Source organism: Anser anser, assembly GCF_964211835.1.
Source record: "Anser anser genome assembly, chromosome: 1".
NCBI classification, from domain to species: domain Eukaryota; kingdom Metazoa; phylum Chordata; class Aves; order Anseriformes; family Anatidae; genus Anser; species Anser anser.
In genome coordinates this window covers 137452863-137519704 of record NC_139720.1, presented here as the reverse complement: position 1 = coordinate 137519704, position 66842 = coordinate 137452863, and the positions used below count along the sequence as shown (strand labels likewise).

General features: G+C 41.1%; 1 protein-coding gene across 4 annotated transcripts; it reads left to right on the top strand.

Annotated features, from left to right (window-relative positions):
* The first annotated feature begins 38657 nt into the window (after positions 1–38657).
* Positions 38658–66422, top strand: LOC310887978 (CD99 antigen-like). Of its 4 annotated transcripts, none has more exons than XM_083814280.1 (11): positions 38658–38890; positions 54995–55030; positions 55402–55449; positions 55919–55951; positions 56269–56310; positions 57819–57860; positions 59402–59473; positions 60409–60450; positions 60982–61092; positions 61918–61971; positions 64543–66422. In XM_083814280.1, exons 1-11 carry the CDS (start codon positions 38833–38835, stop codon positions 64566–64568), a joined length of 564 nt encoding a protein of 187 aa, XP_083670406.1. In that variant the 5' UTR covers positions 38658–38832; the 3' UTR covers positions 64569–66422. The 4 variants fall into 4 exon arrangements, with proteins under 4 accessions (XP_083670406.1, XP_083670408.1, XP_083670405.1 ...); XM_083814282.1 differs by having other exon boundaries at positions 61918–62007; XM_083814279.1 differs by having other exon boundaries at positions 61915–61971.
* The last annotated feature ends 420 nt before the right edge of the window (positions 66423–66842 follow it).

Sequence of the window (66842 nt, the reverse complement as noted above, 5' to 3'; positions counted from 1 at the left end):
TATAAAACTTACTCCAGTACCACACTGCAGGATCAGGCAATAAAGGAATGTTTGGTTATAAGCAGTCATGAGAAAAATAGAACTGTTTGGATACTGGGTTGAAACCCCAAAGCAATTTTTATTGTTACAATCTCAGTCTCGGTATTCAGCCCATGAATTATTATGATTTCAAAATTTCAGAAGGCTGAACCTTTACAGACAAGTGACTTTTTAAAGAATAAATTGTGAACATTTCTTTGTAATCATAACATTTCTTTTTTTTTTTTTCATTACTGATAAGTTTTATAAAATCACACAATCATATATTAAAATTTATAAGAATTTGGGAATGTCTGCAATGAACTATGAACAACTGGTAGATCATTCTGCCAATTATTTATGGAAAAGGGATGTTCCAAACTCTGTATCTGTTCAGATAAAAAATTTATATATTCTGCATAAACTTTAGATCTGGAAGAATTCTGTGATTTAGCTGATTAAAAGAAATACTGGGGCAATATATTTCTTCTGTTACTTCATTTCTTATTTATCCTAAGCTTTGTAGGCTGACTTTTTCGATTATCTGGGGAATAGCAACTATGCTGAAAACAAAATTTGTCTGCTGTGAGAAGTTAAATTATTTCCCTGGCTTAAGTCCAGAGACAATTTTTTAAGTTGGAAATATGCAGAAGAGTTGGTGAGAACTACGCACCACCCTTCTTTAAGTGCACATTGTGAATATTTCTAGGGAGAGCTCCAATGGGTTTAACACTTGATAGCAGGGGGAAGATAGTTTTACATACTATCCCATGAGGACTGAAGAAGTGTTGTTGAGAAGTGTGCTGACTCTGACTGCCAAAACAGACTTAGTTTTCAGAAGGTCATCTATGAACTCTGCTTAGCATGTATGAAAGAGTTCAAAGTAGGAAAAAAGAAAACAAATCACTTTGGATCAAATGGAAGATTCTCTTGCTTCCCATCAAAAATCAAAAGAATATTGCTGCCTGGTCAAATGAAACAACTTCTTTCATTTAGGAAAATAAAAAAAAATAAAAAAAAATAAAAAAGGTTTCATTAGTTTCTGGGAAAATTCTGGGGAAGACAAAGAGAGTTTTTTTCATTAGTTTCTGGGAAAATTCTGGGAAAGACAAAGAGAGTTTTATGAAAAATATAAGTAAATTTAAAAATAAACTATTTGAAACGCTATATTGAATACTTATTGACATTACCTGGAATGGTGAAGTCAGGGTATGAATCGGGTGATGTGTTCTCATGCAGCTCATTAAAACACGTGAGGCAAGGAGGTGTAACACTCTTCCCGTGTTGCTGTGTGGGTTACTCTGAAGTGCCTTTTTTTTTTTTTTTTTTTTTAATTCCAGGCCCACCCCCATGCATTTCTTTACCAGAAGCAAATCTGTTCTTTGATGTGAACCTCCACAATTCCTGAGATCGACGGTTCTTTTCCTGCTGGTATAGCACATTATAAAACACCACAGAAGATTTCATTTTACTACCATTACCTTCAGAAGTATGCCTCCCACTGACTTCACTGATAGCAAAATGAGATATTGGTACAGAATACACAATTCTCTTATGAAAGCATGATCTGCACTGACTTCAATGGAAAATTTTGCTGCTAACGGAGCATAGGATTGAGCCCGGTAAGATGATTGCAAGAGTATGCTTTTCACCTTGACGAAAACTGAAACGATGGAATAGCCTTCCTTAGCTCTTCTTTTGTAAACAGATTTCCTATACTGCAATAATATTTATGATATTTACTTTGGGAGTATACTTTATCGAGTCAGAAATTGCGAAATGTAAATGTTAGAGCTTAATAGTCTGATTTATTTGGAATGCACAACAGCAATCGCCTAAGCTCTTTCAACCTCCTAGATGCATCAGGAGCGCTCCTAATTAGACTTAGTCTTTAAAACAAAGGAAACAAGTCTGTCTCGTTTTGTAGGGATATAATTTTAGCAGCTACATGATTATTAGATATTATTCATGCCATCATTCATATCATTCTTAGCTTGGGTATAAGATTATGGGTTCATATTCTGTATTTGTGCTTGAGAGTAATACTAATGCCACCGTTATGATTGTTAATGGATCAGTAACAGATGCTGTGCAGAGCAGCAGTTGTATGGTGTTCTTAGAAGAGGCTTCTGAATTGGGATGTGATACAAATATTACTCATTCCTGCCTGAGCGTTAAAGAGAACAGCAGAATTTGTTTAAAAAAAAAATAATGTAGGAACAGATCCTGGATGGCATATGTTCCTCTACTACAGAGGTCTGTAAGGTGAGAATTTCTTAAGGAAACTAATGGGATTTCACCAATGGCTTTGATAAAAAAATGACAAGAAGACAACAGCAAACACCTCTGGCAGACCCACGCAGGAGAGCCCAGGCAGCTGTGGCTCAGTCTGCTGTCCAGACTCCCACTCAACACAGCACTCTCCCAGTTGACTCCTGAGCCATACTCTCCAAATCCATTTGACAAAGCTACCATCAGTGATTTCTTTCCTTCTCCATGGCTTGATGCACCTGCAGGAGGTATATCTTTTGATCTGCTGATGAGCCACGTGTTGAATCTGAAGCCCCAGAGTGAAGGGAGCACTCCCTGCTTTGTTCCCCCACCCCAGGTGGGGCACACCCCACAGCAGCACAGCTCTTTTCCCTCACAAGGGCCCGTGGCATGTATGGGGCAGCTCCCACACCAGCACCTTCCTCATCGGAGGAGAGGACGATGCCTCAGGCTGTAGCCATTTCACCGCACGGAGCAGCAGGTGGTAATCCACTTCTGTAGAAGACTTTGGTCTTGCCTGCTCTTGCAGTCTGTGCATCAGGCGGGGATGGACGATACCCCTGGCCTTGGTGCAGAAGACATCACCCGTCAGCACGGAGGAGGAATGCTGTTTCTGGGGCTGTATTTCAGGATCATCGTTTTCCAGCTTCGGCCCAGCTGGGCATTCTAGTTTGAATGCAAAAGCACTTAGATTCAATTAGGCCAAACTATCAGAAACAATTAGGAGCTCAAAGATTTCTAAATTAAATGTAGCTGAAGGGTGAAACATACATTTTCACACGGCAGGGACGCCAGCTGCCGGGGGAGGCCTGGCGGGGCCGTTCTAACTCACTGTTACGAACTCCCCACTGACAGCAGGAAAAAGTTTAGCGTTACGTAAGATCAAAAATAAGGTTAGAGTGAAATTACAATTACAAAGTGCTAATTGAAGCACAGGCACAGTGACTGCTAGAGCTAATTAGAAAGGGACACAATTTCTGCGTACCCGTCTCTCACTCAGAATGGGATCTGCCCCAGTTCAGGTTCTTCACATCACTTGATTTCCACTCAGAGCAGCTTTTGGCAGCTTGACAGGTGTTTGGCAAACACAATTTCCCATCTTGGCATTTTAGCTTATCTCTTCAGGGAGATGAAGGCTTACCAACATGCAGCATTCCTCCACGATATATTATTCAGATTAAAACCCTGCTGTATTGCAATTTAGTGCCAGGTAAATGAGAAATGTCCTGCAGTTGTATGTAGGTGCACCAGAGCTCAGACTTGAACGCTTCCATGACAAAAGAAACTCGAATAAAAAACCTCGTTGGTCAGGAAACAATTTAAGATTCTTTATAGCAATATTAAGTAATGATTCTAACTGTGTCCAGTATGGAAAATTAAGCCTTCCTTCTTTTTATATGTTTTAGTAGATATTATTTCTGTTGTGTAATACAGCATTCTTGGAACAACAAAATGCAAAGCACTGCAAAATTCATTTTCTAAAGCTCTATATGCTTTTATTCCTCTTATCATGTAGATACTGTAAAAGATAATCATATGCTATTATGGGTGATTTATTCATGTTTGTACAGGTCTTTAAAAAAGTGGGAAATGGCTGTATTATCACTGCAATTTTTTGCTGTTTTTGCTATTCTTTTACATTTGTCGATTTAGCACAGGGTAGAGCAGAAAATGCCACTTGCTAAATAACAACTCCTCTCTAGTAAAAGCAGGAAATGGGAGGAAGGAAACCTTGCATTAGAGGGCTAGCTACTGAGGAAAAAATAAATCACAGCACAACTTCACCCACTATTATTTAGTTTTAAATAAAACTAAAATCCTTTACCATTTTTGGACTTCAGTAATGCATACACTTAGGTATGCACATAACTAAAGAATGTGTTACGTGCCACTGCATGAGAATAGGACCTATAAAAATCAATGCATTTTGACAGTGACTTGGAAGAAGGTAAAAATGTGAAGGTAAAAATTTCACCCACTGATATGCTTAACTCTGAGTTTTCCAGTTCAGTAATGTGTAAAGTTTTAGAATGCAAACATGCTAAATGCTTGTTAACCATTTATACAATTCCAACCAATTCATTTTTTCCCAAGTATTACAGGTCTCTCTCTCTCTCATTCTCTCTTTTTTTTTTTTTAAGTGTTTTAGCCATAATTATCATTGATTCCCATCCATCCATCCTTTTATAAGTCATGCTTACAAAAATATGGAACTGACTATTAGACTATTATCCTCATGTTGAAATTATGTGATTTAGAGAGTGGAAATTGCTTAGAAGAGGGGTGCTAAGAGTTCATAAGAATGGTGACTGAGTGACAGAATAAAATCAGTACATTTGGCAATGCAGTTTTTGTTTCCATCAGTACTAGTAATATTAAATATTTATAAAATACTACATCAATATTGTAAAGAGAAGACATTGTGCAGCTCAAGGCAAAATGAGACCATTTTTTTTCTATTGCAGCTGGTCTACTGCAGCTCTCCCCCGGAAAAGGACTGAGCATAATTTTGTAAGTATGTAAGTATTGTATGTACGGCTGAGAGAGCTGGGATTGTTCAGTCTGGAGAAGAGGAGGCTCAGGGGCAACCTTATCGCTCTCTACAGTTACCTTAAAGGAGGCTGTAAAGAGGTGGGGGTTGGTCTATTCTCCCACGTGCCTGGTGACATGACGAGGGGGAATGGGCTAAAGTTGCGCCAGGGGAGGTTTAGGTTGGATGTTAGGAAGAACTTCTTTACCGAAAGGGTTGTTAGGCATTGGAATGGGCTGCCCAGGGAAGTGGTTGAGTCACCATCCCTGGAGGTCTTTAAGAGATGTTTAGATGTTGAATTTAGTGATATGGTTTAGTGGAGGACTTGTTAGTGTTAGGTCAGAGGTTGGACTAGGTGATCTTGGAGGTCTCTTCCAACCTAGACGATTCTGTGATTCTGTATCACAGATGCTAGCAGAACAGAGTTATCTCGATATATACCTGTAACAACACCTAGGAGACCAAGCCACAGACCAAACTGTGACTAGATTAGGAACTGTGTGGAGATGTAAAACTGTTGCTAATCCAAAGAAATTACGAAATGTGTATTCTAGAGAAGATACAGCAGTGCTATTAGACTTGAATAGGCCTTACTATGGAAAACCTTGTAAAAAAAATAGCATTTGTGAGATGCAGTTTTTAGACCATGTTAGGCTAAAAAGAGATGACAAAGGAAAAGGCAAGACAGGGATAGTGGAAGGAATAAACCAGCTTTAGATGCATTGTTGTACCATTTCGCAGACCAGGTCAAGCTGGTTGAGGTAATCACCTAACCGAAATAATTAGGTGAAGGTCAGATATATGCCATTTATGAAGCAGGGTGATAAATTACAGATGTCCATTCATATTTGGTGTAGTGCAGACTCATGTTACTGATTAAACACAAAGAGAAGACATCTATCCATAAGCCTAAGAAAAAGACTCAGGGGACACCTTCCAGTACGTAAAGGAAAGCTGGGGAGGGACTCTTTGAATGAAAATAAAGGGTTGGTGATTTTTTTTTCTCTTTTTCCTTTAGCAAGTTTCTTTTAGGAAATGGAATAATGGTGGAAATTCAAATGTCATCAGAGTATCTCAGCAAAATTAAATGCCTCAAGACTCTCTGAAGCAATTTGGTTGCCTATTATCATTTTCAAAATGATAGGGAAAAAAATCACACTTCTTTAACCAACTCAAGTGATGCTAAGAAAAGAAGAAGTTAGGCATGTGTATGCTTGTGTATATAATCATATTATTTTAAAATTCTTTCATCAGAAATATGTAAAGTTGGAACAGGGGATCAAAATAAGCCAACAAAACAAAAATATAGGTGAATATGTTTGCTAATATACTCATGTTTGTAAGATTAATAGATTTCCTTTTTGTTCTTTAAGAGAATCAAAGAAAACTAATTTACTCAATTAATTTAATTATCACATTTATGAGTCAGTATTTTGAAAGCTCATAGTTTTTCTCATGCTTGTTCAAAAGCCAAGATATGAAAGGAACACTAGTTGGACATTAAGCGGAATTAATGAATTCCAGTCACTCTGATGGCACGGGAGGATTTGGCTGTAAATATCAGGTAGTTTGCTGGACTGAAGGAATGATAATTTTCAGACCTAATTCCTAAAACCTAATTCCTTTGCATGCTGTAGTAATCTCTTGCCAGTCGCTTTTAATATAGTTTTAATGCCACCCTATATACTCCAAAAATATGCTCAATTTCTCTAACAAGATCATGGAATGTACTGGTGAGGTATTTTCCATTTTGATTTTTAACATGACGAAGCCTTCAACCTTTAATGAGGTTTTACTGAGTTACCCCTAGATGGCAGTCTACAAGGATGGAACTAAAACTAAATTCACCATGAGTAAAATCTTCCTGCAACTTGGCTTTTTTTTTTTTTTTTTCCTTTTGCGTTTTGCTTATCAATTAATCCAAAATGTTGCAAAATGAGGATGAACTTACAATTTCCTTGTTTGGCAGCGACAACAGGTAAAACAGGGAGAAACAGTATTCCCAGTGCTTTGCATACCAGATTGGCTTGGAAAGTCCTGTTTCCAATGTCATGAATAATCTTTGCTCATCATCACATGATGGCTGATCACTCCTGTTCTTTTTCCTTTCTTTATTTTTATTTTTACAGATGATCCCTTCTGAATATCTTGCTGCTGGCATAACTGCAACATGTACTGCTGAGCTGTGTTTTTGCTGTTGCGGTCCAACAAGCTGGAGGGAAAGCAACTCACTTGCAAAAGTTTCCTGTCACTATCTAAAGTGTTCTTTCCTTTGGAAAGATAGTATTAATGTAAAACGATGCCTGATTTCTTGTTTCTGACACTTGATCAGCCCCAGAAGATTTCTCTCCCCAGTGGCCAAGCTGTTACGTTTCTCTGAAACCCCACTCCTTCATTTTTGTTGTACTCCACATGCCTAGATCTCAAGCCACGTGCCAGATCCAATATACTTCCAGCCTAGAAGATTACAAGAAGATGTGTATTTTTTATATTGTATGGTTGCTCGAGGACTATGTATAGGACTGCAAGTGCACCCACAGGCATGCTTGGCTGGACCTCTTGTCATCCAGGCACATACCCCAGGCACGATGCCTGCTGCCTGGGGTCAGGTAGGCTGCAGGGGTGAGGTGCAGACACAGTGCTCTCACTGCTGCTCCCCAGACCCTTACTCAGAAAAGCACAGTCTGGAAGATCCCTTCATAGCTCATAAAGTGCACTTCCTTCATGATTACAGGTATGTATCCAGACATGGTGTGTAAACAGCAAGATTACCCAAAAACTAGACTTTCTAGGCTTATTTTCATTAGCTGGCTCTGTAAACATAAAGCTAAACAGTTATCTCCAACACCTGCTCCATCTTTTATGCAATATAGGACATAGCAATTGAGGAGAAAAAGAAGGGGACAAAGCCCACCATTTCTAAAAGAAAATGCAAAGGGCTCAAGGGTTGAGGGAAGGACAGGGAGATCACTCAACAATTAATGTGATGGGTGAAACAGAGTAGGGAGACAGTAAAATTTATTGCCTATTAATAACAAGCTAGAGAAGTGAGAAGCAAAGGAAAGAAACCAAAAACACCTTCTCCCCATCCACCCTCCTCCCCTAGAGCAACACAAGGGAATGGGGAATGGGGTCTGGGGTCAGTCCCTAACACTGCCTCCGTCGCTCCCTCACGGTCCCTCCCTGCCCCTGCTCCCCGTGGGGTCCCTCCCACGGGATGCCGTCCTGCCCGAACTGAGCCTGCGGGGGCTGCCCACAGGCAGCAGCTCTTCAAGAACTGCTCCCACACGGCTCCGTACCACGGGGTCCATCCCCCAGGAGCAAACTGCTCCAGCACGGGTCCCCCACGGGCGGCAGCTCCCCCCAGACCCCCTGCTCCTGCATGGGCTCCTCTCCACGGGCTGCAGCTCCGGCCCGGGGCCTGCTCCTGCGGGGGCTCTCCATGGGCCGCAGCCTCCTCCAGGCCACATCCACCTGCTCCACCGGGGGCTCCTCCACGGGCTGCAGCGTGGAGATCTGCTCCGTGTGGGACCCGTGGGCTGCAGGGGGACAGCCTGCTGCACCAGGGGCCTCTGCACAGGCCGCAGGGGAGCTGCTGCTGCGTGCCTGGAGCACCTCCTGCCCTCCTGCTGCACTCACCTTGGGGACTGCAGGGCTGCTTCTCACTCCTCTTTCCCAGCTGCTGTTGAGGCACCTTTTTTTTTTTTTTTTTCTTTCCTAAATCTGCTCTACCAGGGACCCACCCATCATCGCTCCCTGGCTCAGCTCTGGCCAGCAGCGGGTCCCTTTTGGAGCTGGCTGGAGCTGGCTCTGATCTGACATGGGGCAGCTGCTGGGCTCTGCTCACAGCAGCCACCCTGGCCCCTCCCCTCCCCCCCCTTTTTACAAAAACCTTGCCATGTAAACCCAATACAGGCAGGTGCTGATCTCTTCTCTCTGGTGACCAGCAACAGGACCCAAGGGAATAGCATGGAGCTGCCACGGGGGAGGTTCAGGCTGGGTATCAGGAAAAGGTTCTTCACCGAGAGGGTGGTTAGGCACTGGAACAGGCCCCCCAGGGAAGTGGTCACGTCACCAAGCCTGCTGAAGTTCAAGAAGCATTTGGACAACGCTCTCAAATATAAAGATTTTTGGATAGTCCTTTTTGGAGCCAGGAGTTGGACTCAATGATCCTTGTTGGTCTTTTCCAACTCTGGATGCTCTATGATTATATGTTTAAAAGTTGAAATATGCTTAAATACTTCAGGAGGAATTGCAAAGGGGAAGTTCAAAGTCCTGCATCGGGGGAGAAACAGCCCCAGCCACCAGAACATGCTTGGGGCCACCTAGCATGAAAGCAGCTTCACATAAATAAATAAATAAATAAATAAATAAATAGGCATCCTGGTACACACAAAGTTGAAAATGAGCAAGCAATGTGCCCTTGTGTTCTGCTTTAACTCAGCAGGCAGCTCAGCACCACACAGCTGCTCACTCACTCTCCCTTGCTGGGAAGGGGGAGAGAATCTGAAAGGTAAAAGTGCAAGAACTCATGGGTTTACGACAGTTTACTAGGTAAAGCAAAAACTGTGCACACAAGCAAAGCAAAACAAGGAATTCATTCGCTATTTCCCATTGGCAGCCAGATGAGCACAAACTGGAACACAGGAGGTTCCCTCTGAACACCAGGCAGCACTTCTGTGCTGTGCAGGTGACCAAACACTGGCACAGGCTGCCCAGAGAGGCCGTGGGGTCTCCCTGCTTTTGGAGATCTCCATAAGCCGCCTGGAGATGGTCATGAGCAGCCTGCTGTGGGTGGCCCTGCTGGAGCAGGGGGTTGGAGCAGGTGGGCTCCAGAGGGCCCTGACAGCCTCAGCCATTCAGTGATTCTGTAAATAGTCAGTGTTCTTGCTTGGCTATTCACTTGATCAGCATATTTTCCCTCTTCATAACTCACAGAAAACCTGACTGCTGTCTTAAGAGACAAATAATTTTGACTGTGTCTAGATCTGAGATCTAAGATAAATAGCTATAAAATACGTGATAAAGCCCAAGAAAGCATGGCACATCAGAGTCATGGAGCTTCATGATCTCCATCTAATTGTTAGCTTGGAGACTTGTTCTATCTATAATAGCATAAAAACAAATGTCTGTAAATATGTATTAAAAAGGGTGCATTGTTTTCCTTCATATAATACCCATTTTATGCTCCACTGGAGCCAGGTGAGTTCAGTGATCTATCAGTGCACTGTTTTTAAAAAGTATTTCCACAGAATCTGGCATTGTGTATACCTGTAATTACACTATCATCAACATTTGTAATTGTACATTAATACCCTGCTTCTTGCAAATCGTAGTGGAGAAGCAAGGGCTACTCTTTGAATTGCTAATATACGGTGCTCTCAAAAAATCAGGTTACAGAGGTTTGGACATTACAAAAGAGTGGAAATATTTTCCCTTAGTTCCCCTGTATCTCAGTGGATTCTTGCTAAAACAGGAATGACACCATCCCCCTCTCCCACAGGAACGATGTGACGGTACATTCATTCAGTCATCTGAAGCACCTATAGCAAGGAGAACAGGAAGAGTCACAGGAACATGTACATCATCCAAGCTGAGCTGGGATAAGGACCAGCAAACAAGGGAAGAGGTGTCCCACAGAACAGCACAATGACGAAGGGAATAGGTGCTCAGGAAGTGACTTCATCTGTCCTAGTCACACAAGGACCAGTGAGGAAAAAAAGAATATATTTTTAAGACTTATATCACACTGTTGATTCACAAAAGGTGCAAGCTAATGTGTAACCCATGCATAGATGTTCATACCTAACATGTCTTTACTTTTGAGACAGTTACTTTATAACCTTACCAATGTACCATTAACAATTTTAACATTACTGAAAGCCTTTGCTTTATTCCCACAGACAAAACAAAAATTGGCATCGTTTTAAACTAAAAAAAAAAATAAAAAAATTAGCCTGACTAAAACAATCTTTAACTCTTCAGCTGTGTTTATCCTACAAGGCCAAAAGTGAGCATTTCCTGTCAGAGAGATGCTCACAGCTTTGCAGGGTCTTTCAAAAAGCTGTGCAGTCTTCTACTGCTCTCTCAGCATTAATAAGTATATGAAGACTTCGGGTACTTCAAAAAGAATTAAATAGATAAAGCACATCACTGAAAATTGATTTAGCCAGTTTCCAGCCCTTATCTTTCCCATGGGCAAGTAACTAAGGGTACCGTTTCCATCTTGCATCAAGGACTGATGGAAACCAAATGCATTTTACAAAGAAGAGTGGGAGAATAGCAATTGTGAGTGGAGCTACAAAAGAAGACATTTAGTATGTATAAATTTGTCCCATGACTGCTGACCATATTGATCCCGACCCATTCCTGTCTCATTTTCATTGATAAGGGACTCGGTACTAAAAGAAAACACAGCGTTTCTTCTGTTTTTGCTGATTAATAGAGTATCTTTATTAGATACTCTCACAAATGGCTGTAGGGAGGTAAATATTCACAGAGGACTTAACATAGTGCCCAGTACTGCCTATGCTCTCCCAATTAGCTTCAGAGAGATGGCATTTTTGGTGCCATAGAGGCCAGCATTCAAAGTACAAACACAAAATAAGCTTTGTCTCAAGGGAGATGCAGACAAGTTCCTAATTCTACTCAGAATCCGCAGATCATATTTCTTTTTTTTCCTTAGCTAGAAAGGATTTCAATGCCTGTCAAAAGAGAAGACTGAAGGTAAGATAACACTTTTTTTTTCCTGGAATTACTTACTTGGGCTACAAAGAGCTCAAGTTCAAATGTCCTCCACACAACACTCAAATCCCAGGAGTATATGCTGGCCACTGAGATATGCTGATGGGAGGTTCTTTCAACCTCTTTTGCTGAAACTTTTTCAAAATTTCACTGGGTAAGGTGGAGAATAAGACCCGTCAGAGTGCTGCAGAAGCCTGCACATCACATCTGGAAGAGGCATGTGAGCTCTGCTCTTTTAAGTAACTATAATAATTTCATATGAAGTTAAAAATCTTTCAAATATGGCAATGAGAATTTCCATGAAAAGATAACCATGTGCCCACTAATCAAAGTTTTGCTATGTGGGTTAGAAATGTTGGTTCAGCTTCCTTCCTGAGGAGACTGATTTTCCTCAGACTGGCTCTTAAGCAAAATCAGAGAAAGGAGTGATCACCAGTGCTTTTTCTTCTTAGGTTTCCAGCAAATTAAAAAGTTAGTATGACAAATGCTCCGTTTCTGGTAGGATTTTTTCTTTTCCTTCTGTTGGCCCACACTTCCTTTGCTTTCCTTGCATATATTTCCGGGACTGGCCTCCCACTTCAGTGCTTTGATCTCTCCCTGTAACACTGTTGAGCTAGCAAGTAGCAGTAAAATAAGAAAAAAAGAATGAAGATACAGAGATTTCGGAGAGTTGGGAGGGCTGCATTTCTGGAAATTTCATTTCAAAGCATTACTAAATAAACTTGCCAGTCTGTCCAAGTCATTGGTAGCCTAAAGGAATACTCTGAAAAATAGAGAGATTTTACATATGGGATAAAAAATGAGGCCATCTGGGAAGAGGTATAATTGTATATTCCTAGCTAAAGAGAAAGAAGGGAGGGAGAAGGAAAAGTGTTCTGATGGACTTAGCAAACAATTAGCTGTGACAACAATTAGAGTAGTAAATTATATTGTCTACAGTGGCCTTGATATATTTTCTTCTGCTGGAACTGGAACAGTTCTTAAAACTTCCCCAGCACTCGGAAGCAGGTGTGTTTTATGAGACTGGGAAAGCTAATTTTGGAAGAAAGAATTGTGAGTCTTTGGCATCGAGCCAGTTACAGTTTGAAAAGCGGAGGCTGATTTATGGAGGAAGTGGTTTTTTTTTTTCCCTTCCGCTGTTACTTTTTTTTTTTTTTTTTTTGATCTCTACTGTGTAGAGCTGGATCAGGGCAGCTACCCCTCAAAAATGTCCCTGGGAAGGTAAACAGCACGTTACACACCTCTTTGCATGCAGATGTCAGCTTCCTCTGCTAAACTTCTATCTGCTGCTTTTCCATAAAATTTCATGCTGGGTTATATTTTGGCATAATCAAGAAGAAAATGAGACAGGAATTAATAAAAAGAAAGATTCAGCAACATGATAATGGAATGTAATGCTGCTGCTTCAAAAACTGGGGCAGGGAAGAAGAGGGAAGAAAATGCTATCAACAAAAGACATTTGTTGTTCTTCATTTCTTCATAGACTTATTTCCTGGAACTTCATTTCCCCGAACAGATCATTGGATCACTCCTTATTTCATCAATAAGAACAGTTGCTTCAGGGATTTTCTTACAGTCTAGATATCCAAGAACTTGCAAGGTCATTGAATACCACATTGAATGCTACCTGGAACTAAAGTTTTACTTGTAAAATGGATGAAAGGATAATGCCAGATTCAAAGGCTGATACAGAAGAATGTGTACATCTGTGAATTGGGTCTAACCACAGCAAGAGTTAATAGAGCAGATCCCCCAGCCAGCAGAGGCACTCACCTCAGTTAAGTTCAGTCTAGCTACGGTTGTGAGCCACAGATGAACAGCATAAAAAAAAAAGCTCTTAAAAATCAACTCTTCCCTTGGCAACATCCATTCATTACAGTGCTCACACAGAACGCTGACCATGCGCCCTTTTGCTCTTGTTCTCCAAGGAGGTAGGTTAGTGTTAACATGACATCTCAGCTAGCTTGGCTGCTAGCGGTGTAGTTCCTTATTATAGGTTCTTTACTGCAGCTGAGACAAGACTGCGTGTCTTATTAAGAGCTGGCTTTGTGATGCATGCTTGGAAATTCATAACTTTTGTATTTTATGAGGCAAAGAACAATATCATTATCTTGTCTTAGAGTTCTCTCATAACAAGATTTTGCTGTACAAAATTGTAACTGTTATTTCCTTCCTCTGCCACTCTTCCAAAGACTTACCTAACAGGCCGCTAGACTGATTTGTATAAAGACCTAACAGCTGTTCCCTTGCTATGATTTTCCCTTCAGGGCTGTGGAGTGTAATAACTTTCTGTAAAAGAAAAGCAAATTAATCATGATTATTTTTCAATGCATCTTCACTCGTCATACAATTTGTCATTAACTATTTATCATGTAGGCACTACAATCATAGGTGATGACAAATGCAAAGACAATGGACTCATCACCTAGTTTTGAGGCCTTCTTGCTGCTGCTGCTCAAGGAAAAAAATATCTGGCTGTAAAGAGAGGTTTGTTTTTTTTTGTTGTTTTTTTTTTTTTTTTTTTAAATTTATTCTGTATATAGGACAGGCAGTTATATCCAAATTACAACGAAGCCTCAGGGGAGGATAATAAGTGAGACACAAGCATGGATTGTTTGTTCCCATAAATGATATTATACACTTACGTGAACAATAATATATGGTTAAGCAGTGATCATTTCTGTGTACCCATTGCTGAAGTAAGAGCACGAGCACAACTGGTAGTGTTCATCCCAGCCTGAAGCACTCAGGCTCTGCCTATTCGAGTTGTTACAAACTGCTCTTTCCATGGTCAAGTTGCATGACCTCTGTACTGTGGCTGGTTGCTTTTTTCCCCAGCAGAATGTTCCTGTTATCTTCAACACACTATAGCATGTTTCCTTATTAGAAATCTTATGTTGCCAGCTGCGACGTCCTGATAACCTCAGCAGCAGGGCCACGGAACAGCTCACACGTACATTTTACATACGTCTCTCTTCACCTGCTGCTCTCTGCAGAGAAGGTGCACTGGAGAAGAAAGTGAAGCTCTGATTCTCTGTCACCCCTTATTTCACGGATTTGTCACATCCCAACACTACATCCCAAGTCACCACATGCAGCTCCACATCCACCTTTGCCACACTGTGTAGCTCCACAAACACCAGCTTCTGCTGTCGCAGCAGAGTCTTGTGCTCACCTGACAGAGAGATCAGTGACCGGCTTGAATGCAGACAGCTCTCCTGTGGCAGTGACTTGGCTTGTGGCAGGGTGTTGTGCCATAGTCATCTCTCTTCTCTCTGCCATAGCAGAGGTCTGAGACACCGTGGGTGCAGTTTGCAGTCCTGATGTTTATGCTTTATAACCAATATCTGTTAGAGTTTCTAGGGCATGACAGGTCCAGGCACCCACTACATCCAATTGCCAGATGCCTGATGAGAGAGACAGGGACACGAGCAAGTCACTACTCTTCTTTCTCTCGTGCCCTGGACTACAGTTCGATCATTTCTTCCAGGCAGATGGAAGCAAGATGAAACTTTGGAAGAATCAAATGGTGTTGAAAAGAGAAGGAAGCAGGAGCACTGCCCACAGGAGACACGATGGGAGAGGTTTGGAAATGGGGAGAAGGAGCTCCTCTCAGCTTCCTTTCTGCGAAGCTTCAGGAACTTTCCTCAGTACTTAGCTCTACAGGGCTAGTTATCCTTAACAGGAAAAGCGAAGGACCCACTCCAGGAATTAGTTCATATTTTCCAGTTTCCTGGTAATAAATAACGGAAATATATCTGATTGAAGGTATCAGTCAACAAATACGTGTGTTTTCTTCCTTAAAGCCATAAAGTCCAAGTAGTTGAAGTCTATTTTTTTCTGCTACCCTACTCTTGTGATTTTAAGTATCTTGGAAGCTTCAGAAATCTTGTGAAGTTATCTTCTAATTCCACTTGGCAGATTACAAATTGGATTGTGAAATTTGCCAGTTAAAAGTGAAGGTTTATTTTTATTAGCTAGTATTTATTGATTATAACTTCTGATTTTCCTTCCTCTGAACTTCACTTAAGTAAGAAGAAAACACATAGAAATTCAAATCTTAAAAGAGTAAATTGCCAGAAGAGCCCAAGATAAGATGTCCTGTATCTGCAAATAAATAGCACTAGGAAATAACCAACAATAAATAAAAGTTATTGCTGAAAATCCTCCTCTAGGAAATCTTATCAAGTCTGATCAAGCTTACTTTAATAAGGCATAAAAAGCTTTTTCAGAGATGACAAAGTAAGCTTGTAGAAAAGTTAGAGGAGTGAACCTCTAAGTGAATTATAGCCCTTGGCCTTTGCAGTCAAAAACAGACCTAACAGGATCTTTGAAAAAAAAAAAATTCAACCTGACAATCTTGGGGTTGTAGCTGTTCATTTTGTTCTATGACCCCAACTCCAGGACTGAACTTTTAGGAAACCTAGATGTACCACGCCTGCCACATTACTCACATGAAAAGGGAAAAGTCCCATGTCTGAAGGATTTTGATGGAGTCCTTAAATGAGTTAAAACAGATGTTTTAAAAAACTGCAGGGTGTGGTGCATGTAAACAAAGGGAAACAATGACAATGCTGACAAACAGGAGATGGCTATGAATCACTGAAAGTTATGTGCTGAAAATGCAGAGGGCATAAACAAGAATGTGGATATTCCAGAAGAGGGAAGCAAAGAATAATTGTCAACATTTTATCATTTAGAAGTAATTTATCAACATTTCTCACCCTACACCTTGTTTTGAAGCAATCAAACCATATGAAGAACAGGTGGGTGACCCACTACCTTAAAAAAGTCATGGCGGTAGCTAAGATCAGCTGTGGCCTCGTCCTAACACAGCCGCTAGCTTTCATCTCTGAGCTGAGCAAAGCCTGAAGAAATTCTTGGTTATGCAATTCATTCTGTTTGCAGCCCAAGTAGTTCATTTATAACCACTGCTTCTCTCAATGGTGGGCTATTAATTCCAGCCCTCACAACTTTGTGTGGAGTCTAGAGTGGAACTGACACGTTGTTTGCAGTAATTCAAAAATCTCTCTATATATGGTTTTGTCATAAATTTCAGCTCTTAGTACCATGTGATTAAGGGAGAATCCTTTGTTTTTTTTTCCCCTTAATTCATCACTGTCATGGTTTTAGAGAAACAGTTGAGAACACAAACTGTGAATAGTAAGTACAGAGTACAGCAAGACAAAATGCACTGACTTCGATTTTATGATTCTAAGCCACTACCATAGTTTCTTTTGTTGTTGTTATTTGCTTGTTTGTTTATTTGTTTTATGACACAACATGTATGTAGTGGTCAGTATTAGGCTTGTCCTGTGCATTCTAACCTTTCTTGAGCAGCAGGGTCAGCAGTGAGATCACTTCCAACCTCAACATTTTCGTGATTATGTGTCTTCAATCTTCAGTCACTTCATTATACTTTTCAAGGGGTTCACCTCATAAAGAGAAATGACAAATATTGTTTTCTGTTGCTATGTGCTGATCATTTCCCAAACGCTTCCCCTTGTGAGTGAGCGCACACATGCACGCTGTTACTCACACACAAACGCAGGCACAGATGGTCCTTGCTCTTATCTAGTCTATGCAAATAACGATTTGGGTATATTAAAAAGAATAACCAGAATTATGTTTAAGTACCTGTGTCAGAAAGATAACGTGAGCCAATACGAAAAGGACATTTCATTAATCGTATTAAGTCAGTGACAAACATGAAAAACGTGAATGTGCAGTTCTCAGAATTCTCTCCAAAGCAATTTGTTACGCACATCTGGATTGTCACATATTTCCTCCAAAGAGGTAGTGAGGTCTGTGAAACAAGCCTTCACATGCAAGCCCTCCACCTCCCATTTGTACTGTGACCATACCTCTGTGGGTCTCAGAGGCACAGCATCTCAGAAGACTCCTAAAACACGGATGTACAGTTTAATTCACCATTTCCCATCAGCCTTGTGTCAACGTGTTGAGTAGAGCGTCTGTCGTGCCTGATCATTATGAATCTGAAACACAGTACGAGATCAGTTGATTAGATTGCACTATGCACTGTATGGAAATCATAAACTACAAGTTACATTTAAAGTAAGTAAGCACACCTTGCCATTTTTCAAAATAGCTCCTTCACACTGTCTCATACGTTGCTGAAGATGCTGGCTTCAGAGCTCTAATGAAAATGTAAACAGTGGCTGGCCAAGTACCTCTAGTTTTAGGGAAACTCCTCCCAGCAATTTATTTCTGCTCTGAAAGCTGTAGTACTAAGAAGAGTTGTCTGCCTGCCTTTTATTGGCCAGATTGCATGAATTTTACCAGGAAGAGTCTGTTTGTTTGCTTTTTTAAAAAACTTGACAGCATGGAGAATTGTTTTGAATGCAGGTACCTCCACGAAGTGCACTTGAGATTGTAACGTACTTATTGAGAACACTAGAAAGGAAATCGTATACATTCATATACTTACTGTTGATATTCAATAAAAAATAACGTTGTATTTCATTTAAAGATGTTACAAGGTGTTCAGTACAGTGACTGCGCAGCAAAGAAATCCTGCATTAGAGAGAACCATAGGTCCAGTTACAAAAATGTTGTAGTTACGAATCCAACAGGAACAATACTAAATGGCAAATGTCAAGACAATCTTTTGATAGAATATAATTCATGAATTGAAGCGGTTTCCACCCTCTTTTTATAGAAATCCTAGTCTATCACAAAACTTGTCTGTTAGGTACATGGTTTCTGTTCCTAAAACAGCTGAGTGTCAAGACCACACTAATGAGGAATTGCTCTGCCAGAACCACAAGCCTCAGGAATGCACGGCCTGCAGGGAGTGGTAACCGGTAGCTGAGAAGCTGTGAAGAAGATTTTGCACTTGCATATCATCTTTAATGAGTATTTTTTTTTACCCCTTCTCCCATTCAAAACCAAGGACTTTATTTCCAATTCCAAGTGCCACTAATTAACACAGAAGGAAAGGTTTGCAACCTGAGACCAAATGTCAGCATCTTTCAGTATTTTCACTAAGCAGCTCTCTTTATCTGAAAAGTTACTCAGTTTAACACAGCTGCTTGCATTAATGTTATTTATTTCCTTGCTATGTAAACTTAAATGCTCATTGAAGTTGCCCGTAAAGAAAACATGTCTATGGCTACCAGAAATAGTCCTTAGTTTATGGACTAAGTATCTGCAAATGAATGCGTATCCGAGACATCAAGATTAACATTGCCCTCATGTATTACTCTGCGCATTGCAGTGCTTCAGCATTGAACGTACACAGAACCCACTTAGCTGGTACCTAAGAAGCAAGTCTGCGGTTCCAAATGCTACATGTGCTGAGCCTCCCAGTAAACTTTTTGAATTTAGCAGCTGGAACTGCATCAACTTCATCTGGCTCTTCCGAACATACGTAGCAATCCAGCAGTACGAATGCAGTAACCTTTTTGAAAAGCATCAGCTGTCAAATGGTAGGTTGTTTTACTGGACGAGTTCAACATATCTGCATGGAAAGTCTTACACCATGACATCTACCTAATTTGCCACTCATCTCGTGAGAGTGTTCATGTGTTAGCGTTTTACTGAAAAAAAAATAAATAAATTCTTCTAGCAGCAAAGACAACTTCATCGCTTTAAGCTACTTAAACTTTCTTTCTGCATCCTTCTCCTTGGGAAAAAAGTAACTTAAATGAACAACAACCACAACATTAAACAGAAAAACAAACAAAAAAATTGCCTGTTGCCCGTTCACATTACTCAAATATTAACAATGAGTTTTTAGTAAATATTTATGGAATGCTTACTCTGGTGTCCTGCGAACATACTGTCATTCTTAATGCCCAGCTAAAAGCCAGATGTTTAGCTCAGATATACTACCATACTATTAAATAGTCCTTCAATGTTTATATCTATGTATTAAGTGAAATTTACTTTCTATTAACCAAAATTAATTCACTCACTCTCATTTCTTTTTACAAATATTTAATTTTCCATTAAAAAAAAAAAAGCTGTAGGATCACTGTAAGTTAGCTTTTCCCTCTACTTTTATCTATAGATGTGTTTATCTTTCTGGTCTGAATACACGGATCTCTATTGTGTTACAGGCCAGCTTCATGAAGAGGCATAAACACGATTCCCAAGAGTCATTCTGCATTTTACCCAGAGACTGCCTCGCGCAAAATGTAGAAACAGGCCAAAGAGCTGGGGCACCTCCCTTGAGCACCTTCCCAGGCTGAAAGCTCTGAATCCACTAGGCTTATCTCGTCCTTCTGCTTTTTACATCCATGGCCGTTTTGTGGGAAGGTTCATTACAAGGGCTCAAAACATGCTTCTCACCCACTCCACAGCTTGGTGAAGACAGACTGTGTGAAAGCACAGGCATACCATACTTGCTTAGTACTCCTGAAGGATAGTACTCCTCAAAGCAGCACTGAAGCAACACACAGGAAAAGGTACAAAAAGTAAGAGATAAAGTATACATTATTACTCTGCCTTTCCTTACCTAGTTAGCAAGTGGTATTCACATTATTTTCTCTAGAATGAATTTCCTGGGCAGAAACTAAAATTTAGTCTAGAACAAAGCAGCTATATTCTAATTGTAAAACCTTTGTTTTTTTCCACGCAGGAAGGAAATGAAATGATCTCCAGCTACATGCATGAGTCATACCATGCTGACAAAAGACAAATGGGCATGCTTATTCTGCAAGACTTTTTTTTAACTTCTCATTTGCTGTTACTGTTCTCTTAGCTTTCTCCTTCATTATACTGACATGAAGTGAAAAGAAGCAAGAGAGCCCAGGATGTTTGACTTGTTAGATTTGCCACGAGCAGTGCAACTGTAACAGACAAATATTTCAGGATTTCAAAAGTTTGGGCCCTATAAAGACAGAGACTTTTATAAGTCCATGCTTTGGACTCCATCTCCTTAAATCACATTTTAAGTACATTGTCTTGAGTACGGGAGTAGGAAAGCTTCGAGTTGGTATTGTTACTACAGAAAATCTGCTAAAAGCTTGTCTGTCACTCTAGCTTCAATATGTATTTTTAGTCCTGTCTTTCAGTAGCCTCAACAGTACCAACCCAACAGAAAGCTATGCATGCATGGGAGAGCTGGAGGTCCAGAAATAATGAGAGTTAAATATTATGTTTTTCCATAAACTGAAAGAGGAACTGACCAATTCTACAGCAGTGGAAACAGGCTGGTATTGCCTACTCCTGCCTCAAGCATCAGGTTTTTGGCTTACTAAGAAGCTAGACTGGTACTTAATATCCTATTACCTAGGAGCAGCATTTTTGTATTCTGCATGGTGTGATGCATACTCCTCATAGAAACATAGAACTATCTCACCTTCAGTTTGAGAGAGGTTGCATCACTCAACCAAGAGTCCACCAGGCAACAGATCCCTTTCCTTCACTGGCAAGTTCATATCTGGATGCAGATATTTATGATTTTCTTCTAAACCCATTAAAATTTCTGGAGAGGGGAAGGGAAGGGAAGGGAAGGGAAGGGAAGGGAAGGGAAGGGAAGGGAAGGGAAGGGAAGGGAAGGGAAGGGAAGGGAAGGGAAGGGAAGGGAAGGGAAGGGAAGGGAAGGGAAGGGAAGGGAAGGGAAGGGAAGGGAAGGGAAGGGAAGGGAAGGGAAGGGAAGGGAAGGGAAGGGAAGGGAAGGGAAGGGAAGGGAAGGGAAGGGAAGGGAAGGGAAGGGAAGGGATTCTTTATGTTATCAGGTGTTGAACACTTGATTTTGTCATCTGTGCAGTGTCTGGACAGGATGGAAATAGAAAGCCTCTGCACTGCAGCTATACTGGTCTTGAAGGATACCCAGCACACCTCGCAGAGGGGCTGCTTCCAGCAGGACTAGGGACTTTGACAGTCAAGTGGCTTTACAAAACATAGGTGCTAGGGCTTTGCCATGCACAAATAGTGCAGCAGGGAAGAGTACCTTCGCCCTGGCAAGACTCTCTGGGCTAAGTTTATTTATTTGGACTTCACTAAGGGCACAGTCTTAAACAGATGGTCCGTGAATTCCAGTTATCTGGTAATTTTTATCCTCTAAGGATATAAATAAATCAATAAATAAATTGTAGCCCAGAAAAAGCTTAGCAGCTATTCTCTCTGCTGCTAAGTCAGAATCAAGTCAACCACTGTGGTACTCCAGGTTTCTGCTTGTCAGAAGCCTGTAAAAGACTTATAAGAATAAAGCAATATAATTGCATAGAGGAGCAAATCTCCCTTCAAGGGAATAATAACATAAACCACACCGTTTGGCATCTTGTCATTCAGCAGATGTTAGTACCAGGAAGGACTCTGGGAATAATCCCTCTTGACTGAGGTTTTGCTCCAAAGCGTGCTACCAAACCCAGAGCATGCAGGAATCCCATGAGAAGTGTGGTCCCCCATGCCTTTGGGAGAACACATGCTCCAAGGCTGCTCTATAACCCAGCAAAGCTCTCTGGAGCAAGGGAAGAGAAGAAAGGTCAGCCTTCGTTCAGCCAGGAAGTTCAGGCCCCTTCATGCATCCAGCTGAGTGGCTGTGCCCGGTGCAGCGCCCTTCCTGCAAAGCTGCCTCTGGCACAAGCCTGGGGCCGGGTTCTGCCAGGATGTACAGGAGGAACACGGAAAATACTGATGACTAAAACTCGCTACTCATGCCCTTGCACTGCTTCCAGTTTGCCTTACACAGGACTGCCCTTTTCTGATACTTTATCTTGCCGTACTCTCACTTACTTCCAGAGGGCAATTGTTTTGATGTGCTGATTTCTCTCATGTAGTATTTGATCTTTTGACAAAAGGCTCCAGCAGGCAGTTTTAGGAGAGCTGAAGTGCTGACTTTGCAATCCCAAATGAGCCGGTTACATCAGACAAAAGCCACTTTGTGCCATGACTAATTTCAGATCCTCCCTACCAAATATTTCTTATGCAGAGTCCAGCCTTGTTCTCTTATACACAGAAAATGAAATTCTGTGCCTGTATTTCCTTCTGGCCTTTCTGCTGGGACACAAAATTATTCAAAACAAGCAGACAAGCTTTGGAGGCAACACAAGACACCACTAATAGCACTTGCTGTATAGCCTGCAAGGCCCTTTTGCATTTCACTACATGACTGCCCAGAGCATTCAAAGACAGCAGGAGCCAATCTTCCCATAACTGCACCCTCAGTTGAGGTCCATTTTTTTTTTCTCCCTTTACCAAGGAAAGTTTCTTATTCAACTGTAGGACAAACCCTAGTCTGCGCCCTCCTGCCAACACTGAATTTTAAGCTTTCCATGCTTTTCTGCTTTTTCTGACTTTGGCAGGAGGAGAACACCTCAGTCAGACATGAGTATCTCTACAAACCTGCATTATGTACAGTGGTCCTGACTAACAGCTGCTGACGGATATTTCTCTTCACAAGTGCATCAGGTGGTGCTACAGACGTTAATCTGACCTTTGCACCTCTGTAAACACATAGAGGCAAATGCCTGATAATTGTAAAACAAACCTCAGAGGAGGTAAAGTACTGCTCTGTTTATAAGCTCGTTGTTCTGTAAGTGAAACTAATGTACACACAGTTGTCCTGCTCCCAGGAAGCTCTACTCATCACAAAACACAATTAAAATATGAATAATTAACCTATTTTATTGCATACAGTTTGGGACAAAACAAGGGTACAAAGAGGAAATAAAATCCAAGCCAATACATAGTTCCTACTGATATGAAGACTTCACTTCTAGGTTAATTCTGACCGGATAGCTAGCTGTCTTACAACTTCTGCTGCTGTAAGGAAACCTGCCATGCACTTCCCTTGACTGGGAGAATGCTGCATTTAGAAATAAAACGTGCTTTGGTTACGGCTCACCATTCACATGTTTCTATGAATACTTTATGAAAGCAACGTAAGGTGTGACAAAAGGCAGTCTTTCTGGCTGCCACTGCAATTTCAAAACAAGTCTCCTAGATGTTATTTTCTCCTTACCTGTATAGACGCACTTCCTGGATAATAGCCATGCCTTCAGTTTTGGGGCATCAATGGCTAACTACGTGTACCCAGAAAGACAGACGTACTCCACAGCAAGACCATAGCACATCTTGGTTCTCATTCACCTTGGTTATGGGATCTCCTGAGAACACTGTGACTCCTCCACGTGTCTAACTTTCCAGGAGAGATGTGACCTGGGTCTTCACCTGATTCAATACCAGGATGGTGCTAGGTGGCACATCTGAAACCAGCGGGTGGGAATTGCTACCAGGCTCCCCTGGTAGAAACTGCCTGGGGGCTGCCAATGGAGACCCATTCATCTGTTTGAGAAGTAATGTGGGTATGAGGAGCTGCTGCCTTTCCTCATTAAGAGCTGCATGTTTTTACAGCAATTCAGCTATGTTTCTGTGGTGCATATCTCTCTATATTTCTGCTTTCCCAAACGCAGCAAAACTAGCAATATATACTTTTCAGTGGTGACAATGTAATTTGAAATTTAGAAATTGCACTTTTTGCAGGAACACTAGAAGAAAAGTCCTCACACTCCATCTATTGCATATTAAACAGTAAGGTGGAAAAGTGCTGAAGAACCCTAAGGGTGGTCCCCTCTGCTGGTGCCACCTCTGGACTGGTGAAGAGCCTTCTTCTAGCATGCGCTTTAGTTCAAATAAAAGCTGACACAGAATTTTTCTTACCGATCATCCTCGTGACAGCAGAGGCCAAATTCAGTCGGCTGACAACAGGAACCCTCCCCCTGAAATGTCTGTAAGCAACCAGCCAGCTGCTTTGAACAACTGCACAAAGATAAAAGCAAAGCAAATACTTTAAATTCTATGCTAAGCCTACAGAAGTAATTAGAGAAGTATAATCAACATAAAAAGCCATGCTGAAGATGACTGTTTGCATATGTGCTATAGACAGCAAAATCAAAATTATAGATATTATAGCACAGAATTTATGATAGAGATACAGAAACAAACCAGCCAAGCAGCATGGGACTGGCCTTAGAGCTAAAGATCTGAACTTTTTTTTTTGTTTTTAAATGACACATTTTGTAACCAACTGTTATTTGGGACTAACTAACTTTGTTAGTTAGATTCACAACAATTTAAAAACAAAGGTACAATGACCTGAGACTGGAATAGCTTCAGTTTTTCCACAGTTCCTTTTTCATACTGTATTTAGTCAAAAGATTACAAGTCCAGTGCAAAAAAAAAAAAAAGAAAAAAAAAACACCAAAATTTTCAGCTTCAATTGTTTGCAGCACAAACTATGCTGACCTTTTCCAGACAATTACATAAAGCAGCAATGATAAGCAGTAGGGGTCCCTATTAAAATATAACCCACGGCTTTTGTATGTGTGCATGCCTTCATTTTGGCCCACAGCTATTGGCTACACTGAAAAAAAAGATTTTGTGAAGAAAAACAACAGATACGATAAGTTCCAACTGCAATCGGCTTCCAAGTATGAATGGCAAGCATAACCACAGTTGAATCCTACATTTGCTTAATTGACCAGGGATGGTCTGAGACATCTTTTGTCCTTTATACTCAGCTCCAGCTAGGCACACTAGTAAAAGCCCCATTAATCTGTTTTATGAGTCATAGACATCTTTGTTCTTTGCGCTTTGCTGACAGTTTCCTTTATCTGAGGGTGGAGAACAAAGAAAGTTTCAACTCGTGTCTAAGATCTTTTTGGCACCGTGCATGTGCCCTACCCCAGTGGCAGTGTTTTCCTGCGCGACATAATGCTGCGGATGAAATCAGCTGAAAACCTCAAGCAGGAAATCCCTTAATGTAAATGACAGCACTGTGCTTTAGTCTTTATAGGCAGTCTGTGTTACAGCTTCTCAGAGATCCTCTTGCTCAAATAGAGCACCCACTGCAGATCCTCTTCCTCTTTCCTCAGTCCTTACTACAAAGTGGAAGTAACCGAGAAGGCCTTTGGCTGTACCTTTTTTAGCATACACTCTAGGCAGCTGCAGTTTTATTTTAACAATGAATGTAGCTAAATCTAGCACCTAACGTTTGCATGCTGGATCACAAAGACAGTGACTACAGTTGGGAAATAAGTTATATTGGGTTTCTGTTAGCAGACAGCACCATTTTGTGGCAAAGCAGTGGCAGCCCCTCCTCCATACTCTGGAGAAGATTGGACTTCAGCTCACTGCTACTCCAGTTGACTCTTCCAGCAACAGCAGATATGCAGAAATTCCCCAAATTGTATATAAGGATGGCAACACAAATGATTTCTTTTTCTTGAAAACAGACTTGATGACACAGTCTATAATGCATGCATATTCACATGCCTCTTCTTGCAAAAAAGTCCTACTTTGAAAGAACATACTTCGTGAGGATGTGATGATTTTCTTCCACTCCTCCATTCCCACGGCAGGTTTCCTAGCTCTTAAATAGCTTGACCCCAAATTAACGCTGAGTAAATCAAGGGTCTGCAAGCCAGACACCTGAGAATTTCACCAAGCAATCAAGTGCTGATTTTTGCCTTCCCACACAATGAACTAGAATACGTGAACAAGGGGGCAAACATAAACTTCTAGTTTTCCAGTTTAGGTGGTACTAGCTGGATAAGTGATTTTGTATATTTCAGATTAGTTGTGCATATGTTATACTTTTTTGAACTTGTAAAATCCTTTACATCATTATATAAGTGCCTCACTGAAGAAATGCTGCTATCTGGGGAAAGACGTCTTATGTTATTACCATGAATTAATACAGTAATTGAACTTACCCAGAAACTCACAGGAACGAGGAAGATGTTAAATGAAGAGACAATAGGTTACAGTGTCATTAATTTTATAAACAAAGAAATGCTGGAAGTGATATGGCTATCCTCAAGAGTTGTATAAAAAGTTAAAAGAAGATCTGTAACTTATTGTTTGTAAATAAAGATGAAGAGGCATGTGTAAGAACAGCACAAACGAGACATTCAGCTGTTGCCAAGTGAGCCGCTTCAGCCTGACAATAAAACAGTAGAACTGATGTGCTGAGCTGATGTTTTCTTTAAATCCCATTGTGCAGAGTTTAAAAAGTTCACTGGAAAAGCACTGGGCCAGAACAGAACTTGTCAGTTCTGATGCATGTTTGTCTGCCACCTCACTCTCCGCATGCATCCTCTCCTGCCCAGCATTATTTCTGAAGCAGAAAATTCATTACCATAAGACAAATGGATAAGCAAAGCTCTATTTTCCTTCTCATTAGCCACCCTTAGGATGGTGAGTAGAGTTAATGCAGCAGAGAAAAATACTGTGGATCTGAAGGTGTTTCAGAGTATTTTTAGCTGCACTTCAGACAGTAAGGAAGAGCTGCTTCTACCTGCTTCTTCTCCATGCCATCTTCAGCAGCACCAAAGAGGAAGTGGAAGCGGGATAAGAAGCTCTTGTCGAGAATGGCTGACAGAGAGTGATACGTGATGACACTTCTGTACAAAGTTAAGCCTCTGGAAACCAATGGGTTGTTGCTTGCTGTTATGTTAGAGAAAGAACGTGTTGTAAACATCTGATTTTTCTGGTGTTACTCATGTTGTGCTGCCAATTCCCCAGAACTGAAATGCACAAGGCACAGATGAGGTTCAGTGTGCTGCCTGCTCCTGCTAACTGCACAGCCTCTGGAGGATGTTGCTATAAAGTTTTGGTCCATTTTTCAGCTCTAGTAACTTCAGCTGAGAAGACTGACTGGTAGCCTTCCCAGTTCTGTACTCAGGAAGACTTAAATTATTCCACTCCAGTGCAACCTACGGTCTGCTCAAGTCATCCACTGAATCAACAATGCTTGCATCCAAGGGTTTTATCCTGAACGTTTTAGCTTGTTAAAAAAAAATAGAACTTCGTAGCAGGAAGGTAAAATTGTTACAGTCTCAAGGACATCAGTCCACTTACCAAGCTATGGAAAGAAACAAGAGGAAGAGAGTCTGATATTTTCAAGATCACAACTCAGGAATACAAACAGGAATCTTAGCTACTAAGCTCTCTGTTTTCATCACTAAACAATCACTACATTTGCTCAAAATGTGGAAAGTCCTCTTTTGTACATTTACACCAAACAAAAATCATTTTGTGTATTCTGTACTCAAACACAAAGGCAGTGGCACCTTGTAGGACTTAGCTAGTTTAATTCTAAAAGGACAGCTCATTCCCCACAGCTACACTCCCAATATTCACAGAAGCTACGTGCAGTTTTCTTTGCTTTTCTCTGAAAGCTCATCAGAACTACAGGCCTCAGCTGTTCATAATGCCCTGCTGCACAGTAGTCTCCTGCAGGAACCCATGCTAGCAGGATGCATCTGGAGGGAGGCAAGTGAGGTGGCAAATATATATTTGTCACTCAAAGCCCAGATGTGTGCACACAGATAGTTCTTACTAATGTGCAGAGAGAAGGAAGTTGTAGCTTTTTTAGTATCTAGTATTTTGAAAATGTTTATATCTGCTATATATTTATATATATGTGTGTGTGTGTGTATATATATCTCAGCAGAAGTCAACTAGAACTGGTAATAGTAAAATACATAATAGGGGTAGAAGTGTCCTGGACAGTTCTATAAACTTTGCCTCCACTCTGAGATTTGGTCAAATCATTTCAGCATGATTTCAACCACTTTCTTAGCTGGCTTTAAAATACTTAAGTCTTTCACTGCACTCAGCAAAGCCCAGACTGATGCATAATCATCTTAATCATTAGGGTTTGGCCAGGTTTAGCACAAGAAATGAGATACAGCATAAAAATTGGCCATGCAATACCTCATTAATAGATATATATTCACGGTTTTGATCCTTCCTCCACATCTGATAACACTAGGTAGTTTTAGCTTCTTTTGCTTCTTTAGCTTCTTGGCAAGCATAAAGCTGTATATATAGATATAGAAACTCCAGCTTGATTTTAAATTGGATCGTGTAGTTGCTTTTTAACTGTTCAGTGACATCTCAGCTTGGTTGCAGGTAATTCTGAAATACACTCCTTCCCACAGAAGCTTAGACAAATGCATAGCCTCTTACAGCCTATACACCCACACATAAACACCAGCAGAATCTGGGCCTTTACCCATCGTACAGGTTCTCACTCTCTTCCCAAACAGATCATGTTATTTCCAGAAGTCATGATGGCTTTTTAGAAAGGATTGCTTTTAGGTACTCTCATCAAATTATTAATTCTTCCCTACTCCTTAAAATAAGTGCACAAAAGGACATATGAGCAACAACAGCAAGTTCTGCTGAGTATATGGTACCTTATACATTCAATTTAAGCAGATAGATAAACCATCCCTCCTGACTTCAGGCAGAAAACATCTATAGCAAGCTGTATCTGTTCTGGATGCCTGGCTTACCCTGAAGCGTAGCTCACGGCTCTGGTCTCCCAGTTGCCCTTTGTAATGCAGTCCTCTCTCAGCCCTGGGGCCTCAGATTCCTAATCACAAAAATCTTGTTACAAGGGTGTGGAGGTACAGTCTCTGCACAAGACTTATCTCAACATGGTCTCCTCTCTGACTCCAGAGTGCCAGACGTAGCTAGGGGGGCTTGAAACTTGGGACACAGTGAATTCCTTTGCTGGCTCCTGCCTAGCACTCTCAGCAGACAGCAGGGGCAAACTTAAACAGCTTTTCCAATTACCAAGATAGGTAAGGAGGAGATAATACAATAAAATGGAACAGCATATGACAAAAAGAAAGCAAAGCAATGACAGGAAAGGCAAGCAGTAATAGCTTTGAGATTTTTAACCTTGTAATAGCAAGCACCACGTGTGGAAATCTGTTCCTATCAGGATTGGTGAGACTTCACTCCAATCCCCACTCCACCCCTGCCAAAAAAGAGGCAGGCAGATTTGTTCCCATTTGTTTAAGCTCTCTGATAGCACTCTGGGCATTTAGGAAAAGAACAGTGTAAAAATAAACGAGTTGGAAAAATAGATGTGGGAATGACAAATGCATGAGCTATTTTGCTCAAATGGCACTTGCTTTCCACATTTCTTAAATTCTATGGAGATGTTATTCACAGCTAGTGTTCCCAAGGCAGGTACAGTTATGCTAGTTTGTTTTATGAACTCAGATTTTATAGGCTCAAATGGAAAATGCTGTATTGTTTGGCTTAATGACTTTTCCTACACTAAGAAGACAGGAAAAGGGGGTGTTCCAGCTAGGGGTGTTGTATATCACGTACATACCATTTCTCCTCATATTTCTGCCTTTTTTTTTTTTTACTACCACTTACTTTTGCAAGGCAGTAAAAATTAATAGTAAGTTTACTTTAGTAAGATGCAGCTAAATTCTCTGTATTTCCTTTAGTTTGTAAGAGAAAAATACTACAAGAAAAGAATGCAATGTTGTATATTTTCTTGCTCAGAATTACAGTGCAGACCTGCCCCCAGAGATCCCAGAATTAGCAACAAATTCATATACAAACAAATAAGTGCTTATTCATAAGATGTCCTTTAAGGAAATAATAAAACAGAACTTGAATTCTTTAGGCTTACTAAGTGCCTTTCTGTTATATGTGTGTTTTTTTTGTTTGTTTTTTTTGTTTGTTTGTTTGTTTTTTTTCCTGAGGAGACAGAAAGATAGAAGCAAACAAGAAGCAAATAATTAACAGAGAACAGGAGGAAAAACTATTTCCCTCTCTAGTAAGGAAAAAAAAAAAAAAAACAACCCACACCTGAAATGTTATTCCCTTCCTGCAACTAGCTTTAAATCACAACTTTTAAAAAAGGAAAGTTCAAGTATGAATCAACCAATGAACTTGTGAAATATGTTATCACTTACTGTAAATTGAACCATGGAATAATTTAAACTTCGTTTAGTTTCTTCTCATCTGGACTATGACATAAATATCAGCAACTCCTCAACTTTTTGCTTTTTTCCACTCAGATGAGTATCTCAGCTTCTCCACTGTTATACCCTTTTTTCCAGCAGCGCTGTACGGACAGCTGCAAGGGAAAGACGCAAACATTCATCTTTCAGGAACCAAACTCAGGAAATCAACTTCGTTCACCAAAAATGTGCACGAGGACAGCCAAGCATTTCTGTGTCACGATCCAAAAAAAGCTGTATGAGCTGAGGAGGGAGCCTCGTGAGCTAGCTAATAGGCATCACCAAGTACAAAGACACAGACTGTCATCTGTTCCTAAACAGATGATGAGATAAACCACAGGAATGATCCAAAAGCAGGAAATCCACTCTAATGCTGGAAACTATTCTTTAAAGAACTACAGAGGACTTTTAAAAGGGAAATAAGAACACGTTTCCTATGCACCTTCTATGTGCTTCTATGGCGGGCACTTAACTAGTTGGATTAATTTGTTCCTGAGACCACGGATGACTAGTAATTATTGTAATTGTCCCATGTGTGAAAGGGGATCTTTTGTGTATCTCTGAAGATTAACTTGAAACATAAAAGACAGGCATTGAACGCTGTGCGGGGGCGAGAGAATCGTACTTACGGATCTTATGGATCGTACTGTGAGTCTGTGTGGAGGCAGGAGGTAACAGGTATGCAATGTGTTCAGGTGAGTTTAAGGTAGAATAACCATTTTGTTCAAAGCAGAAACAACTGCTGACACTAACAAGGGGCTGGAAGTCTGGATTCTTGGGCTAAAGGTAGCACTCACTGGTAAGATAGATTAAGTAGTACTATTATTACTCTGTGGAGGTGTAAATTAATTCTGTGTATTCCTTTATTTAAAGCACTGCATGGTTTCTGCTACCATGATTTTTTGTTTATATAGCTCTGTCTTTTTTGAGACTGGGCAGTGTCTACCACAGAGCATAAGCACAACATAGTGTTTTTCCATACACACAAATGACTTAGTGACTTGAACTACTTTGGGTCATTGAGTCCATAGCCAGACTGTGCAAAGACCTCTGTGAGGCCACTGTCCATCAAACTATGCCTGGGCCCAAAGCATTCATTTAACAGCTTTGAAGCTGAGCGCAACAACAGTACACTTCATAATGCATTCTGGAGCAGCTGCTTTTGTATTCTGCTACAAACAACTCAAAAGGCACATGCCTGCCTAGACTGTAGACTGCTGAAATTGCCAGCAGCATTTTCCATAGCATCTTAATGAAGGATTTTTACACGGAGATCCAAGTGACAAATACAGAGATGTTTTTGTTATATCAATGCAGCTCAGAAGATTTTGCCCTGATGTGATGTATCTAGCATGCATACACAAAAATCATTAGGAGTGAAATGCCTTCACAAATGGCTGCTAAATTCTCACCATGTTAGTCAGATCTGCTAACTTCTTTCAAGAATTCAGCTACACCCTTACTGTGTTTATGAAACTGAGCATTTACATAACCTGTGCTGTATAACAGGTGGAGACTTAGAAGACAACAAGCCATAGAAGAAAAATTAGCTCTTGTTAAACCTTGGTTTTCTTCCCTGCTTTAAAGTAGTTGTTTCTAACCTGAGCCCTCAGCACAGCACATAACCTGAGGTTACCACATTGGATAAACTCCGAAATGCCTAAATCACGTCAATTCTATATTTCAAGCACTTTTGTGTCAAGATAACTGCTCCTAGAGGCAACTGGTCCCATTTGTGTCTCTGGAACAGGTGGGCTTGTGGCACATGCTGGAAGAGGCTTTGGCAGAACGGTTCAGAGGGCATGAAGGAAAGCAACCCCTCGTAGCAGTGATCACCCAGCACTAGATTCCTGCTGCAAGGAAATGAAGGCAAACACACACAATGACATGTATGACCGTTTACCCCAATACTTACAGGAAAGATATTTTTGGGAAGCTTGATTCCAAAACAACAAGACATGCATACATGAACTTGAAAGGAAGATTTTTCAAGGAAAGAGGAACTTTCCACATGTTTCTACTGTCTAGACAACGTCAGTACTGGGACTATAACAAACAGCACACTGGCTGAAAATGAAGGCATTTCAATATTGTTTTACTTCTTGAGGGTTTAATAGTTTATAGAAATGAGCTATTTTTCCTTAGATGAGAAAATAAAAACAGCAACTAAAATATTAAGTAGGATTTGTTCAGATAATATAGCAAATGGTCCCAGTACCTGAACAGCTAAAACAGATAATCATGTATTCTTGTTTTATAGAATAAAACACATCCAATATATGACAGGAGAGACTAAATTGCATTCATTTAAACTCAGAAAGATGCAGCTTAATCAAATAGTATAAATTGAACGTGGCTTTTGCTTGTTTAAGAACTGGTTTAGTCCGTTTTTCTCCTTCCCTCCTCTCTAAAGAGCAGAGACGAACAGAAATTAGCATCAGGGAAAAGAACATACAAAACCAGCCCTAAATTATCATCTTAAAATTGAGCTATTTTGTCCTTATAAGTAAAAATAAAATAAAATAAAAAATGATTGGTCTTCAAAGGTTTTTCAAAAGGAACAAACACTTCATTACTGAAAATGTCACTTTACCAGAAAGGTATTCCATGTTTTCTAAGCAGTAAGCCAAATATTTACATTAAAGTAAAAGAGACTTAAAATATTCAAAACAGTTTCATGATGAAACGCAGATATAGGAGAAAAAGGTTTCAAAAAATATGTGGTAGACAGTGAAACTGGAATCTCAGCAGTTAAATTACAAAGACAGATTTCTCAGCTATTATCAAACTGTCATGTTACTAGAGGAATCAAGAGCTACAGCTACAGAGAAGACCTACCTAACTTTCATTGGATACCTCCACCCCACAGCATACATACTGTGTAAGATTTTATCTTTAAAAAAAAAAAAAAAAAAACCACCACCACCACCAACACCTTTTCAGTGTAATTGCTAGGCCCATGTTGAGATCTTTATTGTATACTGCTACAACCAGGTTGCTTTCAGCATTTATGCTAGACTAAGTATTTCTAGCCCATGCTGTTCTGAGGACAAACTCTTATAAATAGCTGTCTAGACAGAAAACAAAACAAAAACACAACACCCACCTTACTAGTAAGGATATTATAGTCTTCTGAAGTACAAATTAAAGAAAATAATCCAATAATCGAAGAAGGTGAATGCAAAGATTTAATAAATAATAGAAACTTTAATACATTGAAGTAACTTTAAAAAAATGTTCTAACAGAAGTAGAACCAAATAAAATACAAAATAATAATTAAAAGAAAAAAACACACAACACAATATTTAGCCTAAAAATGCCACAGAATTAATACTAACAAAGAAGACCTCTTTATAACCTGCCTACTCTGACATCACTAGATCTTTCAAAGGAACTATAAAATATCTTAAGAAAGCCACTGCTTATATATAAGTAATTCAACACCCTAGGTAGCTAGCTCTTTAACTCCTGATCCTAATAAAAGGCTACAAGTTCCAGTTCTACTGGTATGAGTTACTCCAGAAGAAAAAGAAGTTGGCATTAAAGCAAAAGAGTCACAGTTTCATGTATTAAGTAAGAGAATTCATAAGACAAGAGAAAAATAGTAAAGAAGAGATCACTCAGAAAACTGTAGAAAAGTTAATTCCTCAAGATGTAGTTATTAAGAAAAGATACATCAATGAGTACCTATAGTTATAGGTATTTAAATTAATTTACTTATATATTCCTTTTATCATTACCACGAATCTGACTGACAGTCTTTTATTCTGCTGATATATGCATAAAAGTAGTTGAGCTTCCACATGACCTAGGAAAAACATGTTAAAGGTTGTCGCTGTGGGTTGCTTAAAAAGGGTTACCAAGAGAATAAAATATCCCTCTGTTTCTAATAAAACAGAATTATGCTAAAAAACTACCAAACAAACGAACAAAATCCAACCATTTCTTATAAGAGAAATAGGTTCTCTTTAATGTTTTCATAAATGACCTAGATGCAGGACTCAAATGTATACCAAGTTTGCAGATGACACTGAACTGGGAGCAGCTGTTGACTCCATTGAGGGTAGAGAGGCCTTGCAGGGAGATCTTGGCAAATTAGAGAGCTGGGCAATCACCAACAATATGAAGATTAACGAGGCAAGTGCTAGATTCTGCACCTGGGAAGGGGCAGGCCTGGCTGTATGTACAGACTGGGGGACACGAGGCTGGAGAGCAGCCCTGCAGAAATGGATCTGGGGGTTCTGGTTGGCAGCAAGTTGAACATGGGCCAGCAGCGTGCCCTGGCAGCCAGGAGGGCCAACCATGCCCAGGGGTGCATCAGGCCTCTGCATTGCTAGCTGGATCGTCCTGCTCTGCTCTGCACTGGTGGGGCCTCACCTCAAGTACCGTGTGTGGGTTTGGGTGCCACAGTATAGAAAGGACATAAAACTATTAGAGAGTGTCCAAAGGAGGGCTACAAAGATTGTGAAGTATCTCAAAGGCAAGTTATATGAGGAGTGGCTGAGGCCCCTTGGTTTGTTCAGCCCCGAGCAGAGCAGGCCGAGGGGAGGCCTCATGGCGGCCTGCAGCTCCCTCACGAGGGGAGCGGAGGGGCAGGCGCTGAGCTCTGCTCTCTGGGGACAGCGACAGGACCCGAGGGAACGGCATGGAGCTGGGACAGGGGAGGGTCAGGCTGGGGGTTAGGGAAAGGTTCTGCACCCAGAGGGTGGTCGGGCACTGGGACAGGCTCCCCAGGGAAGTGGTCACAGCACCGAGCCTGCCAGAGTTCAAGAACTATTTGGACAATGCTCTCAGACACGGGGTCTGATTTTTGGGTGGTCCTGTGTGGACCCAGTAGTTGGACTCAATGACCCGTGTGGGTCCCTTCCAATTCAGGGTTCTGTGTTTCTATGATTAATCTATAAGCTGCATGTTCTATTATGGAATTATGCTTTGAGTGGCATTCATGTCATAATATACTTTTACTATTTTAACAACTTTTCACTTAAAGCTTCTTCAAATGTAGATTAATATGAAGAAGAAAAAACAATCTATAAAAGCATATTTCTCTTTATGAACTGTCCTGAAAGAACATAATAAACTTTGGACACAGAAAGATCTTTGGATGGTCTACAGCATCAGGAAGTGTAGTCAAAGTATTTACAGATGTTAGTGGAAGAGAAAACCCAACAAAACAAAGTATAAAGCTCTTTGGAGGGAATGTGAAAAGGAAACAATAGCCGATTTATACTTACAGTAAGAGAAATCTTTATAGTAGATGAAGTCGGAACTCAGCTGCCGTGGTGCCTTATAACCCGAGCTAGTGCTTTAAGTCACGCAGACATACGGCAACAATCGCTGCTACTGGCAGGGAACAAGTGGTACCAACATAGAGAGAGCATTTACAGAAGGAAAAGCTGAGTGACTGAGACCTGGTAATTGGCTTTGCAGAGGTTGTTCTGGAGCTACATATATCCTACATAAACTTCTTTCCTAAAAGATCTTCGTTATTGAACAGACTGGTTGTAAAGAGATCTAATTTGCATCCTTAAGAAAAAATCCTGCAGTGCTTTAATGTCTCTTCTGTCCTGCAGAGCAGAGAGCATCAGAAAATAGCACAGAACATGAGAGCCAGCAAAGGTTATGTAGTAGATTCTGTAGCCTGTTTGGACTCTAGCTCATTCTAAATATACTCTCAGAACTGGAAATAATACTGCTGCTTGATGCAGTTTTTATCGTCTTCAAACAAAGACCAAATGGGAGTTAACAGTTTGTACTACGTGCTTTATATCTCATCCTCTTTAAGAAAATCATGATTCTACTGACTGACCATACCATATCAGCTTGTTTGTGATGCTAAAACTTCAACTTACTGCAAGAATATTACATTAATTTACAGGAATCTTTGCTGGTGGAACTAGCCCTTTCCCCTTGTCACAGCACAAGTATGAAAACATTGGGAGAAAATAAGCTTTCACGTGTTCAAATATTTTATAAAATTAAAGATAAATTTGCATCTTTGTTTCCTCACATCAGGAAGAAATATAAAGATCAGATCCTATGCCTCGGTGGATGCCATGATGGAAACCATCACCGAAACCCTGCAGTTCAGCTGGACTTCCAATTGACTGAAAAAGTAAGAGGCACTCCTGGCAAATAAACTTCCAATGCATGCTGTTAGACGAGGTCATAGCTACAACACCAGCACACCCAGACACACTCCTTGCCTACGAGCATTCTTGGTGTCAGAAACATGGTACCTGAAACAAAAAGATTAATTGCACAGTATTGCCAAATTCTGGTGAAAAGTGAAAGCAAAAAGGAAACAATTTCCAGGGCTACTTTTGTACTCATACCAACTTTGTCACAGTAACTAAATGTGCCTAGGCATCAAAGCATAGCTTTTTGTCATTGACAATACTACCCACCTCCTTTCTTTTCTCCCTAGTGATGTTTTTGCCCATCTGCTTCACCACATAGTGGCAGTAGCTGTGGCCCTCTTCTTCCAAAAGCTGTCCTTGGGAGAGAGAGCAGCGAGGTTTCAATTGCTCCTTGAAGACTTTGCTTGTAGCAAATAAAAAACTATTTGTCTTTCCTTTGCTTCTCCAAACATCCAAAGAATTATTCTGTTTCTTTAAAGTTTGAGGGCTTACAGATAAAATGGGGAAAAAGTTACACTCGGGCAGGAAATGAGCTACAAGGCTTTTACTTCAGAAGAGGAATTGGAGGAAACTGAGTAAAGAGCATATGCCTCCATAGCTCAGACAGCTGCAAAGCCAACTCTTTTCCTCCAGCTGCTCTCATCAGGGTATGTTCAAGTTAGATACAGTTATCTAGGTTTAGGTTTACAACTTCTAACCTTTATTGTTCTGCTGTATGTCATATTCCTCTTCAGGCGAAACCATAGAACATGTGTGTTTTTTAAAGATCGCATTCTTTAAAAGGAAGCGTTAAGATAACCTGTGACATGGTTTAGTTGGTGATACTGGTGACAAGAGGATGGCTAGAGCAGATGATCTCGGAGGTCTTTTCCAACCTTAATGATTTTAACCTCCTTCTGAGGTACCTCTTGCAGATGCTTCCTGGTGGAGGCTATGGGCAGGTGACAGAGCAAGAGAACTGCTAGGGCAAGCATTGCAGTATGAGCACAGTAGATGTAGGTGCCATCAGAATTGGTTCTCAGATTACGCATATTACTCACACAATCAAAAAAACAGCCCCAGTACTTTTTTTGTTTTTTCCAGATTAGTTGGCTTTACACATGAAATGATAAGGACTGTCTTCTCGTTAATCAAAATTCCAGACAAAGAAAAGGCGGTAACCACAAGTAATTGAACTCAGTTTCACAAGAAGTCAGTAACATCTTCAGATCAAAAGATTAGTAAGACTAAAAAAAATAAGTTGGTGTTTCTGGAAAATTTATTAGCTTTATAATGACTAGAGGCAAAAAACTGTATCACTGCCTGAAGGGTACAGCCAACTGAAAACCATTAGGAATTAGGAGGAGCTCCAGCATGAAGTGCAATTATCTCACAGCTGTCCTAACAGGAGGTTGCTTCTATCTCATCTGAAGATGGTAACTTTAACGAAGTCTAATTTTGGAAACAGGAAACTACATGGGCCTGACTTGATGTGGTAATTCCAGTGAGGTAAAGTAGGCTTTCTCTGCTAGTTCTACATTCCTGGAAAAAAAATAAATACATGTCGTTTAGTACAAAGCGATTAAATAGAGAAGTGCATAGTGCTGATGATTAGCAACAGTTATAAACAAACACTCTGTTAAAGGACATCCTTTAGGCATGTGAATAATTTCCTATATACGTACACGTAGCATTAATGACTACACCAAAAGGCACGTGCATGTATTCAGTCTTTTATCTCCAGAAAAAGGGAAGCTGCTGCAAGTAACGTAATGTTGACTCTGTAAATGTTAACAGCTAGGAAAAAAAAAACAAAAACACACACCACCTCTTACAACTCAGGTATTTAATAGGAAAAGTTTATCCTTAACTTAAAACACGGCATAATTTTAAGCTTACCACTAGAGTTAAACTCCTTATTGCCGCGGGTTAAATCTAAAGATTACTCGAATAGGAACAGTCAAGGAGGAAAAAATATTACCATCGGTTTACAAACTGGTGAGGGTAATTCACAAACTCCGTGTCCTTCCACTTTTCCAGCCAGCAAAGCCCTACAAGGGCTGAAGAGGCACCAACCCCGTGAGGGAGGCTTCCGCCGGCACAAGCCGAACCGAGGCCAGCTGCAGGAGTACGCACCCCGCCACCACCAGCCACAGCCCAGGAACTCGCCCCGGCGAGGGGACTGGGCCACTTTTGGGGCGCGGCGCCCAGAAGGCTCCGAGGGGCGGACTCAGTCCGGCAACTAAACCTGGCGGCGGGGCTCCCCGCCGCGCCTCGGGCCCGCCCTGCCTGGGCGGAGGCCGGGACCGGGACCGGGACCGGGGCTGGGGCTGGGGCCGGGGCGCGGAGCCTCTCAGCGGGCGGGCGGGACGCGGCGCTTGGCGGCAGCAGGCGGCAGCCATGCGGGGCGGCGGGCTTCTCCTGGCGGCGCTCCTCGCCCTCCTGGCACCCGGCAGAGGTGAGGAGCGGGCGGCGGGGTACCCCTCTCTGCCCCGCCGGCGGATCGCGGCACCCCTTCCCTTCCCTTCCCTTCCCTTCCCTTCCCTTCCCTTCCCTTCCCTTCCCTTCCCTCCGTGCCCGCCTCGCCCCGCAGCACCCTTCTTTTCGTGCCTCGCCCTCGGGGCGCGGCGCTCTCCCCGTAGCGGCCGGGAGCGGGGCTGTGGCGGTGGCTGCGGCTCGGCTTCCATTTTAGGAAAGCAGGCAGGCTTACAGTAACTTCGGGGCAACGGCTCCGTGCCGGCCAGAAAGCCTGCCAACCCGTTCGTTATTACTGTTATGGCAGGACTGCGGCGTAAAACGCGGTAGCGTGTTTTGTGAGAGCTTCTCGCAGCTGCAGCGTCTATCTGGGGAGCGTGTCTGTGCAATAGGGTGGTTGTATTTGATCAAAAAACGCTCAGCGAGTTCCCGGTGCTTCCCCCCCACACCACTTGGGAGCTGATGGCCAGGCTCCTAAAACTGGAAAATGCCGTGCAAACTGTCATTTCCCACTTAGGATTTCTTTCTAAGAAACTTTTTTCTTTACCTTCTTAATAAGACTTAATACTATGCCTAGGTGTTTTCTTTCAAGTTCTCTGTAAAAATACTGTTTCAAAGCTTAACTCTCAGTATCTCTTCACTGTGGGAGAGAAGGAAAGATACCTGTTCCTAACTTTAGCTGGAAGTTGTAGATATGGCAGGATGCCGGATAAACAATTCGGCTTCAAGCCTATATGAATGGAGTTGTATTGCTGTGGTCATAGCTGTGAGGCTAGCAAATCCAGACTCGTGGAAAAATAGTACCATTTTATAATCACTGACTCTAAAACTTCGAGATGATTCATGCTGCTGACACTGAGATATCGTCTTACTACTTATTTGGAAAATGCACTCCTCTGCAAGCAGTCCCCACAGTCTTGGATGGCAGGATTGTCATGTGAAAGTACTTGGAGTTGCTCAAAAACAGCACTTCTAAACTTACTGCCTAGCAGTTTGGAAGTAAATACAGGCTGTCCGGTTCCTGCTTCAATGGAGGGCAGGTGTGCAAAAGCAGCTTCAGGGGGTTTGCTTAGAATTCAGAAGAAACCGATGCTACATTTTTTAACAGATTGCTTCCAAAACTGAGGTTAATTTATCAGACCGCTGGCCAATGCTGGTAATATGAACCAAATAAATAGATTATAATTAGTTTGGATGCTTCTTCTTAAAGAAAACGCTCAAGAATTCAAGAACCGTTGAGAATGTCAGTCTGGGGAGGGTGGAGCCGCTCAGGAATTTCAGATCTGTGGTGGTGCAATCTTAGATTAAAGTAAAGGGAGAGCCTGAATCGTATCCTTTTGAAAATTTGAATATCTCTGTTGGTAGGCTGTCTGTAGTCTGAACTGACAGAACTGCTATAGAAAGCTAAGGATCTTACGCTGTGAGTAAGTAGCTCAGCTGCTGTGTAACTGTTTGGACACGACTAGTTCCCCTGGACTGCTGGCTTTCATAATTCAAGCCTGCAAGTCTATGGCCTTGAGAGTGAGCACTTGTATTGAGTCATATATTTTAGGCACATGAAAGCTGTCAGAGTTCAAACAATATTCAACGTATGAGTATTTGAGTGCTATTAAACAATGGCAGACTTTGAACTTGCTTAAGGGCTTGAGATTTTAACCGTGCAATTGGTATTGAAGTGTTTGTTTTTTTTTTCATTTGCCAAATACGAGCTCTGCAAGTCAGGCAGAGCTGGAATTTAGATATCGTTGGGGCCGAATCCAGAGGAAGGATGAACATGAGGTTTTTGTATCATCACTTTATATGTCCAGTCTAATGGCTTGCTACCGCTAAGAAGCGGGATCTGTCCATTTCTCTCCCTCTGTGGTTGGTCTGGTGCCCATCGGAGCCTGTACCGTGATGATTCAGCTTGATGAGTCGGCAGATGACTAATGCGCTGCCTTGAGTCTGCTGCGGAGGGTTTGAGGGGTGGCACAGCCAGCGCGAGGGAGGGGCAGGACGGAACATCAGGGTGGAAATTAAATCGGGGGGGGCAGAGGGGGACGGAGACTTCCTGCTTGGGCTGGTTGTGAGGTTGGCTCAGCCATCTTAAATCTGCAAAACCACCAGGTTAGCCCAGCATCTAACTTCAGGCATCTGGTTTTCAGAATCCAGTGACAAGAAGCTTTAGGTAACAGGATATCTGCACAATTTATGTGAAGAGCACAGAACCTCAGAAGGCAGATTAAAAAAAAAATAAAAATCCTTGCATGATGAGCAGCAGAAAACTGCTAGAGCTCGCACACAGAAGGATCAGTTTCCCTTCTGAACTGCTGAAAGATCAAGACATACTAGGTCTTGGACTTGGGAATATATGCCTGAAGTATTCGTCACAAGAATTGAGTAGAGCTTGCTGATTGAAATGCAGTAGCCACCAGAAGTAGTAGTGGTAGTGAACACGAGGAGGTGAGGAAAATACGTGCTCAGAGCTGAGGTATCTGTGTTGTAAGATCAGTAGCCTAAGGTGAACTACAGATGGATCCCTTCTTCCTAAGACTGCGGTAGCTATAGGGCTATGAGTAGAGGGAAAGAAATGGGTGTGCTCCTGATCTCTTGCTGAGGCAAGTAATTCAGTGTTGAGAAGAATGACTGGTTGGGTGGGTGAATGGAGGCTAAACGAGTAATCTTGTGGATAGAGCGCTCATCTGGAGCAGGGAGGTGGTGCGAGGAATGCTGGAGGCCGATCTCTGCTTTGTGGTCTCTACAGTTTGCCTTTTAAATCTCATTAAAGGAATAAATAATTTTTCTTCCAATTAAACATTTTGAAAAGTGCACCACGTACTCTTCCATGTTTGTTTCCTCTAATTTGAGATGGGTAAGAGCTTTTTATGTATTGTTATTTATATAAAATGGCCTCTGCATTGCTACATCAAAATGATATCACTGCAACAATCCTTAAGCTTTCTGTACTTACGGTGCTTCAACTTGGCAAGAGTTAAGTATGACTCAGCCTACTGCTGTCCAGCCAAGACCAATTTCAATATTTTCCTGATGTTACTCTGGTATGCATGATGGGGTTGCTTGCACTTGAGAAAGGATTCAGAGTTAGCTCTTGCTGTTGTGAACCTCACTCTGCACTAAACTTGTATTTCATCAAGTGACAGCTGTGTTAGTGAAATATTGTAATAATAGTAATCTTTATAAGTTAAGATCATCTTGACAGGGGCAAGCCTCTTTCAGTCAAACTTTTTCCCTGCTCTGGCACAGGAACCTACTCTTTGCAATCTAGTAAAAGTGTTTTGAGAGAATGTTGTCAGCAAAATGTCATCAATCTCAACTCAGGGAATTTTTACTTAACTTACTGTCAGTTAACACAAACTGGATCATGGATTCAGGTTTTGAGACAAGCACTTAGGCTGTCCCCCCTTCCTTAGGCTCAACATAAGCCCAGCACCCCTCCTCCTCACCCTCCTAGTCTCAAATTCCCTGGTTTTTGCTGGTTGCACTCAGTCTGTGCCCGTTCACCAGCATCTCCTTGTATCTCCTGCCCTAGTGGGTGCTGCTGTTTAAGAGTATTTGAGCACACTGTGCTCCACAGGCCAGTGGAAGGTGTGACGGGTTGTTTCAGTGCTGACTGGACACGGCCGTGAGCAGCATGGGGCAGGTCGTGGCCACCTCCCACACAGGGCACCCTGAGGCCTTGTGCTGCTCAAACCCTGCCCAGGCCATGCTCAGTACTTACTTGTCTGCGATGGTAGCTCCCTAACATTTTTTTTTCCTTGAGGCATTTTTATACCGTTTTCTTACTTTTAGGTGGAGCTCGAACGACTGTAGTCATACGTACCTTCCTTATGATTGGTAGAACGTTTTCTAGTTTTTTCTCTAAAGGTATAGGCTCAGAAATTCTGAGTGCATGCTCACGGAGGGGTGGCTCCACCTTGGAGGAGGGTAGCCGTTGTGACAGAGGTGTGTTTTGGCATTATAGTGAGCAGAGTTCACCCAGAGGACATGATTTTGCTATCAGTTTGGCTCAGGGCTGGCCATGTAATCTCTCAGTTCCATAGCAGCATCGGGTTCCCCGTCCCTGCAGTGGTAGCGCAGAGCCTGGCCGCGGTGTCTTCGCTCCACCCTCCATGCTATTTCTCTTAAAGTCAGCACACCAAGCTCCCCTGGTGTTGCCAGTACCTAAGGCTGCAGGTTATGTAGCCAAGGGGATTATCGTGCCACAGATTCCTTGCTTATCTGCTGCATCTCACCCTGGAAGTTTCCTAGAATTTTCCAATGCTGAGCCTTCTCTTAAGATGTGACAATAGTCGTAATAAGTCACCTCCACCAACTATTCCACACCTTCAGAGAAGGCAACAAGAATTGGTCCTGTAACAATGTGCACGTACACTCCCTAAAATCTTCCCCTTCCCAGCCCTTGGTCTCTGAGAACCAAATGGTAGGCCTTAACATCACAGTCTGAGCACGGACCCATCACAAACTCCAAGCCTTGTCCATACAGTCTGGGTTGGGTTAACGTCACAGATGTCTGAATGCTAACTGCAGACTTCAGGTCTTGTGCCTGCAAAATGCACAGAATAGTTTATGAAGTAAAATAATCCTGTTTATCATACGCAACAGTATATTTCATTATCCCATTTTCAAAGGCCACCTAGTAGGTCCTCAAGCAATAAGAACCCCTTTCTTCTGGATCTTATCTGCTGCAGGGGAAGAAACATGAATGACTCTCAGTCCTAATGTCCCCAGAGGAATTTGAGGTATGTAATTTTCTGCAGGGCTGCTATGGCAGGTTCCTGCCTTTATCTTAATTAGCCCTGCAGCTTCCTAGAGGTTCCCTTTCCCTGGAGCACAGTTTTAAGCAAGCCATTGTACTGGTGTACCTTGCCAGATGCCTGGGAATATGATGCACCCGCTCTGCTCCATGACCTTCCTCTCATTCTTGGACTGCTGTGTTTGTGAAATGCCTGCTGATACCTGATGCTAGCCTAGGTCACGTTCCATGATGCCAACAAGTGTGTTTATTTCTTCTAGCGTGCCGCCTACGTTTTCTTTCCAAGCAGAAAAACCTCTAGCAACCCGTTGCTAGCTTTGTCACAGTGAGAACACAGTACTAGACGATGTTCCTGGAGGAAAGGGGGCCGATCTGCTTGCCAGGCTTCCCCAGACTTTCCTTCCTCCCAGCACACATACTGGTTTGCCATTCATACTTTCCAAGCGTGTTGTGTTCCACAGATCTCATGCTGCCTCGCTGCCTGCATTATGACTTCCTGAGACAAGCCCAAGCTTTGGTCTCTGCCCCAGCAGTAAGTCCAGTCCCTCTTGGCATGTGCAGCAGTTTTGTGGACCCATCTTTATGCTCCCAGCCTGAATCTATGCCTGCAAGTTGGTGTATGGTCTGACTGTTCAGCCTGGTTACTGTGTTTCTCAGATTACTTTTGAGTTGCAGATACGTGTGTATTAGCACCTTGTGTTGAAGTAGATGTTTCTCTTCGTAGTTGTGTTACTTTCCATCCTGCTGCTGCTGAGCTTGGTGGTTGTCCCGGTGACCCCCGCCCGGCGCACACATCCAGCGCTGGAGCACCCCACCACAAAATGGGTGCCACAGCCACTGCCGCCCCTGCCTGGTGCTCCAGGCTACTGCACAGGCCTAGGGGCTGGCACTGGCTCATTTCCTAGCTTTCACCTTCCAGTCTGGCAGGAGTTTCATGGGTTCTGCACTTCCCACTTGTTAACACATCGTTTGCACAGCCCTGCCCATATGCAGTGGGCACACCACTTCCACCACAAACGCCACCATGCATTCCCAATGCCAAAATCAAGGCTCCTTCTGGAGCCACAGGGTTACTACGGTGTCTCTCACCCTGGGCTGTGCCAGGTCCTGGTGCTGCCCTTGTTCTCCATCGGTTCCTGTGAAGGGCCAAACAGTCTCAACTCTGGGAACCTTTACTTAATTTAACTTCCTGCTAGTTACCACAGGCATCTTATCACGGATTTGGGTACTAAGAAAAATCCCTCAGTGTTGTCCCTGCTCATGGACTGTGAAGCTACGGCACTGAGTGACTTTTTCTGCAAACTTGGGGCCAATACTGCAAAAGCTAGTAGGTAGAAGTTTCCTTGGCATGGTAAGAGCTAGTTCTGTTTGCTTTTCCATTTAAAAACCAACAAACAAACCCTCTTGCGTTCTCAGTATTGCACACTAGCTTCTCTGGCTCGCAGACTGTAATCTGGGAAAGATTTCCCTGCTTGCTACAGGAAAGCACATTTTTCACCTGTTGAAAATAAAATTATTGCAGGGATGCTATACACAGACTTCTTTTAAACTGATTTATTCTCTGGCATTTGATTTGACTGGGGAGCCCAGAAGAGTAGGATCTAGAAGATTTTCTTTGAAAAGTACCAAAAAGGTCATAAAACAAATTTTTGTGATAGTCCATGAATTTAGTCCTTGGTGGCATAAGGCATGCTTGTAATACCTTTTCCAGATATAGAACGATTCATTTAAAATCAATAATTAACGCATCAAATTCAGGAATTATTCTAACATATTTTGGGGAAAAGATCATTTTAAGTGTGTTTAAAATGAGAACTAATTTAAATTTAAGTCAGGTTTCAGCACAAAACATCCCTGACTATGTAACAAATCCTGTTTACGTGTATTTTTTTTTTTTCATACAGATTTCAGTCATCTGGGAAGGGTACACATGCTATAAACATCTAAGAAATAACATCTTTAACTGTACTGATAAAAGGAAAGCTGTTGACTGATGCTGCTGTTAATTAGCTGCAGATGTTAATTCAGCTCTGCTTTCCCCATAGCTTAAGTCCTGTAAGACTCCTTTGTATTTCTTACCAAATTTTCACAAGAAATAGTATTAATATCTTAATGTGTGTAGAGTTTCTGCAAGACTGATTTCACTCTGAGCTGAAGAGTTTTCATCCAGGTAAAATCAAACTTTGGGGTAGCAGTTGTTCTTTCATCAGTTAATGTTATGTATTGAGGTCCAAGTTAACCTTTCCATGAAGTAACTTTTTTTTTTTTTTAAATTAAACATCTATAGATGTCACTGGTGAAAGTTTTATTGGTAAAAATTTACTCAGATTTTAATTACAAAACTGTCTTTGTGTGTATATGTGTATATATATATATATATATATATAGCCTAACCACAGAAAATATTGCTTGCATCTTTTACTTGTGAAGAAATTCAATATTTTGAAGGAAAGAAACAAGTGAAAAATTGGTTAAACTGATATTTTCATGAGAGCAAATTCTGCAAGTCTGATAATATGCTGGTAGTATCACTGGCTTACAGATACATGCCACAAAAATCTTAAACTCTAAATCTTTTGTATCTGGAAAAAAATTAAGTAAGAGTATTGAAACTTGAGTTTTTCCACCATTTGTTTTCTCCCTCTAATGTGGCATAAAATCTGTATCCTGTATGGCGAGGGAAGGCGCTAGTGGTGACAGCAGTAGCAGTGTGAGGTGGTGAACTGAAAATCAGTGAGGAAAATGTGCAGGGTAATGTAATTTTTACTAGACCTTGTGGGGTTTCTGGACAGAACAGCTCTGGAGGCACACAAGTCTGTCTTAAGCGTAGAAACAAGAAGTGTCAGGGTAGAGTTTGGAGGAAGGGTTTGGGGAAGCCTATGCAGGAGGATTTTGGATAAGGTTGTCCTTTTCGGTATTGTTCTTTCAGTCTTCTCTTTCGTCCCTTGCTTCCAGGTGTACGTGTCGGTTTGTATTCTCCCTCTTTCGTGACAGAAATCTCTTCCTGCTGCTGTGTTTCTCAATACATCTCAGAGGCTAAGCATCTTGGGATTGGATCCTGAATTCAGTAGTTATTTCAGCAACTATTCCCTGCCCTTTGCCTCCCCAAAATGTTGCAGAGATGCTGTTGTATAGCCATAACTAACCTATTTCAGTCAGAGCTCTCCCTACTCGTCTTACCCGACAGCTTTAACCCCTGATTTACAACACCCCTTCCCCTCCGCCTCCTTTTCACAAAAACTTCCAGCTTTCCTTTTTCCTATTTTGGCCTTTTGTAAAGGCCAGGTCTTTGCTGGGCAAATTAAGCAGAGATGTGGACCTTTTTCCTCAAAAAACTTTAGGCAAGAGCTGTGTTGTGAAACTTGTGGCTGTAGTGAGCTGACAACTTCGTTGCACCCAGGCCTCTCTGACTGTCTCTTCTTCCCCTTCCCTGCCCACTGCTCCTTCTTCTCCTCTCCCTCAGGTGTTGCCGCTGCATCTTTGTCACTGCCACCCCTGGCAGCCCCGTGCTGGCACTGCTCCCATCAGCAAACAGTTCTTACCTGTCCTGAGGACAGCTCTTCCATATGCTCCTACCGCTCTCCTGTGGTGTCTACAAAAGACCAAATGTACAGTGCAGATTCAAGTCTAGCGTATGTAACAGCTCCCTGCGAGGGCTAACATTAGAATATGAAATCCGCTTAGTGCTGGAAGGTGGCGTAGAAACAAGAGTGGAGATGGTGAAACGATTTCCTAGGGTGGACATGGAGGATTTGTGATGAATGTTTTGGTCTAAATATAGCAAAGCAGAAGTGCTTTCACCAGATGTGCTTGAGCTAGAGATGCTAAAGGTTTTATTCTGAACACGTTTCACGTGTTTTACTGAGCACATGAGCACATCAGACCTACTGTTTCTCAAGAAAGTAGCCTTGGTACGAAAAGGAAGGTTATCTCATTGCTGAAATAACAACGAGGGATAGGAAGTAAAAAAAATCTTTTTTGACAGGAAACCAGAAGAAAACCTCATTGAGAAAGATCATACGCCACATTACAGGCTTGCTGGTTGCCACTGAGCTGAATTCCATATTTGTTTTCTTATCTACCTGTTCTAGGTAACAAAACCTAGTCACACTGACCTCTGTGTGCATGGCTATCCTTCTGCAGTATTTTTAGGTAGCAGCTTTGTGGCATAAGACTGTTACTCAAAGAATCGAAATAAGCTTTCCCCTCCAGTGTTCCTCTTCACCCAGGGAAGCAGGCTGGTGTCATATCACGCATCTTGTGGCTGAAGCTAGTCCTGCGTGTTTCCAAACCAATGCTGGTATGGCACAAAGCAATGCAAATCACAAAACCCTGTCTTACTTAATTGTCATTTATCACAGTTCTATCTCAACACCTTAATAGTAAATATTTACAGGAAGAAAAGTGTCCCGGGTGCTTTTGAAACACTTTAAGCTTTGACATTTGACCAGACCTGTAGGTTTTGTTTTAAAATGAGTTGCCTGGTGCCAGAAATGATTCAGTCTCAGAGCAGTGGATTAAAATATGAGTTGAGTCATTGCAAACCACAGCACTGGGGCTGTTTCCCTCTCTCTCCATCTTACCCACAGGAAACCCAAATTGTAAAATGCAATGTCTTTCTCTTCTGCCTTTCAGCAAAAAACGTAGTAGCTATTTTTAAAGTATGCATAGTTCTTGAAAAATCTTTTTAGTCATAATTGAGCAAGCCACAATGAAAAATAGTCTATAAAAGCAGAGTCTATTTTTCTGTTCAGTTAATGTTTCTGACTAGATTACACATTTTGTTTGGATTTAGCTACTGGTATACAAACTGTACTGAACTGGTGGGAGTTCTGGTAAGAAAAAGAGAAATAAGCTATGAAATAAGTTGTCAGCTTGCAAGTGTCAGCAGACCTTAAAACACTCCTGCTTACTATGGAGCCATCATTTCAGTGAACTACTGTAAAAATACAAGTGTTCTTGTCTGACTTCTGAGCACACTGCCAGTGTATATTTCAAATTTCATTTTAAAGAATTTTCTAAATGGAAGGTCAAGTTCTGGTTTGGAGATTTGTTCACTATTAAGTTATAGTATAGATTCTTCTTCCTTGATCAGAGTGAACATTATTTACTACTCTTTAACTGTTGAGTTTTTGGAATTTTTAGTTAACTGTCTGTCAGATCACAAATCTTGGCTCCTTAATTCTTCCTTTCTGTGCTAAAATTGAACATCGTCTTCCGTTCAGTGAAGATTTCTCTAACCTGTCTGCAGCTGAGCCTCGCTTCTGTAGTTCTCTTTCCTCGCTGGGACTGTGCTTTCTCCCTTCCTCCCCTGACCCCAGTCCAGGAAGCCACTGGAGGTGCAAAGTGTAAGCAAATAAGGGTGTAGATAAACAAAACACTGGCTGGCTTTGTTCCTAGGTGATTCCTGACTGCTTGGTGGAGGGAAGCCTCCAATCTATCACTTGACATGCTTTATAGCTGTAAAAAGTGTGCTGCTGAGTACTGAGATGAACAGAGGAAGCACACAACTTCTGAAGTCATGGCTCAAGAGATTGCGTGGTTGTCCTGAAGGTACTTTTCCCTTCCTCCGTACGAGACTGCAAAGGGTACTGGGGTACAGAGATGCATGTAAAGTTTTTCAGTGCAAAGAGAAATTGGAGTGTTGTTATCTGAATAGAAGTGTAGATAAATCTCTGGTGATAAAATAACATTAAGTTACTTGATGTCAATTTTAGCTGCTTTCACAAGAACCAATGATTTTATTAAATTACAGAATACTAAAGAGTTCGCAGCTTGCTTGGCTAAAATAGTTTTCTTAAATTGGAGACTAATCTTTCTGTTTACCTCCATCATAGTTTTTCTGGTCTGTTTAACTTATTTTTTGGCGATAGCTGTAGGCAGAGTTATCTCACCGAGGCGTAATGTTCATCAACACAGAGCGTCAGCCTGGTGTGGGTGTCCTTCCCGGCCTCACCATCTCCCACAGTGTCCGTTTTATTTCTATCAGTGTGTGTGTATTGCTCCGTGGTTTTCAAAATACAGTTTTGGCGGCCTGTGATAACAGAGGGCACCCTGTTTTGAAGGATGTGCTTCAGAGCAAGAGGCTTCAGAGACTTCGGTCAACTATCGAAAGGCTCCTGCCAAAAGCTGTTGAAGCTATTGCTAGATTTCAGAGCGGAAATCCTCAAGAAGTAAGATGACTTTGGAAGAGGCGCTCACATACTGAATATGACCTTTGCAAAGTAAACCTGAGCCTTGTGGTAGGAATGCAGCTCGTTATGGAAAGGTAGGCTGTGTGACTAGTAGCTGCAAGGCTCGTCGGCTTTGTGGAAGACCTCTCTGTTGAGCAACTGAAGCCTTGAAGCTGTAGGCTGTGAGCAACATGTACTTCAAGGATTTTGGTTTCTTTGCATTAGGAAAGAAAACAAAACAAAACACTAGTGACATTGCTTAGCCAGGACAGAATTTCAAAAGTGGCCAAAGGGGAAGTGGTTGCCCAGTACCCACAATGCTTGGTCTTGGTGAGATTTGAGGGCAGGCTTTCCTGAGGCTGCTCCTGAGTCTAGCTTAGGTTTCTGCTTACTGACTTTGTTCAGCGGAGCAGTGCTTTTCAATTCTGATCAGTACAAAGAATTGCAGGGGGACCGAGTGATTTATTCGGCTGGCAGCTGCCTGAGTTCTGCAGAGCAGGAATTTAGTCCAGCAACCAGAAGTGACCCAAGTCACAGAACCGCGGGACGGCTGAGCCTGGAAGGCACCTCTGGAGATGGTGATTAAGCTGCTGAATATTTGCTTTTATCTGCACTGGATGGATTCAAGGGAGTTCTTAGACCTTTTGTAACTATTCTGTATTATTTTTTACCTCATCTCTTTTCTGGATAAGCAGCTCGTCATTTGGCAGGAGTGTGGCCATTGTGTTAATTCTCGTGTTTTGCGGTTTACCCAGTTCTTCTGCATATTTTCTGCTGATTTAGAGCTATTTATTCCGTCCTCTTATTCCCATATCAAATCCTCCCTGGAAAACTGTGCTTTAAAGTTGATGTTTAGAGCCCCGTTGTACTTTCATACTTTTGGATGGCTGTCCAAAATTAAACATGATAGTTATTAGTCTTATGCATATTTTTGAAGAGGAAATAAGTATTTTTATTGGTTGCTCTGGAGCCTTAGCTGACTCTATTCCAGGCAGAAACATTAGTGAGTGCTCCAGATGTGCAGAAAGACGACACTCCCTAAATGGAGAAAATTGTTGCTTTTTGGCTGGTTTACAGTTGTTATTTGTGTTTGGACTGTATTTATGTTGGGTAGGAGAGGGCTTTGTTCTTCTCAACAGAACTTTATGCAAAGCTTTTTTTTGTTTGTTTGTTTTCTGTGGCTCTAAATGTCTGTCTGGTAAAAAAAAAAAAAAAAAAAAAAAACGTGAAAAGCAGTGTTGATGGGTGGATACTTACAGGAGGAGCTGGATTAGACGCTGACCATGTGGGATTTAATTTCAGGAGACCGCTGCCTGGCAGTGGGAGTAAACATCCCCTCTGTGTTGCTGTTGCAGAGGGACGTTGCCTGCAAACCTCTGCCCCGGCGGAGAGGAGTGGTGTGGTTGTGAGCACGTTCCTCCACGCGCAGCGAGTGGTCTCATGTTCCAGGTTCTCCGTTTCAAGCCGCAGAGGCATTTCTTGCAGTTACATTCGGAGAACAGTGTCACTTTTCTGACAGCTTTTTTTGTGATTCACTTGCATCTTTTCTTTTGCCTACTTAGGACGTGTTGGAGAACAGCTGCCAGAATGGGGGTTGAGCAGTAAGTCTTTTATTGTTAGGTAACTAATGCTGGTGGGGCAAAAACTGAGTTGGACTCAAGCTTAAAAAGCAATTATCAGGGGTTTAAACCTCTGGCTTTCCTCTCATGTTTGAAGTGTTTCATGAGCAAGGTTCAGTCTGGTGGCCTTCCTGTGTTTTCTCTGACTTCTGATATGGTTAGGTGTTGAGTATTTCTACTTCTGTTTTAAGTCCCCCGAGGAGAACAAGTACAGGACATGAGAGTGTAAAATCCAGTTTCCACATTGGAAGCCGGAGAAGCTGCGTTTAGCCTGGTTTCCTGAATTTATGCACTTGTGGCTACCAGCACCCCCGTCCTCCAAGATCCATGTGCCGAGGTTCAAGGCCTCGTGAATACGAGCGTTTTCGCAGGTGTCGTGAAGAGCAGCAGGTAGGCAGCAGGACAGAGCTGACTTGAGGCCACGGAAGAAGCAGCAGGTAGCATCCAGCGGTGGGGCAGGGACGAGCTAGCTGCTGCCGCCTGGTCGGTGCCAGCCGCAGCGTGCAGGGGCGCTGGGGAGACGAGGGAAACCTCCGCCTTCCAGGGCGAGGAGGAGAACACCAGCGCTTTTATGAGAACAAAATTCAAGCAGTCTGCTGCTTATGTAAGGAAGTTTGTGGTGATTCATCCCAAGTCCCTTGTCTGGGTGTGTTGCCACACATTTTACTCAGGGAGGAACTTCCCTAGCTCAAGGCTCCTGTCAGCCTCGGCAGCGCTACGTAGATTTGACTAAAACTGCAGCAGTAAATAATCTGAGAGCGCTAGTGGGTCTTTGCAGGACTCCTATTTGTGTAGCTGATTGGCTCTCTTGAATACCTTCTAGCTCATCAGCTTTTCAAAAGCTTGTGGTTGCTCTGAAGTACCTTATCTCATGTAAAGGCAAGGTATTTTACCTTCTCTTTTACCTGCTTTTTCCCTCCATCTGACACAAAACCTGCCAGTTGACAACCTGTCGAAGGAGCTGACTTTTCTCATGATATTCTGGTATTTGAACTGTGGACATGGAAGGAAAATGCCGTGGACACTTCTGAGATGTTCTTGAATCTTCTCATGCCCCTAGGAGCTAGAAATACCTGCTGTATTGTGCTAATCAGCTTTATTTGCAATTACCCTTGTTTAGACTAAACAAAATGCACATAAGCTCAGTTACTGCAGGCGCGGCTTAAACCTCTAAGGAGTGCAGCATATTCTTGCTGATTTTTTCTTCTTGGTTCAGGCTGCTACCTTTAATCTAGTTCTGTATCTTTATCTGCATTGTCTCACTGTTTCTTCCCTGCAACCAGACGAGTCCCTGGTTCTGGGCTTCCTTCAGTTCAGGTTCCTCTGTTTAGCCCCACCAATACTAAACGCTGAGTGAGTACAGTCATAAAAGCAAGTGATTTAAAGACATACGAAGGACTGTTATGAACAATGGAGAAACAAACTTCTTCTCTGCTCCAGGTGAAACTTCTGCTGCACCAAAACATAACACGGAGTGTGTGTGTTTGTTTGTCCCTCTGCCACTCCTTTGAAAAGGAAATTCTGCTCTTGAAATGCACTCACCAATGTAACATTCATTGATTTGGAGGTATATCTTTAACCATGAGACAGACAGTGTTAACAGACGGTGGTGGTGGTCCGTTCTCTGGTTGCTACTGTGGTAGAGTGTTTTTAGGAGAGCAGATCTTGAAGAGAGGTGTTTGCATGCCTTCTTAGACTTAGACTAGCTGATACCTGAACAGGTAATGTGAACAATGTGAAATGATTTTTCATGAACTGAGTATCAAAAAGAGCTTATAGTCTCGATCTGGAGTGAAGAAAACCAAGTAAAATAACTTTTTTTTTTTTTTAAACCCATGATCTTTACCTAATGACTTTATCTAGGGGGTTCTAAATTCACGTAGTTGATCCACTACCATAAAGCCATGAATTGCCTCTGTTTCCCTGAAAGGATGGGTCACGGCCCAGGCAGTCCTACCTCCCCACCTGATTGTGAGCAAGGTGATAATCCATTTGGATGTTGTAGTATGGGAATCGCTGCTTAGAATTCAGTTTTCAGTTTTTGCTATAGCAGTTCAGTTGCTTGAATTGAAGACCACCTTGAAGGGTGTTCCTGGAAGTTGTCGTTCCATGTTTCCATATTTAAAAATAATAAATTAAAAAAAGTATCTTAGATTCATTTCTTCTGTGAAAACAGCATTAAAAGTGCAGTTATTTGAGAAGGAAAAGAGATTTCAATTTTGACCTCAGTTGAGGTGAATGATGCCACCAAATATATGGGCATCCCTCAGTCCTGGTACTAGACTCGTGATTTGTCGTTGTCTTAGTGTGGCCTGTCATGCAAGCAGAAGGAACATTTTACTTGTGATTTGATTATTTTTATTTTTATTCCCCTCTTCAGACTTTGCAGTAGCCAGTTATGATTCCCTTTCTGTAGCTGTCTTCTTAGTTACAGGAAAAGCCATGCACATCAGTGAGTGCTTTATGTGTATATATTCTGAATTAAGTTATCTGTGGCTGGAATTAAGTTTTGCTCTGGCTGGCTTGATACTCAATAGGTAAAAATACTCTTCCAGCTTCTTTGCATCTCGAGCAGAAAATTTGGATGTCTTGCTTCACCATCTGCCATAGACCTTCATGCCTTTTCCTTTTGCTGTGCCTCAGTGAGAGTATGAATGATGAACTGTCTGAAATATCCCAAGCATTTGTTTTAGTGTCCGTTTATCATACGAGCCTCCGCTGCCAAGATCACATTACTATATACATGCTGGGAAACCAGTTTGTATCATGAACGTCCTGAGTAAGTGTGTTGCAGTTGGCTGGGTAAGCAGCAGTAGCTCTAGCAATTGACCTAATATAGCAAAAGAAAATGTTATTTTCCTAACGGCTGAAAATGAAACTTAATCTAGCTGGAGCAGAAAGCCCACAGTGGTGACAGCCGTCTTTTAGGAAGCTGAAGAGACTGCTCAAGGTTACCTATGCTGATAACTTAATCATCTTCACTACTGTTGACCTTTGTTAGGGGAAAAAGATAAGTCTTCTAAAACCATGAAAATCTATTTTTAATGCCAAAGTGTTAAATCCTTACCTAATCATTTCACTTTCATACCAGCCTTTGTTTTCCAATGCTCTTCTTCACAGTTGGATATTGTAAATTCCTGTGAATTGGAGCTGTAGCCCTGCTCATATTGTGGTTTGGGGAAAGAAGGCTGGGAATGAATATGCAGTGAATGGCACTAAAAAAGCATGCAATAGCAGTGGCAAGAAAAAAAAAGGATAAGTGCATTATATTAACTGTAGGAGTAGGTTTTGGTGCTCTGGACCCTTTCTATAGCAACAATTTCTAGCACTGTTCCTTTTTTTTGTGTGTGGGTGGTGGCCTGGAGAAATAGAGAAGGATATCTGTCTTCAGCTCTGATTAAAAAACATCCTCCTCGTCTGACACAGGAAACAGAAAACATACCTCAAGATAGATCAAAGGCGTGTTTACAACCATAGTAAGTGTTGATTTTGAGTAAGAAAAAATTGTTAATACTCTGATTTTTGTTTTCGTATGTTTATAGGCGACGATGGTGACTTCAGGTTAGAAGATGCATTTGGCAAGTATTACACTCTTGCAATTTTTTTTGGGGGGGGGAGGGGAGGGCAGGAAAATAGTGGCTGTCCTTTTGATGGTTTCTGAATATCATTGCATGACTGAGCATGACAACTTCCCGACGTACAGTTTGTTTAAACCTCAGTAGAACAATTCAGCTACAGTTGGGTCAAAATGGTGACCACGTAGAATTGAAATTTATTTTTGGGAACACTCAGATTCATCTTGAGAGGAAAACCTCTTACTGTATAGGTTTGATCTTGTGCTTTCCACTGTATAGACATGGGCTTAAATTTGTCCTATATGTATCTTCCTAACAGTGTAGGAAATTGTTTTTCAACATTTTTTTCCCACCCCTCTAACTGTTCTTGACAGGACCTACAGAGAAACCTCTTCCGACTCAGAAGGCACCATCAGACAATGGTGAGATGTAATTGCCCTCTAATACCTTTTACTGTGAAGTCAAGTGTAACTGTATGTACTAATCTGAGACTGAATTTTTCAGTTTAGTGGCCAACAAAGTTGTAATATTTCTGTAAAGGAAAGTAATTCCCATATAGCAAAAAGATGTCTACGTTTTAGAGTCTTCTGCTAGTGCTTTTACAAAGATAAGTGGTTCGATATTATAAGCTTAAAGGCCTTTTGAAAATTCCTTTCACTGGCTTTCATCTGCATGTTTCAAGCTTGCTCACCTTGAGATAGCCCTTGGGATATCCCGTGTAGTTTGGCAGATAATAAACTCAACTCTGTGATGCTCTTCTGTGGGCCACTGTTGAATGAGCTTGCCATTATATTCTTGGTGAAAACATTGTGATGTGCATTTTCTGTAAAAATAGTCTAAAACTAGTTCAATTTTCACATTCAGCTTAAAATGTCCCTTATTTCTTTGTAGATGGGTTTAGCTTGGAAGATGCTCTTCAGCCTGGTAAGTATCATGTTCTCCTGGGTACTGCTCAGTGGTATTTAATGTAATGTCTATCCATCCTGTATTACCTAAATGTAATAGTGGCATTGAGTTGACTAAAGTAATAGACTGCAGATGAAAATAATTGCAGTCCAGTTGTGTTTATTTCATTTTACTGGTCTGGATCACAAAGCTGTATATATTTCACACATTTCTTTAACAGGTCCTACTTGTTTCATTGCTGTGTCTTCACTAGATGGCACTAAGTCCATAAATAATTACTTATGGAAGTAGCATTTAAATCTGAATTAATCCATTTTAACTCTGTTTGTCTATAGGTGACCCCAAGCCAGGTCCGCCTGCAAAGCCTAGAGACTCTGGTAAGACTTCTAGCACAAATGCCTGAATTGTGACATATTTTTACTATCCCAGTTAAACTTCTAATAATTACTCTTTTTTAAATTGCTTTCAATGTATGTCAGGTGTTGGTTTGGATGAACACTGAGAAGTGAGGAAAAATTGGCTTGCAAATAAGCTTTGCAGCTGTCTTGACATTTTATAAGAAAACCTGTTGAGTCACTTTTCTTTCATGTACCTGGTTAAAAAAAAAAAAAAAAAGAAAAAGAAAGAAAAAAAAAAGTCTAGTTAAACAGATAATGCCCGGTAGCTCTTTGGGTACCATCACTAGATCTGTTGCAGTGTGGTACCTAACACAAGATTACAGTCCTAGGACAGTAGCACTTTCTGCTGCTCAGTTTGATTTAGCCCTTCAAAGTTTTCTCTCTGCTAAAGCAGCCTGTTTCCAAACCCTGACACTTGAAAACAGGTGGCTAGTTGAGAAACAACTAGATGAGCGAATCAGACGGTAAGGTAAGTGAAGAGAGAGGATCTTTTATTGAATTGGAAGCTGAAGTTGGCGTCTTAGAATTGTGCTCTAGAGGTGCCAGCCTTTTTGCATTGACTATGCAGAGAGCCTAAGGATACCTTATCTGACTTGTGCTAGAGCTAGGAGGAGGCAAGACCATGCAACATCGAGTAGAAGTGCTATACAGAAGAAACCGGCCTCTAGGTGGATTCAGCTGTTGGTTAAAACACAGTTTTAGAAAACTACTGCTGGTGTATTAATTTAATGTAGGTAACAAAGACTGTGACTGAACAGCACGGAAGTATTTATTAAGATCTTTTATTCTCCTGTTCTGTTGCAAGCAAAGTGAAGTGTCATCGTGGGGACCATATTTATAGTTATATAATGTGCATCTTTTCATGTTTTTGTTTGTTTGCTATTTTGTTGTTGTTTTAAGTGAGGTACCAATCTGGTAGTTCTAAAAGTGACAATAGCCAAGTAATGTGTACTTAGTAGAAAAAATTTTAAAAGTTCAGCATTTGAAATCAGACTTGCAAACCAAAATGCTACATAAGACTTAGTGAATTGTGCTGTATATGTTCAGGCATAATAAGTGTCTGACATACAGGCCAATGTAGCAGAAACACTGTTGATTGTATTAACTTAAAGTACAGTCTTTAACGTAAAATAACCACACAAATAACAGCATTAGCATATGAAAGGAAAAAAAAATTACATGGGGATGACTGACATCATTTATGAGTCAGATAGTCCCACTGCTTTTGGTTTCTTCACGCTAGTAAGTTCGGTCACTTTATTCCAACTTTATGTATGTGACCCCAGCCAGCTCTGCCTGCAAATCCTAGAAACACTGTCAAAACTGTCCTAAGAGGAATTTCTGAACAGTAGAAAATCATTTGTTAATCTTTCCTCGTCCCTTTCAAAGTTACTGTATTATAGTCTGGTTTTGATCTTTCAATGTTTTTTTTGTTTGTTTGTTTGTTTTTTGTTTTTTTTTTTTCTAAATATCTCGTTTGTGTGTAGATAACCCGAAGCCAGGTTCACCTGCAAAGCCTAGAGACTCTGGTAAGACTTCTGGCACAAATGTCTGAATCATGAAATGTTTTTACTCTCCTAGTTAAACTTCCACTAATTACTCTTTTTTTAATTGTTTTCAATTTATGTCAGGTGTTGGTTTGGATGAAAACTTAGAAGTGAGGAAAAATTGGCTTGCAAATAAGCTTTGCAGCTGTCTCGACATTCCATAACAAACGTGTTGAGTCACTTTTACTTAAAAGTGGGAAGGAGGAAGGAAGATGGGGACAGAGTGTACGTGTTTGGGGCATTGTTGTTGTTAGGTGCGTGTAGTGGAGCATCTATGTTATTAGATTGACTCCTTTCATCTTTACAAACTGAATCCATGCTAGTCTTGCTAAAACAACTAGGAATAACTACATGTGATCTGTATTCTTAAAGTATCTAAAATAAAGGTAAAGCAAAGTGTTGCTTTTTTAGTTATTTTTAAAGGCCCTAAGTTAAGAAATAGGTTTCTTAATTCATTTCTTAATACATATTTCTTAATTCTTACGTTCAGTTAAGAAATAAATTTCTTGACTCAGAATACAGAAATACAATTCTTTCATGTTTGAAAGGTATGTTTAAAACACATGCCCTTTCCTGCCTATTGTGCTTTAGAGGTTTTCTCTGTCTTTGCCTAGCTCCAAACAAAACACCTTCATGTGTTACTCAACTACGCTGATACTGTTACCCGGGAATGTGGCGATATTCCTCACCTGGAACGCAAACCCTAGTTCTTGCTCCTTCCCCTGCCTGATTTACAGCAGATACTTGAATGCAGGTTTTGCACGCCTCGGTACAGTGCTTTTGCCAGCTAATAAAACATCTTCTGGTCTGATGGTTTTAGCTTTGTGGTTTGAAACATCTTTGCTTTCCATAAGCTAAAGATTCATTTGACCGCAGAGGGAAGGAGGAGATCTCCAGGTTCCATGAGTTGAGGTCCAGTGAAAGTGGAAATGGACTGGTTCAGTGTCCTGCAATAAATCAGAGAAGGGAATTAAATTTGAATCTTCCCATTCTCAAGCAAATACTGCAGCCACCAGACTGTAACATGGTGAACTCTTTCCTCTAGCTACTGTATTGTACAGGTTCAAAGGGATGGGTTGTGACTTAGAAACCTAACCCTAGAAATGCATTCACACCTACAGCCTCGAACAGAAATGTTCCTTTCCTGTTCACACCCTTTCTCTGCTTTATCAGGATGGTGAGGCTTGGGCCATTCTACTTAAGTAGCCTACAGAGATTCTTCCTTGTTTAGCAAGTAATATATGTGCAGTAATACCTGCTCTTGGACACTGGCCTCTCTCTTTTGTTCAGGAAGTCTGGAGGCAGCAGTGGTATTTCAAAACTAAACTGTGTAGTGCTGAGCTGAAACGTCTCTAGATTGGGAGGGCTTTTGCAAGGTGAACATGTAACCATGATGTTGAGCCCAGAACTTCTATGGACTCAGTGGAATGAACTAGAGAAAACTTACATGTCATCATGTGACTTGAGGTGTCTTTCCACCGAACCTAGAACACGTAAGATAATATTGTTTTTACTTTTTATAGGCAGCTTTGATGATTCAGATCTATACAATGGTGATTTACCAAGAGCAGGAGGTGGCGGCGGTGGTGGCAGTGGTAAGATAGTAGTTTGTGTTTTTTATTGACCCCATGGTTACACGAGCTTTAGATGAAAGCTTATTTACAAGCTGGTTAACATGCTCTAATGTTTAACACCTTTGGTTCTGGTATCAGAACTATAGCAGCTTACCTTCCAGTTCAAAGGCAATGTGTTCTGTCCCTGCCAAAAAATACCCGGATAATTAAGAGGCAAAACTGATCTAGGAACCTTCAGTGGTTTTTACTGTAACATTAAGAAAGCTAAGTTTTAAAACTGAGATGCAGAGGTGTCATTTGTTTCAAAATTCACCACAAATATAGTTCTTAAAGGCATCTGGGTGATTTTTTCAGATCTTATGTAGAATACTCTTAAGGATTTTTTTAGTTCCTATGGTTAAGAAGCCCAGGGGTGGGCTTGGAAGATGGTCCACCTTGTTTTTCTCAAAGATTTCACCTGCCCAACAGGATGAATTAATCCTTAGACTTTAAAGTGATGCAGGGTATATTTACACAGAGTGACACATAACCGTTTAATACCTTATCAACCTTGATCTAAATAAGCTGCCATGTCTAAATGTTATGGCGCATCTCAGTACAGAGATGGTCATTGGGACCAACCTGCACTATTGGTCATCATGCCCTGTGTGCATGACTGCAATTTCACTACTTCTACGACAGAGTTAACACCACTGGTGGTGGGCAAGTTGATTAAACTTCACAGATGGGCTGCCCTCATTTTGTAGTAGTGCTGAGTGCCCAAGGTTGAAGTTGCTATTACCATGACCTGTGCTTTGAAAACAGAAAGTTTGAATGCCAGAGAGCTTAATATTGTATGGATAAAATAATTTTTTCATCATCAAATGGCTTGTCATTTTGTATGATGAATTGACAAAAAATGTGATGTAACTGTTCTTTAGACATATAAAAACTAAACCTGTTGTTCATTCTTGTAGGACAAAAGGACTCAGGTCCAAATAAGGTTGAAGACGGTGAGGGTAAGTGCATGAATTTCTTTGTATGGTGTCTGCATACTGTAAGCTTGTTTTCTGGCCTTTTCTTTGTTGCTAATATTCTGCTAGAGTACTCACTGCTGGCAGTGGGTTTCAGCTTCAAAACTCCATGGAATCTAGAATTCACATTCAAGCTCTGCTTATATAAATCTATGAAATCTCTGTTGGAAATGATTCGAAGTTTTGAAGTCTCAAAGATGCTGGTGCAGTGACTGCATGCATATAACTTACATTTGGCCATGAAAAGGGTAATTTTTTTAATTTTTATTTTTTAAATAGTGGAACTTGCAACAACCATGCTGAAGATGCTTAACAATAGGCACTATTAAGAAATTAATAGCTATAAAATTAAAGGAATTACTTTTCATTATTCACGAAGAGAAAAAGTTGATTACTACGCTTTCCTGCAATTTCATGTTTATTGGTTTTTAAAGTGTTCATGGAATTTACTTTGAGCCAATACAAGTTTGACATCACTTTCAATTCTAAAAGAATGTCTGCAAAACTTCTTTTCAGCTTCTCAGGGAGCAATAGCTGGAATTGTAAGCGCCGTCGTTGCTACTGTAATTGGAGCAGTGTCTAGTTTCATTGCTTATCAAAAGAAGAAACTCTGTTTCAAACAAAGCGGTAAGTTTTCTAAACTACTTTGTTTTTTTATAGACCCTTTTATAGAGGGTTTTTTTTCTGTTTTCTATTTTATATGGGAGCTAGAAATTGATTTTTTGCATCACGTAGTTTTAATAGCTTGGTGAATTTGTGTTCACAGGGAGTAGCCTCTCTTTCTAGTCATCTAAGACAGGGAGTCTGAAGAATGCCTTGCCCAGAACGTAGAATTTCAGAAGCAGACCGCCTTAAGACTATGTGTTCCGTAAAATAAAACCACCTCTTGCATGAATGAGCAGGAGAGATTGCAAGAAAACATTTCTTTAAGGAAAATTGTGTGGAGATTGGGGATTACAGATTATTTTCATGCTGGAAAGTACCTTGTCATTTCTAACTTGTAAATCTTGCCTTTGCGTCTTCACAAGATGCTTACCTATACATTAGGTTTTTGACAACTATATGGATATTCATCGCCTTTTTTCTGCAATGGTCTGTTCATCGCAGTCTACTTCCTTTTCACCTAAATAAGATAGAACTTAGTACTGTAGGTAATAGGTGGGGTAGAAGCTTTGTTTTTGTCTTTTCTAGTCTTTTGGAATGGTTGGTGAAAGGAGAGGACAGAACAGCAACCCAAACAAGCACTGATGTTTTCAAATTTGGGAAGTTTGGAAACTGAGCAACATAGAATCATAGAAACATCTATGATACGTGTTAAAATTAATAGGATCTTAACTAGTATCAGTAGCCCGTTTTCTTCAGTGCTATTTCCTCCCTCAAATTGTCTCTATTCAACAGTAACTTTGAAGAGAAGAGAATTTCAGTGCTAAGCATCTGTTTGTTTCCCAGCAGATGAAGAGAATGTGAATATGGATAGCCATAGGGGAGCGCAATCTGAGCCACCTGGTAAGAGAAGAATCTAGATGGAAGACCAAATTTTTGGTGGGGATCCTATTAAATATGCTTTGTTGACATTTAAAGTTATGAAGAAAATTACTTGTGCTGTTTTTTATGTTATTTTTTCCCTGTTGTTGTTGTTTTCAAAACAAATGTTTGCAACTGCCAGTACAACTAACTTAGCACTAGGTCAAGATTTCAATTCTGATTATATGGCCATTCTTCTCTAGTTCTTTTCTTTTTTGAAAAGATGATTGCTCTTTTTTTTTTTTTTTCCCTTGAGGAGCCTCTGAAATACAGGAGCTTAGAGAAAGTTAAGAATTGACTTTTCCCTCTAAAAGTATTATTAAAGACAATTATGAGAACACATGACTGCTCCTTTAGTGTTTTACATAACTGCAATTAGCTGATAAGTATTTCATTAGCATGTGTTGTATCTGATTGGGATCTGTTACCTTGTTTTATATTAAACTCATAGAGAACTGTGCAAGAATGCACATTAGGAAAGGTTAATAGTGTTTGGGCAGAGAGAAAACTACGCTGAAGGCAAGGAGGACTGAACTTAGAAGCACGTTGTTTTAACTAAAACATTCTGCTTCGAACAGAAAATTATTGTATAAAAGAATTATCAAATAACAAATCTGTGTGTAACAAGCTGTGACAGCTGAGGAAAGATCTCTCTGAAGCCAACAAAAAGCCTAACAACCTCACCCATCCTGATATGGTTGGCTGTTGTCCTGAGCTGATGGAACAGATGATTAAATCTATGAAAGCCATAGATTTGAAGGAAGCAGTGTAGATGAAAACTCAGCTTTCTAGCCCTTGTGACTGGTCAGCAAAGGAACAGGCAATACAACCTCATGCTGAAGTTTGATGAGTATCTTTCAAATACTGGGCGTTGAAAACTCAAAGTATTATAAATTTGCAATATATTCTCCCCTGGGCTTAATTTAGGCCCAGCAGAACCAGTTATCTTCTTATACCTTTTTTTTTTTTTTTCCAGGTAGTCATTTATATGGGTTTACTGATCCTGATCCCCTTTATGAACATTTTTCCTTAAAGCTGTTAAATATATTAAACTGTCAAGGAAAAAGTATTAGCTGGTGGCTGGCCGTTGAAGTCAGGACAGGAGATAAGCAGATATCCTCTCAGTTCAGCCATGTGCTAGTAAGACAAGTAATACTGTTCAAAGACCAAAGGCAGTTAACACAGGGCTTGGAATCAAGATATGCTGAAACTTTGAGCGAGTTTCATCAGAACGCCAAATCAGATGATGCATACTTTAACAGATGAAGTCAAGCCTGTGATGTTACCATAAATGATTACTCCTGCCTACATTTTTATGTCAACCTGTTACATCCCAGATTTCATATCTGTATTATATTTTGCAGGCAAACATGAGCATATTTTGAGCCAAGGAACTAACCAATCGTGGTCAGCATGGTGTGGCTGCTGATCTAAGTTTAGGGAGTCAGCAGCCATTATCTTTGCTTTTGGTAATGTAGTGATGATGTAGCTACCTGGATTCTGGTTTGAAGTAATCTTGCATTAAGCCAGGCCAAATGGCAAAGGAGAACAAGTTTGTGTCTTTAAAATTTTATGTGGACTTATCTTGGACTTCCTGAAAATGTAGATAGCCTTGGCTAACTCTGTTTCCATTAGATACGCAGACAGTACTACATCTCATTTTTACATCTGTAAAACTGCAAATGTGAAACTTCATGTTGGATTATACAAACTGTAAGTGTAGGTAGTAGCTACACGGATCTAGTAGGATGTGGTTACTTGAGTGAGAAATATGGGATTGTTGTGGTTTAACCCGGCTGGCAGCTAAACACCACACAGCCGTTCGCTCACCCTCCCCCCTCCCTCTCTGGGATGGGGGAGAGAAACGGGAAAGTGAAGCCTGTGAGTTGAGATAAAGACAGTTTATTAAGACAGGAAAATAATAATAACAATAATAATAATAATAGTGATAATGGTAATAGTATTAACAATAATAATGTGTAAGAAAACAAGTGATGCACAATGCAATTGCTCACCACCCGCTGACCGATGCCCAGCCTATTCCCGAGCAGCCGGCCCCCCCACCCCGGCCAGCCACCCCTATATATTGTTTAGCATGACGTCAGATGGTATGGAATACCCCTTTGGCCAGTTTGGGTCAGCTGTCCTGGGTCTGTCCCCTCCCAGCTCCTGCTGCACCCCCAGCCTGCTCGCTGGCAGGACAGAGCAAGAAGCCGAAAAGTCCTTGGCCTGGTGTAAACACTGCTCTGCAACAATTAAAACATCAGCATGTTATCAGCGCTCTTCTCATCCTAATCCAAAACATAGCACCCTACCAGCTACTATGAGCTACTTAACTCTGTCCTAACTGGAACCAGGACAGGGATGCAGTATCCCTTGTTATGCAGGGTACTGGCTTTACAGAGTCAAGCCTCTGCTTCCCTGAATTTATCTTCCAGTTTCAAATGCCTACTGAAAACGTCTGTTGACCAAATATACTGTTACATAATATTATGCATCTTACATTGTATACTAATTTAGTGTACTAATCTTGAGTTGTTTCTGTCTTTGCAGTTCAGCGCACACTTCTGGAGAACTAAGAGAAATCATGATGAAGACCAGACCATTGAAACTGGATAGGGAGCCTGGAAAAAAAAAAAAAAAAAAAGGAAGCAAAAAAAGCATAATGTAAACAGCAGAGTCTGAAGCTGCGTGAGAAAACAGTCCATGTTTGAAAAATTTTAGGGAACGTGACTTAGACCTGAATACTTCTGTATGGTTACCCCATGAAGCAATGTTGCACATCAATATATGGCCTTAATGACAGGAGTGGAGAGTTATGTTGTTCTTTCCTTTACTCCTGTGACAAATGGGTGTGCCTCAAGTGCATTCAGTATGTTTTACTTTTCTTTACCTTTCCAAAAACAATAAGCAATTAATAATTTGTTATGTCATTGCTTTAGGCAGTGTAAATGTTGTGGGTTTTTTTTTTGGTTTTGTTTTTATTTTAAATCCTGTATGAAGTCAATGTACCAACCAACAAACTTGGTATATGTTGTAGGCACCTGGAAGCAAATGAAATGGCTCGTTGTGTGCGGATAATGGATCTCAGTGTGGGTGCTGCTGATACGATCTGTGTAGCTGCCTTGGTCAGCCACTAAGGAAGTGATAATTATTTTTGAGCATCCAAAAGACAAAAATTCAGAGGTTTGTTTTTGCATTTTTTTTCATTTCATCTGTCTGGTACAGATTCAGGACAAACAAACTAGTCCACCCAGACCCTTCATCCTTTCTGGCTCTTCTTCTTGTTTAGCAACTACTGACGTGGTCAGATGTGGAAAAGCCTGATTTACAAACTAGAGCCATAATTGGATTTTGTACAACCTGTGAGACTGAGGTTTGGCAACTGTCTGAACAATTGTGAGTGAAGTACTGGGGAGTGGGGATTAACATCGTTGGGCTTGCATAAGCAAAATTTTAATAGAAAATACCATGATACTTTGAATTCAGAAGGCTCATAATACACACTTAGAAGGCAAAAACAGTACTGCGATTCAGAAATAAAGAATAACAAGACTGACCAGAGCAACCCAGCCTCACTCCACAAGCATCCACTGAACATACATGTGAAGAAGGCTTTTGGATTCGTGAAGGATTGCCATCGGGATGAAGGGCCATGATTACGTCCTCAGTTGAAAGCACTTGTGAAGTTTGCTGTGGCTCTTGGAAGCCACAGGGAGTTTTCAAGGATCTGTGGAAACATGGAAAACTGTGCACTTCATAATAGCTAAAGGACTGAGTCTGAAATAATAACTAGCTCTGTCTGGATGGAATAGTCCAACCAGTTCTGTTGGCTTTCATTCTAAGTGGTTCCAATTTTCATGCAATTTTACTGTATGTCTTACTAATATGCTTCCGCCACCTGGCAGAGTTCTAGAGAAAGAAGATATTCCATGGAATATCTTAGAAGTCATCGTGAATTTGGATATTAAACATGCACATCTGTGCATTCAAATATGAATGTATGCCAATTATAGTTCATTTAAGAATTTCTTGTACTTTTTAGCCTGCAACAAAGCTTTACACAGACTTTTGTCATGGAATTTATTTGTATACCTCTTCTTGCCCCACTTCTGCTTTTAACATGAAAGTGCTAAAACCTTTAAGTGTTTTCAAGGGTGGAAAAGTGATTTATACATAAACATTTGATCTATGTAAATAAAAGAAATTAAATGTACAGCTTATCTGCATGAATAAATATATCAATGCCAAGCGTAGAGGAAGCAAAAATAACCCAGTCTTTGTTAAGGAAAGAATGAGGGGGAAGCTCAGAGTAGCTTTGGTTAACCAGATTCTTGAATCCTTTTCCAGCATTTGCAAGCCTAAAAAATACTTACTAAAACCCTCCTGTCCTGTGATTTTTCTAAAAATAAATTTTAAATTAAAAAAAAAAAGTATTTTCCTTCTTAGTTTCTCTAGAAATGCAAGTTTTGGTGCTCTACCAGAGAAGCAGTCTTCAAAGGGAGTTTTTCTTCCTCCTCCATCGGCAATTCAGATTTATTTCTTACAATTTATTTTTTATCAGTTTATAAGGAAGTTGCCCAGTAGCAACAAAGCTGTGAGCTGTTCTCACAGGGTGCTTACCAGTGTGAAGTTCAGAGATGACATTCGTGTGAAGGACAGGCGTGGCTTTTGAGCAAGAACACCTAGATTTGGTAACATAGAATCTGATGAAAAAAGGTACAGAAATAGGCGGCTTAGTATGGGCAGCCTTAATGGTGTTTGTGTGGGTTCAGGGTTCCTCATGCAACTATCATCTCCACCTTTGGGAGTTGACATTGTTGTGGGGGCATTTCTGTCATTTTCTCACTTTC

Excerpts from the sequence above, each read along its gene's own strand:
- LOC310887978 (XM_083814279.1), top strand. The coding sequence starts at position 38,833 with ATGCGGGGCGGCGGGCTTCTCCTGGCGGCGCTCCTCGCCCTCCTGGCA. Across the intron at positions 38,891-54,994 it reads CCTCCTGGCACCCGGCAGAG|GCGACGATGGTGACTTCAGG; the intron begins GTGAGGAGCGGG and ends GTATGTTTATAG. Across the intron at positions 61,093-61,914 it reads ACTCTGTTTCAAACAAAGCG|CAGATGAAGAGAATGTGAAT; the intron begins GTAAGTTTTCTA and ends TTTGTTTCCCAG.